The sequence below is a fragment of the Argiope bruennichi genome, chromosome 7 (genome assembly GCF_947563725.1).
Source record: "Argiope bruennichi chromosome 7, qqArgBrue1.1, whole genome shotgun sequence".
Taxonomy (NCBI): domain Eukaryota; kingdom Metazoa; phylum Arthropoda; class Arachnida; order Araneae; family Araneidae; genus Argiope; species Argiope bruennichi.
This window is the reverse complement of record NC_079157.1, coordinates 3994920-4067008: the sequence shown is the minus strand read 5'-3', so window position 1 is coordinate 4067008 and position 72089 is coordinate 3994920. Positions and strand designations below refer to the sequence as shown.

At 30.7% G+C, this 72089-nt stretch overlaps 1 protein-coding gene across 2 annotated transcripts; it reads left to right on the top strand.

Moving 5' to 3' along the window:
- The first annotated feature begins 26940 nt into the window (after positions 1-26940).
- On the top strand, positions 26941-71600 carry LOC129975959 (nose resistant to fluoxetine protein 6-like). 2 transcript variants are annotated; one of them, XM_056089267.1, is made up of 14 exons: positions 26941-27079; positions 30255-30344; positions 33736-33814; positions 35632-35795; positions 37661-37834; positions 43717-43813; positions 45814-45906; positions 53086-53248; positions 54155-54234; positions 58777-58923; positions 65800-65926; positions 68133-68307; positions 71139-71281; positions 71447-71600. In XM_056089267.1, exons 2-14 carry the CDS (start codon positions 30269-30271, stop codon positions 71564-71566), a joined length of 1638 nt encoding a protein of 545 aa, XP_055945242.1. In that variant the 5' UTR covers positions 26941-27079; positions 30255-30268; the 3' UTR covers positions 71567-71600. The 2 variants fall into 2 exon arrangements, 1 of the variants encoding a protein (XP_055945242.1); XR_008785062.1 differs by lacking the exon at positions 71447-71600 and having other exon boundaries at positions 26943-27079; positions 65800-65912; positions 71139-71279.
- Positions 71601-72089: the final 489 nt, after the last annotated feature.

Sequence of the window (72089 nt, the reverse complement as noted above, 5' to 3'; positions counted from 1 at the left end):
ATAAATTACTAATTCTTTTTATCTAAATATTCCACTTTTTTTCTAGGCTTCTACCTGATGCTGCACCTTTAATTTACCCTCATACTTTTCTTCAAAATCAAAAGCAAGAAGAGAAACTCCAATGGATAGGGCAACACGTAAAGAAATGGGAAAACTTAAAAGCAGATTTAAATAGCAGTCTCCAGGACATATCAAAAAGAGAGGAGATAGAAAAAATCAACACTTTTTCTGATTTAATTTTAAAATTTAAAAACTTTAAATCAAATACATGGGGCATAATTCAAAAAGCAAACAAAATAATTTTTATTTGTCTAGGCACTTCTCAAGCTCCTAAAGAAAGTCATTCTTTATTAATTTCTTCCAAATTAGAAGTAATTAGTAAGTTTGTATTTTAACTTTATTTAATATTATAATTATTTTCATTTGTCTGTGTGAAATTTATAATAAAGTTGGAAAACAAAATGTATTTTGTTATTGTCTCTCTGAAAATAAAATATTATGATTCAAATAGTGTGTGATTTTTTTTATTTGTGTTTTCTTTTACTGTTTCTACAGATTGAATTGAAATTAATTATAAATGAATTGAAATGTAAAAGATATAATAAAAGCTAGTTTATTAAATTGTTTGAATTACTAATATATTAAATGAAGACAATTCTTAGTGTGAAAAAACAAGATGTGAAAGTAATTTTTTTTATCAACAGAATTAGTTGGTGTAAAATTTAAATTTTATATTAAATATATTAATATTTTATTTGAAAGTTCATAAGTAATTTGAGAAGTAAACAATTATATGTTAACTTATAAAATACATGTATTGCCTGTCACTACAATAAAAAAATCATCAAAAGCTTTAAAAAGTATTAGATTAATTAAATGTTAAGCTTCAAAAAATATTTTCAAGAAGAAAAAAAAAACGATTTTTAGCAATTTTGAATAAAATAAAAAAAAATCTCCATTAAATCAAGACATACGAACAATAATACCCCAATGTATATATCTAATAAATTTACATTGTGATTTAAATCTTAGGAAGTTTGAATGTTATTAAATGGTCAATAAGCTATAGAGGACCTTAAGATTTTCTACCATGCCGTTTCTTTTATTCACAAAGGGCAAAAATAAATAATTTTGATTTTTATGCAAGATAAATGTCTTAATTTTAATAATAAGTTATTTTTAAGTGAATTTAAAATATACCTAAATATCAAGGAAGAAAGCGGGATTCTGCTCGCGGCAGCCAATCATCCTACGTGATCGACTGGTGGACCACCAATGGATTTTGGGGTTACCGCCTTTAGTAAGACCTCAGATGCTCATGTTCCAAACATATTTATCGAACATTGTTTTCCTCAAGAGAATACAAAGTTTATCTCTTTCAAAATGACATAATTTTAAAAACACATTGTTCAGAACCTAAGAATAACTTTTGGAATCTAATGGAGGTATCCTAATTTTAATATAATTGAACATCGTACTTTGGCTCTACTTATATCTGCGTGAATCTGCATTTTCAACGACGAATATAATTAAGACCACATATTTCTCCCGTCTCAAAGACGATCACTTAGAATCCAATGCAAGATTAGCAGTTAGAAATTATATACCGAGATATTGTCCGACAGTTTCTCCTACAACCTATAACTACGAGAACTAACTTTAGATGAAAATGATTTATTTTCTAATGTATTTTGAATTGTTTGATATTATATGAATCATCTGATATTATTATATTTGTGGCTATTATTATTATGTTTGTAATTATGCAGGTAAGTACATATTCCATATTTATCATTAAGTTATAATAAACATTGTAGACCTATGCCACTGGGTAGACGGCAACATTTAGAAATAAATAGAAGTAGCCCGTACCTTGAAAAAGTCTGCCCACTTCTATCTTAGAGAATCGAGTGAACTTTCGTCATGTATTCATGATCGATTAGCTAATACAACTGGACGGAAACAGAATACCAGTACTGTTTGCATGGAATACAGTGGAACTGTATGCATGGAATACAGTTATCATGAAATCCTGTCCATAAATAATACTGGGACTGTAGAGGATATCTACATTCTTGATCGAATTTTTTTAGTAAACTCGTGAATTAGATATGTGAAGAGCCTTAGAGCTTAAGTACTTTTACTCAGTTTGAGATTGTAGCAAAAGGAAAAACAGAGCTAATGTATCATTGGTGCGTCAATTGATTAGAAAAAAATATTGCTTAAAGTGAAAATTGAAGCAGTACTTTAGATTCAATTTAAATTTCGAAAGGAGCTGTGGAGGTTTAAATGGCAAATTCCATTTAGTAGTACAATAAAGAAAGACGCATTTTCCACTGCTATAGGCATAGTTAATTTGCACCGTGATTGAGAGATTTTCATAAATTTTGAGTTAATTAAAAAATTTTCTTGAAAGTTCTTTGATGAAATCATCAAACTTTGGAGTTTTAAAGAGCTCTGTAAAATTTCAGGGAGCATTGCTAATGATACTGTAACGAACGCAGAACGAGGGAAGTTAGCGCTTGGCGAGGTTTTGCCGAGAAATTAAGCGACAGCCGGGATGATTTGGTAAAAGGAATGTTCAATGCTTTGCACGAGGGTTCCTGAGGCGCCTATTGTTTCCCCCTACTCTATATAAGTCGGAGGGCTACCTCGTCGGACGTTAGAAAACGCAATAGTTAATAGTAAACACATCAACTCCTACCCCATCAGGAATAAACAACCGTACATAAATCCCCAGCTGAAAAAATTAAAAGCAGAAAGGAATAAAATCGGGAAAATCTAACAGTTAAATAGACCCCCACCGTGAAACCGAGCTAAATAAAATGAACTAATTAATAAGCTAGATAACGAAATTAAAAACAGTGAACTGACGGAAAAACTAGTCAAACTAAATAATGAGAATGGTGAGCTGTGGACCTTTGTGAGACCTTTTAAAAAGAAGAAACAAAACATTCCAACCCTTAATAGTCCGACTAGTATCTCACAAACCGACCTCGAAAAAGCAAACTGCCTGGCAACTAGCCTGGAGACACAATTTAATTTAAACAATTTAAACCACGAGGGAACTGAAATTGAAGTCGGAGAAACTCTACCTCCGTCACCTCCACGACACACAGATGGCGCCACTGAAACAAACGTGCCCTGTAAGCGAACTCCTGTTACCATCTGAAATGATCGAAAACATTAAAAAGCTAAATGTAAATAAAGCCCCAGGAATTGACAACCTCTCAAATAAAATTATTAAAAAGCTACTCTTAAATATAATAATGATTTATACCCTGCTTATTCAAAAGATTTTGGAAGTAGGTCACTTCTCAACGCGATGGAAGACAGCAACGGTGGTTCCTATTTTTAAGCCAGGAAAGGATCCCACAAACCCAACCAGTTATAGGCCAATCTCACTGCTTCCAACGTTAAGCAAAATTGCTGAAAGTGTCATACTCAAGAGGCTGAATACACACCTAGTAGAAAACAACATACTTTGTTCAGAGCAATTTGTATTCAGACCAAACCTATCCACGACACATCAACTAGTCAGAGTAGTTGAGTACATTACTGAAGGATTCACCAACAAGCAAAAAACAGGAGCTGTCTTCCTTGACATACAAAAAGCATTCGATCGAGTGTGGATAGACGGACTTATTTACAAGATGATGCTAAATCAGATTTCAGGCTATCCGATAAACATCATGGAGTCCTACTTCGCTAGCAGATCGTTTAAAGTCAGGTTACAACATGAACTCTCAGACACCAAAACTATAAACGCAGGAGTACAGCAGGCTCCAAGTTAAGCCCGGTACTTTTCTCATTATACATAAACGATATGCCTAAGCAATTTAACCCTTAACTGGGGAGGTGAAATTTTAGGACTTAACTGGGGAGGTGCGGTCTTCGAGACCGCATTTCATTTACACTTAAATTAAATTTTCTAATGAATCTATTAGTATGAAAAACTGCCAATGTATTTTGCAGATATTTTTCTTGATATATAGATATGTTTTAGAAATTTTTCAAAATATATTATCATTGAAAGAAGTAAATGCGTTGGAACATACATTTTCTTCTCAAATTACATGTTACAATAAATAATATTCTTGAAAAGGTATATTACTTTTTACTTTTTAAATCATATTTATTTTTACAGTATATGAAGTTCGATAGAAGACAATATAATGTAAAATTCAACATTTATATGAAAAATAAAAAAAATGACAATGGGTAAAATTGGCCCTTTTTTTATCGGCTTGTGTAACTTTCATAGCACGGTTTTCTAGGGCATTTTAAACATAAGATTAAGAACTAGTATAAAAATCAACCTATAAATTCTGTATATATATCTCTTGGTATATTAATATATTTGATAAATTTTTCAAAATACATTATCACTAGAAAATTAACTATGTTTGAGCATACATATCAAAATCAGTTGAATACGAACTTGCATCGATTATCCTTATCACTAAAATCACTTTATTCTTCATTTAAAAGTGTCTGGAACACTGTTTCATAATAGGATCAGTAAACTGGATGATATTTCGGGGCCCAAGTTTAGCGCTTTCTGCTAAGCCTTGTTTATCACTGGGACACTAACAGGGAGATGCGGTCTTAGAGACCGCGCTCGAAGAGATAACTGGATTATTTTAAAAAGCATCTGCTGAAATCGGTTGAAAAAGTGCACGTGTATTGAAGGTCACAAAACAGGAAGCTATAGGGTCAATCCATTCAATTGAGCTAAAAATAGAAGATGGGTGACAGAAAATCCATCGCTAGTGTGGTCTCACAGACCGCACGTCCCCAGTTAAGGGCTAACACTATGTTAGGCTTATTTGCAGATGACACAGTGATACTAGCCAAAAACAAAAACACAAACTATGTACACATTGCGCTAAATAGGTACATCAAAAAGTTAGAGGATTGGTTCCAGCAATGGAAAATTGAGATCAATGCCTCTAAAACTGAAGCAGTCATGTTTCAAAGGGGTCGACAGCAGCCAGACTTTTCCGAAATCAAAATAAAAAATAATCTAGTTCTGTGGTCTCAGGATGCAAAATATTTAGGAATAATTCTCAACAGAAAGCTTATATGGAAAAAACACTTTTTATTTATTGAAGAAAAGTTCCGAGATCTATCAGGCAAATTCTACCCCCTACTAGCTCGAAACTCCAAATCGGATAGGGAGAATAAAATGCTTATTTTTACAGTCTATTTGCGTCCAGTACTCATGTACGCATGCCCTGTATGGGATTATGCAGCGAAAAGCAACCTAAAAATTCTACAACAACAAGACAATAGAATAATAAGGAATATATGTAAAGCAACCTGGGACATGAGAACGGTGGATCTAACCAAAGAACTAAATTATAATTCCTTCCGTGAATCAATACAGAAACTCTCAATTAACTTGGATAACAGAATGGATACCAATGAAAATGAAGCAATCAAAAATATCAATAAATACACCCCCAATATTAAATTTAAAAGACCCAGAAATATCACCATATTGGAATAATCCATACCAAAGTCCATAGTTTTCATGTACCAGTCCCCTCCCCACTCGCAATAGCCTAGAACTTCAGTGGTCATCATCAAACAATGGCTTAAACGCAGCTCAAAACCCCTCAACCATTAATTGCTATACTCCTCTTTAGTTTCACACGGCACACATGGATGCTCACCCACCAGAACGAGACATTCCTATTGGACGAGAGCTCGCACCCTCTCTACCACCCATGCCTTCACCACGAGACCAGGCTGAATAAAAGACCATTCTTGATACCTACGAAGTTCAGGGTACATCTCCAGTCAAGACTTCATGCTGCTAAGAAGGAGAAAGCCTCGCTACGCAAAGCGGTTGCTCCATAATTCGCTAAATCTCGTCGGGCGTTGAATCGCGAAATGTTCTTTCGAGCTGCGTTCGAATTCACTGCCGCTGAAAAACTATCTGTTGTGGCGTACGTTTACCTGTCTTTGCTGACTGTGTTTACTGTGCGCAAGTCTGTATTTGCGCTGTTAGTAGTACCTGACTGCTGTATTGATTTCTTTGAAGTTTTCCATCTTAAACTTCTCCTATAAATACCTGTATATAACTGTAAATAAATTTGTTTGTGCTGCCCTAGTAAAATGTCCATTCAATCTGAACCCACTACACTAAAAAAGTAACATTACGAAATATTTTATTTTGTAAAACTTGAATTTTGTTTCGGTTAGTTTTAAGCAGGGAGTCTCCAAATTTGTTCAGCATAAGTGAGGATAGGTCTTAAAATTTGTTTATAGAATAACATTTTATTCTTTAGTAGGGGGGGGGGGTGACAATGAGTGGGATAATGAGGTGAACTTTAGCCCAGAACTTAGTATTACTATTGTTGATTCAAATTTTAAAAGTGAGTTTATTGTCAAGGATCAGTCCAAGGTGTTTTACTTTTTTTCCCAAAATAAATTATCTTCAGAGAATCCCAGAGTCTGTAGCGGTTCCTTCAGCTGCCTTTTCCCGAACATGAAAGCATGAGTCTCCTACATATTCATGGCAATACGCTACTTTGTGCACCAGATTTCAGTGTTCAGAGTCCTTTTTGAAGTGTTTTTATGACAAAATTAGTGGTAATGCCCTATGTAAGGATAGCAATATCATCAGGAAAGAAGCAGTTTGGTAATCAGCTGTAAAGATGGTATAAAGTAGAAGACTAAGAACACTTCCTTGAGGCACCCAAGCTTTCATATCACCCTTCGAAGAAAGAACATTTATTTATTTTAACTTGAAATGTTCTTTTGCTGAGAAAATTTGTTTGGTATTTCGATGAAGTAGGAGAATATTTTGAAATCTATGAGCTTGTAGATTTTAGTAAACTATTGATAAATAAACCTTTATATAGGTGACAATGGGGGCATTAAACAAGAGGAAGGCTTCAAGAAGAGCAACTAAAAGATTCTGGATATTCACAATGGGTATTTTTGTTTTTATTGAAACAAAGTCGTTCAATAACCATTCTCCGAAAAACAAAAAGCGCTCTTTTGTTGACCGACAAAGATCAACAACTTTGGTAAAAACCCTATGAGATACAAAGCTTACTCTTGATGACAGGAAGTCATTGAAATTTCGATTAAATTAAAAAAGATTGTTCATTTAGAGATGCTATTTATGAAAGACGTAACTACTCGGATGTAGAACAGACTGTTTTGAAATTTAAACAATTAATCGGTGTTATAAATCTAGTCAACCAACCAAAAATTTCCAAACCAGGCTTGTCTTGTGAAGATTACAGGCAAAATAAACCGTTGGATTTCTTCTATCAAATTATAGTAGGGATACAGACAAGCATGGACGCCTGAATGTCTCAAAGTAACTAGGAGATAAATCTATGGTGGCTTATTTTCTGGTAAACTGTCGAAATATCCCATTGAAAATTTCCAACAAAAATAAAATATGAGTGATTGTGAACATGTCAACTGAACTACTCAGCAATACCGATTTCGCGCATTGGAATTATTACTGAAATGTTCATTCCATGATTTGAGTAAATATAATATTGAATGAATGGAAGAAATTTTAGGTTTTTTAAATGTAAATTATGAAAACACAATAACGTAAGCAGGATATCATTTTTTAAACAGATTTACATTTATGATTGATGCACAGACGGTTTATGATGTAGGACATTATAAACAATTTAATGACAAATAATGACATTATAACAATTAAATGACATTAATGAATGAAATTTAATGGCATTATAACAATTTAATCTGACAATTTATGTCCATTAAAAATAGGAATTAAATGCTTTGTATGAAGGAAGTGTCCATTTTGATAAATAGTTATATGGCGTACATATAACACTTCTGGCTTCAATATTTTACTTTTTTTTCAAATAATTACTAAATAATACTTCAATTGTTGTAGCTTTCCATTTTATAAAAAGAACATTCAGCATTTCATAAGTATTAATACTTACAACTATTGTTGCTAAATTTGGCAATGGTGTCAAAGCACGCAGCCCAAATGTCATATGACCTCTGCGACTGCACGTCTATATTGCTAATGAGGATGGACTTGTTATTGACGTTTTCAGCTTTGTTTTTTCAGTTTTGTTTTTTGTAATCATGTTCTCTTTTTATTATATAAATGTCTAACTTTCACAACCCCTTATCAGATATAATAATTTCCATTTAAACATATAAGCATAGTTTTGTTATTAAATACAGCATGGTTATAGTTAAAATTCCCCTACAACATACTGCAGTTTCAAATTTGCGTTTCCATTGAGATTTAACGCTACATCGGACATGGGGGAAAGAAAACAGCAAAAAATAACAGTATAAATTTTGTCTACAAGACGGTGCTATCCAAGCAACGTTAGAGAGTTGTTATGCATATAAGGAACGTTTGAAAATACCAGTAGTCAATGCCACAGAATCATTCTTCGCCATACCTTTAGAGAAGAAAGAAGAATTTGTGTGTGCTACTAAAAGACGGACACAGATTTCAAACGAAAATGGGGAGATCCTTATTGCTGTTGTTGATGAAGCAATCCGTTTCCAAATACTTCGAAGTGCTCGAGCGGTGTCACGTGATTTGTCTCTGCCTTGGTCCAGACTCCGAAAGGATTTGCAATCATATTGCCGCATTGAAAAAAACGCAGTCGACTCTCCATGGCTGAATGGTCATAACACTGATCTCATAATCAAGCGATCGGAAGTTCGAATCCCACTAGAGACAATGCGATTCGCAGTTTGTGTAAACATTTAATTCATTTATTTTATGTTCCAAAAGATTCTGGACCTTTCTTTAGTTTACCAGCTAAGTGTTCTGGACTTTTCTTACTGTCTCCAGAAAAGTATTCTGGAGCTTTCCCTGCTAATGTAAAAGCAGAAGATATGTCAGTCACTATGTTCTCAGTTCAGAGTTAATAAATTGGTTTAGCTGTACTTCTTGTGTGTGTCATTGGTTCCACACTAAAGAACCTACGTGACAATATTAAAGTGATATCTATACAAGGTTCACTTGGTGCAAAAGCTGCTGAAGATCCGAAGCAATTTATTGATTTTGCTTTCAGGTATCTTTTACCGGTCAGAATAGCTATTAAAAAAAAACACTTATTCGGAACATTTTGTGGTCAGAAGAGGCCATTTTGCTCTAGACGGTGCCGTGAATATTTAGAACTGTCCATATATTGAGTTACATGTACTAACGTTATGCATGAACAGAATCTGCATTATGATGATGCTATGATTTGACAGCGAATTTCATCATTGGTGCCTTTTTTTAAGAATATTTCTAAAAGGTCTGAAAGGTATTCCTGTTATGTGTGTCCTTTATTGTGAACTTCCACCACAGTAAGTCATTCATTCCTTACTAGAACGTGAATGGTAGGGATTGCTGTCTTCATGGAAAATGGTGAAGCACCCCATATTGCTCAAACAATAAGAAATTGTTTCATGACCACTTTGAAGATGATATGGAAATTTCAAGGTATTTTTGCTTGTCTGGCCTCATTCGCCCGATTTGAATCCCTGTGATTTCTGGTTGTGGGGATTCCTCAAAAATCGTATCTACGCATACGGACTCTGCCTGCATTGAAAGCAAGAGTAACATGATATGTTGCTGCAATTCCTGAAGGTAAAAAAAACTTCGCGTTGTTTAAGCATGTATAAGAAATTTGAATACATGATTGATGCGAATGGGTAGCACATTGAAAAAATTATGTTTATATAAAGTTTTGGTTTTCAAATTTATGTTTTCTGCACCACCTTTTTGCCTTATGGTCGAAATCTAAATGATTTTTTTGTAGATTTTTTTTCCCTAATCCAAATGACGTATATACAAAATGCGTTTCAACAAAATACCTCAACCGGTATGATCTATGCATAAATCAGAATAGAATCGCATTATTTTTAACCACCCTTTAAGTATGTTTCTTTTGGTTTCACTATGGAAATAGAACTTGCCTTTGCCGAAATAATTTGCTTTAAGAATCAAATTTGTCCTTAAATAGTTTTTATTTTTCTGATGTTAATTTTCCTTCATAAAAGTTTTAATTCCAAAAGAATTATTTCGAATTTTTAAAAAATCAGTTATTATTTGCTTTGAAGGAACAAGTATCTACAAGGTAATATAAAATATTTTAATTTAGTGAAATTTCAAATAAAGAATTATTAAAACATCTTTAAAAATACAGCAAAAAACGTAATTTTATGTTACTGATTTTTTTGGGGGAACATAGCGATATTATTGTATGAGGGAAATGAATTTGATTCTGCTTCACTATTTAGTAACTGATAGTAGGTTTTTTCGGTAAAATTCCTATTTCATAACCGAAATTATGATTTACTTATTTTGGCAAATATTTTCAGTCTGTGATTTTTATTTAAATCACTTGTTTTTATTTAACCAATGATTAAATATTTTTCAATATATTTCTGACATGAGTGGTGATTAATTTAATTATTATTTAATTCTTTTGATTGTTTCGGAATTTAGATTTATTTTTCTATTTTTTTTATTATTTTGTCAGAATTAGCTTTTAAAAAAATTACATTTCCTCTTTTTATTCACAGCCAACTATCCTTATCTTGATCCTTCGTAATCTTCACTCTTATGTCTGTAAGTTATTTCCAATGGAATTACTTAAAAATAAAATCTATGAAAGGGAATTCATGGCAAGAGCTGATTTAAATAATAATATTATGGTGACAGCTAAATTTGTTGCACTAACAATGCTGCATAAAATGGAAGAAGAATTCATTTCATGTGGAAGTTACTGTACTTCAGCCCCCTCCCCCATAAAAGCATTTTCTGTCAGTATTATGGTAAATTTGTATTTATTTCAAATTTATAAGTCTATTTATTTTTATCGTACTTTAAACAGTTTATCATCTTTTTAATAAACATATTTATTATATTCAGCATATTGTTTTCGGTACAAGTTCTGTTTTATTTATTTTATGCATTTTGATTACCAGTTAAATTTCTGCTTAATTTGTTGAACCTTTGAACTAATAGAATAATTTCGGCGTCATTTTAATTTCATCGAAATAATTTTTTCAATAACTGATTATTTTTTTCTTGAAATAATTTTATATATAGTCTTCATTTACTTGAAATAGCTGTTACCAGGTCAGTTTTATTTATAAAACAATGTTTTTTTTATTTTGTAATTTATCAAGTTTTTTTTATTACCAGAAGTACAGTAAGACTATTAAAAATTAGGATTTGTAACTTTTTAATATTAATATATTGACTCAAATAATATAAAACAATATTCTTTATTTATTTTTAGCATTTGCCCATCTGAAAATAGAAGCCAAAATGTAATTATTTTAATGTTATTCGTTAAGTAACGATTAAAAATGGGCACCTATTTAAGTTATTGACAAAGTATATTTTTGTAAAAATGAGTGAAAATATAGCATCAGGTATCTGTTAAATAACAACATAATAGTTTTCAAATTAGATAACGCATATTAAATGATAAGCATGGGTACAACATAATGTGCACGAACTGTATATTTTGCTACATTTTTATCATCAGTAAAATTGTCCTACGAGGTATTTCAAAATAATTTTGAACTTATTAGTTTATATTATGAAAGTCCATCAATGGCATTTAATTAGCATTAAATGTATATAATTTCCAATTACTGTTTTATATTGGAGTTTGGCGACTTTTTTACTCTATAAGGTTTAAAGCGTTGGTCATTTTTTGTGTGTGTATTTATTCGAAGAAGATTTATTTTTGCGTAAAATTAATTATAAGTCTCTCTCTCTCTCTCTTTTTGTGATGTGATGGTGCACTTGTGGAATTTATGTTTAGATAATTTTAATGCATTTCAGAATTGTTTTATTTTAACTACAATGCTATTATTACACTTTTACTGGATACATAAATAGATTTCAGTTAGATGCTCTGTTTGTTATATATTTTAGCTTTGTTTTTCATCTTTATTCCGGTAATTACGAAAGCAATTATGCACACTTGTAAAATCGTAATCTATTGGAAAAAACTCTAACTTATGGGCATAAAAAATTATGATTTATTTCTATAACGTCATTACAAAGTATAAAATTTAATTTTATAAACGTGTTTAAAAGTAGTAAGCATTTAAACTTTACAAAAATAGGTATGTCATGAACAAGGAAGAAAAAGGACATGGCAAAGTAAAACAATAAGTAAGCTTTGTCAATTCACTTTGTTGTTCCCCTGTAAGTGTTATCTTCTTGGTATATTCATTCGTACACTTACTTGATTGAAGAAACTATCTTCCCGCAATGCTTATTAAAGAAGAAAACTATACATTGCATATAGTGTTGTATAAATTTTACTTCTGTTGTCTACCTCTGAACTAAAGTAGGGTTCACACGAAGCCGCCAACTATTGCCCTCAATAAAATGCACGTCTACTTCAGGAACATCACGTGACCCTAACGGAACAATTTTTGGCCTTTGACCCATTGCTATCACGTAATCTTTCTGAAGTAGGCGTGGCCTTCCATTGCACGCAATAGTTGGCCTCGTGTGAATCCCACTTTAGTCTAACTCAATCCACCTACTGAAAAGGAAGGTGACATCTTGAAGATCACCAGAGGGGGAGGGGAGCCATTTTTCTTTCATTGAAAGGCAGGTATTACAATCATCGTCAGAGCATGGAACAGTAATTAAGGTTATACATCATAGTTAATTTGACTAGAATAAAACAACTAAATTGATTAATACTAAGCCGACTCTGGACTCAAGAGATATAAGTTAAAAACATCCGTAAAGAAAACAGAAAACCCGCATAAAAATTAAAACAAAAACAAAAACTCCAAAGGACAGAAGATATAGTACACTGTAGAGCAATATTAAATAAAAAAAACAATAGATTTATTTTAAAAATACAATCATTAATTAAAATTAAGAAATGAAAGAAACAAAACAAAAAAGGCTGGTATGAACATAAAAATCAAATCTCTGCCATCTATTGCAGAATTAATTGACATACATTTCCAGATAAAGAAACAAGAAATTAGAGTCGGGGTAAAAAAGAATTTGAGTAGGTGATAAAAAGAAAATGAGAAATTATTTTGAAGTTTCAAACATGGCAGAAGTGGGAAACAAAAGGCTCTGAACAATAAAAATTTATTTTTTAATGATAAGATTAGAACTCATTCATTCAAATGAACTCCCTATAATTCCGTTTTCCAGACTGAGTTGGCGATCATTAATTTTGCGGAAGGGCATCTGAAAGCTGTGTCAAAATGAACATTTTTATATATAATCCTCTTTGAAAATGTTAACAAAAATATATGTAAATAGAAATTTACTTATGATTTAACATAAAATATGCTTAAGCAGGAAAGATAAATTCGATTTTCTGGACGAAAGCTGATGCTAGTTAATGAGTTCGCCGATCAATAGTCCAAATTTACACCTACCAAGGGTTTGTTATTGTTAGACTTTTATTAGCACAAGAGCCAAGTTTTGGCTAAGCTGCGACATCACCAACCAAGGAAGAATTATTTGTTATTGCAGCCATTTATTCATACTTAAAAACATAATCGAAAAAATTCCGTTTGAATGTATGACAGTGATACTCGAATGGCTCAAACAAAAGTTTGTTTTTGGTGAATAGCAGTAATATTCAGATGACTCAAACAAAGCTGTTAGTCAGGAATATACGCCCAGAATTAATTTGGATTTATGAATACATCTTAAATACTTATTACTACTTTTTTTTATCTGGAAGTGAACCTTTTCTTTTTTATTTGCACATAATTCATATTATAAATAATACTACTTGCATCTGTCTGGGAGCGTCGACCGCTTCGCCTTCGAATGTACTTTATCAGTTCTTATCACTTCTCCTGACCCTTTAACGAATACAAATCTCGCTGATTCATAACTCTAGTAGCACACATTGATCAATATAAATTAACATTCATAAATATTCGTAATATTGTTTAATATAATATCGCTGTGCTACCTGTTAATCAGGAACGAAAATTTACAAATTTTCTCCATCACTCAAAACAATGGAAAAAATTTGTGAAAGGTTTTGGGATGAAATTCAGAATAGGGCGAGATGATGGGTTTTTTTCTCCGAGTTTGTTGTTTACGTCCTTGTATTGTCTGTTATTTTTATCTGTTTATTTATTCATTTATTTCTCGAATAATGGTGGCTTTCTTATGCAAAATTTATAATTTATAAAAAATTTTATACTATCCTTTTTTCTGAAGTATGAAAAGTGTTTACCTAGACATTCTCTCTGTGATATCATGTGATTGAAAATTTAGAATGCTATTCTTTGAAAATGTTTTACACCGTCCATTGTTGCTTTAACGCCACTGATTAATTTACACAAAAAAAAATGGGTGTCGCTATTCGAAATATTTCTCTATAAACATAACCGTGAGGACTCTAATGTTTTAAATCATCGCAACAATCAATAATATCAGAAATGTAGTTTTTGATTAATTAAATAGATAATCCGTCAGGTTTTCTTATATTGTGAAAGCGCTTTTAGGATTATCCTGTTATATATGCCATTATTTTATTTTATTAATTTTTATAACATTCACTGTGGATAATTGCAGTCATATAATAAAGATACGAAGGCAGTAGAAAAAAACAGACATAATCAGATTTCATAACACAATATGTATGGAAATGAAGCACTGAGTTAGTAGGCGATAATTATTTCTCCAGTACGACACGATGGAATGCAAACAGATTTCATCAATGTTAGAAATCATCTTTATGTCATTAAGTCACATTTATGTCATTTTATTGGAGAATGCCATCAAACCATGACATGCTTCAGTTTTGAGAATAATGGATTTCCTCTTTTGGGGCCACAGATGGAACGTGATCTGTGAATGAACCAAAAAGTTAAATGAAAGCGTAGTGAGCAGCTTGTCAGTTACCAATGGAAATATGAGTGAAATGTTTGAGATCTCTGATGACACTGTCGCTAAGAATCACTGCATAAGGCCATAACAGCGGTCAATTGTTGAAACCGCTTTCTTTCTATTATATTTGTTTCTCTAGTCCATTCATCATATATACAATTCAACTTTCTTTACATTTTTACTAGATAACACTGACTATTTATTTTATCCCTCTTTTATTGATTTTACTGACTGTTATAAATGAATTGAACTGTCATTTTCTTTTTTAAGCTTTCAGTCGTCTTCAAACTAGTCATTCTAGAATAATGTAACAAATAACAAAAATTTCCCTAAACAGAGGCACATTTTAAATTATCCAGTGAGTATGTAACCTGAATCACGAAGGCCATCTTTCAACCGGATAATAAAGAAAGTAAAAGAGTAACTTGATTAAATAACAGTTTTATTGTGAATGTTGATAACTACGTTAAAAAGTCGATTTTTTTGTAAAAAATATAATAATTTTTATTTAATATTCTTAATGTTGAAACAGGTTTATTTATAAATCAATTTAAATTTGTTTCTAATACTATTTTTTGGGGGAAATTAGACTGATTTTTATATTTGCATTTATATATGTTTTAATATTATTTCGCATTTTTATGGCTGATTTCTCAAATTCTAAACTTTGATAGAATTTTCTTATAAAAGACGTCATAAATTAAAATCCAATACATATTTTTGTTCAAATTCGGTACAACACTTTCTCAACATGTTCTATAGTTCTTAACAAACAAAAAAAATAAACCATTCTTTTATTTAAAAATATTTTATAGTTGTTTTAATGCTTCACAATGGAAAAAAAACATGCTATTTATTAGTCGAACCCCAAAATTTAAAAAGTAGATACACTTTTTTTTTTTTTTTTTTTTTTTTAGCTTCAGAACTAGGCACTATATTTCTTAAATTATTTCAAAACTGTAAGAAAATCATTTGATAAATCTCTAAACTAAAGAAATTTTGCTTTATAACTCTTTTTAGTCAAAAAAATATTACAATTTTTTTTAAAAAAATTATCACTTAACTAATATAGTATTTTTTTTTTTTTTTTTTTGCAAAAAATACAATTTAAAAAAATTTAACAACATTTTTAAAAAATACAAATATTTATTCCAAACATAATCACATGCTTTAATACAAAAAAATCTGCATGTAAATTATTCCCTGAAGAATATAAATTCATAAGTAATGCTGTTATCTCAACCAGAACCGGCCTTCTCTATGAAGGGGCCCGGGTGCAAGAAACCGTTTGGGGCTCTAAATTTTTTGCAAAGTAAAAAAAAGAAGAAAAAAAGAAATAGGAAGATACATAACTATTGCATGTTTATTTAATGAGTGATTTTGTTTTTGCTATCAATTACTTCAGGAAAAATACAATTTTTTGCAATTTCTTTTTCGGTGCTTAGCATAGCAATTGCATTTAAGAGTTATGCACACATGTTGACCGATGACAATTCTTTATTAGTCTGAATTTGCTGAAAGAGCGCTCAGTGTTTATTATAGTAACTGGAAATGTAAAGAAAAGTTTTAACACAGTCAATACCTTTAGAATTAAATCATTATATAATAATTAATTAGTATATATTTCAATATATGTTCAGCGTTATTTACATCCCTTTCATTCAAAATTAAATCCCGTAGCAAGACAATTATTTGGATTGTTTTGGCATCTACACCGTTATTATAAAATGTTACAAAGTTTGTGCAACATTTTTCTAATTCATGTTTTTCTAAAGTTTTTATATCAGTGATTAATTTGAAAACTTTTAAATATATATTCTATCTGTACAATAACAATATCAGCAACAGAGTTAAAAAATAACATCTAAATTCCTCAACCAGGTTTTATATAATTTCATCTTCTGCAATTTTGTTGTACAATGTTTTCTTTTTTCGAATTCGTTTTTCAGGAAAATGTTCTGAAAGATTCAAATTACATGCTGTCGCTTTTGCTTCTTCTAAAAATGAGTTTAAATTTGGGATTTCATTGACTAAATTAAAAACCCACTCGAGGAACAAATGTTTTTACTTGAAATAGTTTATTGATAGTGCTAATTTTAGACCATATTGCAAATCATACTATTTAAAATAAAATGAATATCATTCCTGATATTGAATCCAATAGACTTTTAGCTTCGGATACCGCAGTATTTTTGTTATTTATATTAATAAATTCTTCTTGGGCATTACAAGTTTGTTGAAACTGTATATACACTGCTTTAACCGTATCTATTTTGGCTTCCCAACGAGTGTCGCATAATGGTTTAAGAGTAATGTTTAAATGCTTTTGTACAATTTCTCATCTTTTTTAGATGCAGAAAATAAGCAATATAAACGTTTCAATGTCCAAAAAAATTACAATATATTCTTCTGAAAGTGGCATCACAAATTAATAAATTAAAAGAGTGTTATAGGCAAGGCACATAAATTGCATGAGGGTTTAGAGTAATTAATCTAGATGGTACACCTTTATGTTTCCCTTTCATGTTGCTATCATTGTCGTATGCCTGTCCACTACAATCCAAAATATCCAAATAAAGTTCACTTAATATTTCCAGTAGAGCTTCTGCTAATCCTTCTCCAGTCACATCAAGTTACTTCAATAAACCTTATAAATAACTCATTTATACTTTGTCTTTTCTCTTAAAAATTTACATACCTAATAAAGACTGAAGTTTGTTTTTTATGGGAAATATCAGAAATAGAATCCATTTGGATACTGTAGCACGTGGTTGCTTTTGTATCGTCTTTAATAGTTCCTGAAGCTGGAATCATTTATTCATATCACGTATGTGCTAAATCATGCACAATTTTTAAAAAAATTTTTTTTTATTCCGTTTACATGATCTATGAGCACAGAGTCGTATTTACTTAAAAATTCGATTAAACTTAAACAACTTTCATTATTAGACGTTTTTGTTATTTCATGGTTTCCTCGAAGTGGAAGATTATTTCATGCTAAAAATAGAATCACATACAGTTCTTTGAAGTAGTAATCTAAGTCCTTATTATTATAGATCTTTTTCCTTATTTATATTAATTTGATTTGTTTTATCAATAATAGAACATAAATTTAATCGTTTTAGTAATTCTTTCCAAGCAATAAATGAATTAAGTGACAAATAGAACGCTCATGATCTTGAATTACAATTGATAACAATCTCCAGTTATCATAGCCACCTATAAATCGTGTAGATTTGTCATTTTATCTGGAAAATAATGTATAAAAAAAATAAAATACTGAGTCTTACATTTTTGAATAAATCAACCAGCTATGAAGCTGCATTTCACCATTTGGTTCTTTTTTTTTAAGTAGTAATGATCTACCTCTAGCAATCTTATCAAAAATTTCTTTGCGTTGTACAGGTCTATTTTTTAACGCTAGCATTTTAAATTTATCAGTTATAATGCTTGGTGGTAAACCTGAATAAATTATATGCACTTAAGCACATTTGTTATAGTCATTTTCTGATTCAATCATATTTCACGGTTCTTCAAAGATTTTTAGTTTCTACACTTTCATTACAAAACTGTGTAGTTTGAGCGGAACTTTCTTCGCCAATTGAAACTTGAATTATAACTTCTGAAGTCGAAGCACGTTCATTGCCAGAATTACTTCGTAGACGAGAAAACAGATATACTCATGACTTTTTGAAATTCAGTTGTGGTTTTTTCCCCTTTTCTTCTAATTTCCTTTTTTGAAATCGAGTCTTGACACGAAGAAGGATACTTTCTTGGATACATGGACACGATTAGATCTAATAATATTAAACATTTTATAGTATGAATTATCAAAGTGATATATATCATTTAACCTAATTGGTGAGATAAATGACCGTGAATCTATCTACTTTATGTTTATAATATATTGCACACGTGCACTAAACTGAATTGTATTAGTTCTTAATTATGTTGGGGCCCCTCAAACGCGGGGCCCTGTGCATAGCATCCGCCGTACTCCCCAGATGGCCAGCCCTGATCTCAAAAAAACGTTTTATTATTTCTTCTAAAAGATTAAAAAAGTATTTTGCAGAAAATGGGAAGAGAAAAGTGTAGCTCTTTTCCCTTTTTTCGTTTTTAGATTGTTCTTCACTGCTTTGCATGGTTGTTTATAAATTTTCGTTCGTCAAATAGAATCAAATAAGTTATCAAATAAAATCGTGATTGAAAAAATACATATACCTGCATTGAAATATTCCAATTTTTCTCGAAAACATTGCTTTCAGTTAAGCGTCATCGTGAAGTTTGGAGCTGCTATCTTCAGAATATCAGGAATAGCTATTCTCATTAATTATTGAGCATTCATGAAGTAGTTATTATTTTTTAGCAATTTATTGTTTCTTTTTTAGAAACAGCGAATTAGGTAATACTTATTAAGTTTACTTAAAGAATTTCTTGCAATCCTAACGACTTATGGAGTTAATTATTTTTCCGTTATAAACGTAAAGCATATAAGAAAAATTTGGAATTTACGTTTGAAAATATTGCTTGCTCGTTGGTTTGTATTGTACTAAATTTCGTAAAAAGGAAATTTTTTTTGAACAAAAATAAACATTATTTGATTTCATTCGTTTAATCTTTTATACTTAGAAAAATAATTAAGTCATCTAACTATTTCGAATGCTAAAAATACTGTGACATGAATTTATTCTGTACGGAAAATAATTCTGCGACTTTATATAGTTCTATTGTGTTTACATTTTTTAAAATCTTTTATACTTTTAAAACAATAAATCGTTCTATAGTCATTTCTCTAAAAGCTGATTGAAAAACGGTTGCCATTTGATCAGACCTAGAAAAGTTCCGAGTCAACCTCCGAAATTATTTAATTTATGATTAACGTTAAGTTACGTTGATTGTTATCTTACTGTTGTTGATTGGTTACTTCTAGGTTGGTAATGTTATGTTACTGTTAAATTGGAGAATATGTTTCGAGTGTTCAAGAGTTAAAAGTGTCACATTTTCAAACCTCGGATGAATTCAGAATGCTTCCGCAATGGACTTTACGTTTTGTCAACACAAAGTTTAATGGTGATATTGGATTTAACTTAAAAGGGCAAGGTATTAGCAAACGGGTAAGAACGATGAAAAATATTGTTCACATATCCCAAGTGATGACCGATTAAAGACATAAAGCTGCTACCGATTATCGGTGCTAACAGTTGTTCTGAAAATTTCTCTTTAACTATTGGCCATTTGTGACTAGTTCTTCCTCGCATTTGTAATATAACGAAAGTTAAATTAAGCTATCTTTCATTTATTTATATAAAATCAACAACAATGTTAGACTTTACTTAAATACTCAGTTTATTTCAAATACAGGCATTTAGATTTACTTCGACTGAGCTGTTGGTTTGTTTTAAACGTCAGCTTCTCTGTTTACATCTATAAATACTTAGCAAAGATATACTGCTATAGGTAACTGGTTAGTCATTCAAACATGACAAACCTGTGCTGACTGATTTCAATCGATACCTATATATACAACATATATAGTTAAAAATAGAAGCAATACACAAAGTATAAAATAATACGATTTTTGTTACAAATAGTGGTAACAATGTTTGCATTAAAAGTAATGGTAAGAATGTTGTGCAGCCACTGGTCCAATGATCGAAGAAAATTGCATACTTAATTTAGAAATTGGTTGGCTGTTATTGAGTTGTTCAACGGAGCAACCACCTTGCGTAGCAAGGGTATCTCCAAAGTTTCTGTTAACCTGAGAAACAGATCCCATGAGAGATTGAGATTGGTTCGCAGTTCATTTAACGTATAAAATCCAAACGTTGTAATTTCGGTGATGGTAAGGATCTAGCGATACTAAAATAGCCCATAAACGGCCATTAAAATGGTGCAAGAAAAAAACTTGCATGTTTTATTTATATTAAACAAGTTATTTGAACTTATGATTGATTTTTACTTTTAACATTGGACACTTCCTTCCATTAACGATAATCAACTGCAAACGATTATATACATATCAACTCCCTTTTTCTGTAATTTTTCGAATTTGGCTTAATTTCTATATCCGACTTCTTCTTATTATTATTCGATTTCTTCTGTTACCTCTGTACTTGTATGAATGCATTGGAAAGGCTTTGCCGAACTTTATAATGAACGAATCTTCTTAGTTAAAAGATGTTCCTTCTGTAGAAATCGCTGGAAAATATCAAATGAACAAAGTTAACGAATAGTATTAGAGCTAGCAATATAAAATGTACAAAATAAAGGAACAATAGGAGTACGGGAGAAAATTCAAGATTCTCCTTATATTTTTTAGCAATAAAGTAAAGTGAAGTGAAAATAAATTTTTCATTTCCCCCAAAATAAATTTTATGCATAGCTTTCACATTTGTAGCATAATAACTCGTGGTATAAATAGATTTTTTTTTAACATTATCCTTAAATGGCTCTTTAGAAATGTGATGAAACAATTTGTACTGTATGGATATTTTTTATTTTATTCATTTTATTTAAGAAAGACAATAAAACTATGTTGAAAATTTCGCAATAATCTTTCAATTGACTATACACTCTTCATCTATTCATCGTAATTATATTCTAATTCATCCTCTAATTTTTCAGTAAGCATTTTATTTAGTAACAATTTTATTTCATTAGTACAAAAATTTGAGCCTTATCATGAAGTAGATAATTCATTGCATTTTAAAAGCACTGTTCAATAAATTGCTTCCTCTACAATTCCTAAAGGAATCTTCTTTATCTCTTTTCAAATTTCGTGCCGTGTAAAGATTCCTCTTTATAAGTTTCCTCTTAGATTCCTCATAGCATAGATATAGACATAGATTTCCTCACAAAATTTCCTTGCTTCGTATCCTGAAGGAGTTATTTCCACATGGCTCTCTGCCTCCGTCTGAACAAATTCAATCTGATTTTTACATGAAAACCTGTTGTTTCTTTTTCAGTTACCTTTTTGGCCAGAGAATATGCAGACTGGTTTCCCATTTTATTAAAATGAGTTTTTACCCAACGAAGTTTTAGAATAGTGGTGAAATTAGTATTTCTTTAATTCTAACAATAATTGAATAATCAGCTTTAGTACCTACAAGTGCCATAAGTACTGAGTGAGAATGGGTATAAAGGTGAATTTCCTCAAAATAATGCTCCATTTTCTCAATTGTATTTAAAATGTTTACTTAATAAAGTAATTCTTCAGCCATCAATGAAAATCGTTTTGGTTTTACCTTTAATTAAGCAATTTATTTACCAAGAAACAGTAATATTTTCCTAAGGTAGGGGCTCAGCATTTTCAGAAACTTTTAAACCATTGTATTTCTCTGTCATCTCTTTCAATTGAATGTTTTCTAATGAAAAGATCAAATTTCTTACTATTTCTTTTACAGTGGCAGAAATTGAAGAACAACCGGTTATTACTTGGTTTCCATTGGTTGAAACTATTCTACATGCCTTTGTATTATTCAAATGAATATCCTATGTCATTAAATTCCTATTTGATTCTAATAGTGTATTGAAACTAAATCTCAGTGCCATGTAGTGTCATTTTTGAAACATTTTTATAAACTTCTTTTATTGTCTGGGACTTAACTCCCAATGTTATTTTCGAACAACGGGTGATTTTTATTTTGCAAATCAAAAACTTTTTCTTTAATAATATCCACTTGGGGAAGCTGCATTTTTCTATGATCAAAAGCAATTCCATTATATTTTAAAATTTTAATATTTTTCTTGTTAAATATGAGAATTATGATAAATTTTTTCTAGAGAAACATATTAAATTAAGATTTATTTGGATTAACTTTTAAATTATATTTTTAGCCCAATCTTTTATTATTTTAACTAAGCTTTTAAGTTTGCTTTTAAATCTATATGAAGCCTTTTTCGAAGCTAATAAAAGATGTCGTCTGCAAACATGAAAATATCATAATTTAACACCTTTTCAACACTTCTTGAAGTCTATCCGCAACGAATAACCATAAAATAGGCCCAATACTTGAGCACAGTGGGACAACTTTTTAGTAATTAAAATTAATATTCTTTTTCAATATCGGTAATTTTGATGTTCGATAAAATCTTTCTAACGAGACGAGTATTTTGATATACAACATGTGGGGTCCCCGAATATAGCATCATAGTCTAATTACACGAAGAACGTTAATTACGAATCCGACAGTTTGTATTCCAAATTACGATGTATACAGCGATTGCAAAACAAGGAAGCTTCCCTAGGTTACTATGCAAATTAGTGGCAACCAATGAGAGGAAAATCGCATTGCATGTGTATGTGCAAATTCCCGTAGAAGCATATAAGGCTAGAAAAAAGATTTGATGAGAATGACTCGCTTAGAAAATACTGTGTACTGTATGTAATCTTTGTGGTTCTGAAATGAGGAAATATCCGATTGAGCATCGTGTTTTCATGGTGCTGACGTATCCTGAATTGCAATCACCAGCGGGTGTGATGAAAAAATTTGGGAACTCGGAATATTTTCAGCATAGACTGAATGGAATTGGATTCCCTTACGAAAAAAGGTAATGGTACAGAGTGGCCACCTTACTCCCCAAATCTTAAGCCGTGCAACTTTTTTTATTGAGATGTTTGAAAGACACAGTGTAGCTTACACAGCCCTCAACAATAGACGACTTAAGAATAGCAATTGAAAACGAGATCAAGGAAATTAGAATGTTTTGCAGAAAACAAGTGCGAACTTCGATTCCAGACTTCGTCATGCCATTTGTTCGAACGGTCGGCATTTCGAAAAGCTGTTGTATTAAAAGTTCTCAATCAAAATTGATTTTCACTCGATTTTTCTCTTATTTCTTGAAGTTTTCAAAACACAAACGTCACACCTTATTTAGACTATGACGCTATATTCGGAGACTTCTCTCGTTATGCCTCAAAATACTTGGCGTGTTCTACCCGAATCTGTAAATATTAGACGTTGAATACCTTGAGGGACACCCTGTACATGATATGTAATTCAATTTTGTGCTTTTGATCATTTAATGAATTTACAAATGTAGACCGATAAAAGCAAAGTGCTTGTATCGGTGTTTATGTGTTTAAATTCTTCCTCTGGTGAGGAAGGGAAGTATACATTCCATTCTTTGATTTTAATATGAATTTGGTAACACGAACAATAAAATAAAATTTTAGAATTCTTTGTAAGTTGCCCTTGTATGCTATGGTATAATTATCATTGTCTTTATGGATGTGTTATATTTCTCTATCGAACATTGCATTATTACTAATCACGCTATAAAATTAGTCGAAAGTATTGAATTAACAATCTAAATCTGTTAAATTCAGTATCTTCAGTATCTAAAGCTATGGAGTTCTGCAACTGAACATTTTATAGTAATTTAACCAGTTTCTTTTTGAAAAAAAAATTCTTTTCTTTTTCGTTTATTTTGCTCATAAGTCGATTGAAACCTTCTTCGAAGAGCTGTGGCTTTACTCCTTATGACTTCAATTGATAGCAATTCCATCTTTTCGTTTTGAGCGTTTATTATTATGACAACAAAGTTTCTTAATTTTACCTTGAACTTGGTTAAAATGTTCGTTTAAATTTTTGTATTCTTTTCAGTAATATAATCAGTATTCTTTTGGATAATTTATTGGCCATATTTACCAAACTTTATCCCAATTTCAATCGATAAAATTTGGTATTTTAAATTTCAAAAATCAAAAATAAATAAATTTAGTCGGTAAAATTTTGATTCGTGAGTTGGATATGGTCAATTTATTTGTATTCTTTACTCATAGTATTGTTACTCATATAAATGTATGTGTCCGTGTACATGGTAGCTGATGCACGTATAAATCTGTCGTAGCCACAAAGTCCTCCAAGTCAAGACAGTACCACTGGGGGTACTGCATTCAGAGGTTATCTCTTTCTGATTCAGGTCTAAATTACGATGAGTGAATGAAATGTATGAATGAAGTCCGCCCCGTGAAAAGGGCTGTGACGCATGAGAAACAAGAGACGCTAAAACTCAGCTTAAAATCGCTGACTTATTCAGCGGGCTTGTTTATGACAAGTGCCATAAGCAACAATAACAACAACATAGAAATGTAATTGTTAAGTGTTGCTACCATTAATGAATGATCGACAATTTTATGTTTTTCTAACCGATTTTGAAAATAAAAAAAAATTTCATATCAGTTTCTCACCAGGCTTGTAGAAGTCTTGAAATCAAAAATCTGTTCCCTACCTGTTGCCTGATTTGTTTTCAGTTGCCAGATGAGTTGCTTTTGGTCGAGATCAAACCCTTCGTGCCGTTCCCATGACGCGTACATTGGATGGGAGTAGAGTGAACTTCGCGGCCTAACATTCTCCTTCAGTTTCATTTGCTTTGCTCTTCCATTTTTGATTTTTCTGGAAATTGTTTTCAGTGAAAATGATTGAATCTCTCACCAGCCAGGAAGTAGTTTTGTGAATGATTTTCTGGTCTCAAATACTACAAACAGAAATATTGCAAATAGTTTATTTAAAATTTTATGAACAATTTCATCAAACAATGCAATAACGAATACACTAGAATAACAGGAATTGTAGGAATGTATTTTACACTATTACGTTTTATCTGAAAAACGTCATCAAAAATTTGCTGGATTCATAAAATAAAAATGTTTAATCGTAACGTTTGCTTCAGTCAAAAGTTTTCTATTTTTCTGAATTATTTAAGAATTTTCCTACTAAATTCACTCGCCCGAAGCTTTAAGTTTATTTATGTGTTTGTTTATTTCAATTAGTATAAAAGAATAAGTTCATGAGTAATATGACCGAAGTCTGAAAAATTTCCAAAAAGAAAAAAAAAGCTGTATAAATTAAGAATTTAGAACAATCATGATAATTTATGTACAAAAATATTTTTTTATTATTGATTATTAATGAATTTAAAACCAAAACTTTTTATTGTATTTTAGATTTTATATAAATGTCTTTCAAACGTAATAGAATATTTTAATTTCAAATAAAATATCTTATCACGATAGTGGGGCCTTATTTGAAATATAACACTATAATTATACTAAGTGTTTATATTTCAAATAAGGTCCTCAGCACATGGATGGTATGGTTCACTTTGGCTCGCTTTTAAAAAGCTATGCAGTTAGCATATTCAAAAACATTTTAACACTTAATTACTCTACTCTGTAATGTCGGCAAACTGAAAAAAAAAGCGACTTCAACTGAAGTTCGACATGCAAATTCTGCAACTACTCATAGCGCTCTCGCTACACAGTCCACAGCAGACTGCCGTAATAGCGCCAAAATGAGATTTGCCATCCGTCTTGGATGCTCAAACACTGATCAACATTTGGCTAGAATAGTCAAATCATCTCACTTTTATTTACTTTTCATTAACTTTAATATTTTTACTAATCATGATAATAGTATTTAAAATATCTGCCAGATATAGTTTTTGATATTTTAAAATCAAGTCGGAAAAAGAATGCGCTTATAAATAAACTTAGTAAACATGTTTTTTTTTATTTGCTTTGCGATGGTTGTCGTTTTAGTAAAAGTGATATTAAAATAAACATTAATTATCTGGAGTTATCATTTTTTTTTCTCAAAAATATGAGGATTTAGCAATCAATCATTATTTTTAAAAAATGTTTTGTTCCTAGTACCTTTCAATTCACATATTTATAAGAAATTCAAAAAATTGTTTGTTATTAGTCAGTTTAAATTCCAAAGTCTCTTGAATGGAAGGTTAAAATCAGCACAAGGTCATTTGAAGGGATTAATATTGATGGGGGGAAGTTGATTGTCAAATTCCTGAAATGTTATAAATGCTGAATAAAAGTTGATTCAGCACGTGCTCTCATTTTAGAACTAAATTTCAGATTCCAAAAGAATTTTATGCTTATTCAAATGTCTTTTTTGAAGTGCTGACAATGCTGGTTTAACTATCTAGAATCATACAAATGGTTTAAAAAAGCAAATGATTGAATTCTACAATAAAGAAGAATTGTAACTTCAGAAATACAAAGTGTTTTCCAGTAATAGTAAAACTACCAGGTGTTTTCATGAAGTTTAGACAGACACAGGGATCATCTTTTTAAATAGAAATGCATTTTGATGATTTAAAATGTTGAAATAAATTTCTCTCTCTTCTTTACATTTGAATTGAAGTGGATAGAAGATTTCTTTTTCCGAAAGGGGAGTTGTAAGTATTGTGGATTATTTTACTTTATATTTGTTAAAATTTAATAAGCCTGAAGTTTTGAATCTTCTGGGACATCGATGACTCATATAAAAAATGTTGCATTATAATGGACTCTCATGTAGTAAATGCTGGCCTTTGATCATGTGAGATATTTGTTGAGAATCGTAATCCGTAATATTTTCTTCCATGATTGAAGATATACAAGTGATCTAGGTACCATTTAAAAAAAAGAAAGTCATCGAAATAAAAATTGAGTAGATTTCAAAGTGCACGGTATCAAATTTCATTTTTTTGCTTTTCAAAAGCAAATCTTTACTATAACAAAGATAATTGCTCGCGCGCGTGTGTGTGTGTGTTTTCATTTTGGCTTGTTCGAATTCCAATTTATGTGGAGTGATAATTATTATAACTGCGTTCTAGGTGTATAATAGCCCCCTTGATTTGACCATCAAGTTTAAGTGAAAATTTAAGTTCCTATCAAAGCAACTTTTGAACAAAATGAAAAAAAGTTTACCTAAACTTATCTTTAAAATATTTAATAAAATTATCACGGTAAACTGTAATAAAAAAAATCCCTCTTTGAGGATATAGCATGTTTTTCTACTTGATTTCAAGTAGCCTATTTTCTATGCGATAATTTCTTTTTTAAAACATATTTATAATAATATCTTAATATTAACATTGTTCCAAAATGCAAGCACGTAACTCACTCTCTAAAACACGATTTCAGAAACCACGCTTCTGTAGTTGTGAAATTAGTCTTATTTTAAAACTTAACGAATTACGAAAAATTTCCAATCAATATGAATTTACATTTTCAACAAGAAATTCATGAAAGAAAGAGATACAATAAAATATAAAGTAATTATAAAATTGTATGCGTCTTCCTAATTTGAATGTGCATAAGTTAAAAAAATAAACTGGAAATTAGTATGAAAGGAAAGGAAAAGCTTTTAAGAAAATAAGCAGTAATTCTGCAGTACTTAGTTCTTGATGCTGTATCAGAGAATTAAACGTTTTATTATAATTGTAATTCATATTGATTCTACAGTTACATGTTTATTGCAAGCACATGTCATGATTTATTAAAATATGTCCGTAAATGAACTAGAACTGAATAAAATGTAGGCTAAATGGGTTTTCTTACTTAGAATAAAGTGAGATTATATATTTAATTAATTTTAATGATATTCATCATTTTCTTAATGAAAATGAGTTTTTTTAAAGAAATAACCAGCAATTAAAAAAATGAACATGATTCTTGTTTTATTTATTTTAGCCAGAGTGCTTATTATTTTGTTAAAAAAATTCAAATTATTGCTACATTTATCCGAATAACTTCGCCATAAAAAATATTAGTTTGCATATTTCAAGTATTGGTTTTGGGGAATATGCACTTAATTACGTACTTTAAAAAACTGCGTTTCAAGAATGATTTTGTACATATAATGTCACGAGCAATAAAAACGATAAGCTGCTCAACACATCCTTTGACAATAACTGTAAATAACCAGATAAAAAAGCAAATAAGAAATCTATGGTATTTGATTTATATTTAAAGGTGTGTCTTCAAACTCATGTTTGCCCCCCCCCCTTCATTTTAAGAATATAATAACCGTTCATATTCTTTCATTTATCCATTAATATAGTATTCTCTGTGGATAATCGAAGGAAACAGTCTTTCATACATTTAATCGATTAAAAATCGATATAAATTTCTTCAAAGTCTCTTAATAGGTATGAAGAACATGGTAGAAGAAAGTTGTACTGTTAAAGAAGTTTGAGAACAAATGGAAGAACAAGAATAATATTATTGATAAAATTTAAACTTTAACTTAAAATACTCTGCTTATTTTTTTCAGTCCTTTAAGTAAAGAAATATATAATGTTAAACAGCAGTATATAAAAATTAAATCTGCATTAAACCCAATATTATGCCTTGGTTTAGTAGATTGAATTTAAAAAAAATAATGAATAAGTTATAATTAGTATAAGATAAAAATATAACTATAATTATTTTGTCACCTGTTATATTTTTTAGTTTCAACTCTCTTCTGAAATGCACTATCAGTCGCTCTTTTTAAAAGAACGTTAATTAGGTGCAATAGCATTTTCCCCATGGAAGCTTCCTTTCGTTGTCAGAGATAAAGATTATCGTTCTCATTATGATACTGATTGATTACCATACGTCGTATGTTGTTAGTGCGCTATATCTTATAAACAGAGATAAAGTTGAGTGATGATGAGGTAACCATTTTAATGCTTGAGCGCATATGGCACGAGTTAAGGTGTGAGCGCAAGTACGACTGAACGTATGTGACACAACGTGTTTTCTTTTTTACAGAAATGCAGCGATTAAATATACATTCAATCTCAATTGAATGAAAATAGAAAAGAGTCAAAATGTATTAATTCCCCTTTAGATATTTGGTACTTAGATTCCCCCATTTAGATACTTGTTTGCTTTTTAAGAGACTGGCCTTTTCAACATTCGATTTAGAAACTGAAGATGCATCTGTGTAAATAATTTAAGAAAAATAATAATCTGTTAAAATTATTAAGCTGTCAACAATAGAACATCCGTTTGAACTCTTTCACTTAAGGACGATCTTCTTTCTAATAATAATGGATATCATTCCCTCCTCGTTTTGCACAGAAGGAACTGTGGGTAGATGGAATAAAATTACATCGCATTTTTTGCTTTCAAGAAACTGGTCTGCATAAATTCCGCAGTCAGGAAGGACAGTGCAAAATTGAATCTTTTGAACCCTTCTCTCACAATATTTACTTAATCGTAGGACTGAAAAAAAAAGGGATTTTTCTCAATAGTCCTCTGGAATTGAAATGAACTCGAGGAACTGTTCTTGTCGACATTATTTCCGATTTATTTTTGTTGCAAGAATTCTTACTGTCCCGTTTCCAAGTGCCAAGTTGTATGTTGTTATTACGAGATCTTTTCAGAGTGACCAAGGTACTTTAAACAAATTTTTTTTAAAGTTTTATTCGAATAATTAAATTTTTTATAATAATTCCGATCAAACTGATTAAGATTTTTCATTTATTTAATCATTAAATAATAGATTCAGATAAAAAAAATACTTAAACAAGTATTCAAAAACAATTTCTCTTTAACGATTGCGATTATTAAATCATTTATTGTCATTATTATTCGCAGAATTAACTTTCAAAATGGATTCTTCGAGAAATGTTTGCAATGCTTCTGAATGGCAGGCGACAGTACTAGGTACTCTGTACCACCTCCAAGGTAAGGAAGTTTGAAAGGAATGCTGCATATCCATAACAAATTGATACAAACTTCATAAGTATCTTATTTAGACATATTTTGCTTTGCCTTTTATATAAATTGCGATTGAAATTCCGTAATCCCGCATCATCAATAGGTATTTTTCAATTTTGATTACTCTGTTTCGGGACATTGTTGCGCAGCTAATTTGTTTTCTCAAATGTTATGGCAAAAAATATGCTTAGACGTTCATACCTTTACTTCAGTCTAGCTTATAACATTGATTCATAATTTCTTATACATTTGAGATTTTCTACAGAATGACTATCATTTTTCATTTAAATGTTTAAAAAATAATATTAAGAATATTATTACGTAAAAAGCTTGATAACATAAAAATAAAAATAAACATAAAAATAGACAATAAAGCATTCTGTTTTTTGATAAATTAAAATATATACAAACTACTGAAACCATAGTGAAAAATCGCTTCGAATGAAAGATTGTAAGAAAATTCCTCTCTCAACTTTTTTTGGACATAGATATTGAATAGAAACATTAAATCATGAAATAAAGTGTATCTTAACACATATAAATTTATACAAAAACTTTCTTACTAATTTCTGATCTAGAATAATATACGCAAAATCTATCTATAATAATATATCCAAGACTCTAGTTGACTCTGCTAAGGACCTCAGCTTGAAACTTTCAGTTGTTGCTGCAACTTTTCGTTTAACATCTTCGAAACAGTATGCCAATCATCTACTAGAGGCTTCCAGGCCAGTACCCATGCAGGTGGTGGCACATTTGTGCACTTAACTGTAATAGATTTTTTTTTTTTCATTTCCTCAACATTTTTGTTTTTACCGCTAAAAATTTCCATTTTTGAAGAAATTTGCTGTACAAAAATGACCCTCATTGCTGTACAAAAAATGCTTCTTTATAGGTATTTTACCTATCCTTAAAGTTCGGCTTGTGAATTCAGGGACTCCCTGAAATGTGAATAAAAGTAATACACTATTAATTTAGTTCTGAGATATATAAAATTGAAATTTCATTTTTAATAATAAATAAATATTATTTATAGTCATAAAAAGATATATGCTACTTTTGATTTTTTTAAATATTTTTGTTTAAAAAACCTGAATTCTTCAAAACTGAAACAAACTTCATGTAGGAAGCAAACTGGATTCCCCCAGAAATCATCATTTCAAAACATATATAGCGCTTTAGAGCAGAATAAGTGCATTAGAATTCTTACAAGTGCCTTATATACCCGAAATATAAACATAAAATATGACTGCCCCATTTTAGATTTAATGTTTTGACTATTAGGCAGAACTGTTAAATTGAATTTTTTGGCATTAAAAACATGGATGGTAAATATCATAACTCACTTGCCGTGGAAAAGAGACATTGAAAATTGACAGAAATAAAATTGAACAAAAATATTTTCATTTCTTCTGACTTCATTTCAGATCATTGATAAATTTCGCTTAATAAAATTTTCAAAGATTTCCATGATCCTTATTACTTTATCCCTCTTTTTGTATCTTTTATTATATGAATGGCAGAATGATTGCGTTTAACTCTTGCGAAACCAATTCTAAAATGAAGCACATCCAACAGCATACTAATTAAACTGACACAGCGAAAAACGTAAAATTAGAAAAACAATAATACGAAATGACCTCTTTAAAAAAGGTTTTACACTTTATCGAAGAATGCAGCGGCAATACTTTCATTACTTTATTCTCTTATAACTGAAAATAGGGGTGACTCTTTTTTCTTATAATTCTTTGGCACGACTGCAAAACAAACTGACATTTAATTAATAAACATGAAGGCAATTAAATTTGCCTTCGTGTGATTCGTGAGGAAACCAAGAGACAAACTGTGAAGGTAACCAATGCCTTGTCTCTTCTTTTCTATAAAGTGTTGACGGTATTCAAATGTGCCTATTTAGACGAATCTTTGATGTGGACTTGTTACTACGTTTCGGTATCAATTAGAGATTTTTTTTATTTATTTATTTATTTATTTTTTATAAATTGGTAAAAGTTTTAGTAACTTAAAGACGAACTTTTGTTATTAAAGTAATCCAATGGAGCTAAGACTTTAGCCATAGACCGTTCCTACATTCGGTTTAAAGACTGTAAAATCCAGTTCTGAAGTGCGTAATTAAATAAAAAGAAACTACCTTCTGTGGAAATTCTCAGTGGCATTTCTTTTCTCGCCAAACTGCATCGTTCAAATAGCGCAATGACATCGAACAATGCCACCTCTTTTCGACTTCTGCAGCAAAAGAGCTTTAGTGCAAGAGCATTCGAACAAAAGATTTCTATATAGCATATAAAGATAGAGCTACACTTCGTGTCATTCGTTACTTCATTTTGAAAAATTCAGCTTAAATTGTAAAAAATGCTATCTTATATGTTTTTTATATAAAATAATCTTTTGGCAGTTGAATTGGAAACCATAATAATTTTTTTTATTTAATTATTGAGGAACAAGCTCTCATTTTTTTCTCTTAAATCCAGCCTATTGAATTTTAAGTAGAGCCACCCGAGAAATTTGTTTTGCTTGACCAGCTGTAATAATACCATTAACTATAAATATACTAAATACATAAAAATATTGTAGGTAATCAATTAATGAACTTTATGCAGTCAAATAACATATTGTTTGTAAGAATTGCACAGTTGGTGATAATCGAACCTCAAGGCATTTTGGGGGGGGGGGCATCTAGACACCCAAAAGCAAATGAATAATTGATGTGATTTCCATTATATAAGTAACAACAATGCTACAGTTATCGTGTTTAGCTTGAACCTTTATGCTTTTTAAATTTGATGATATTCTCAATTTCTTGATAAACAGAAATTATGTAGAAGCATAGTAATTAGAAACTGAGAACAGTTTGATACAAATACAAAATGTTATTGTTCACAGCATAGAGTAGCGTTTTAAGAACATTTCAAAAACGCATAAGGCAAGTCCATACGTTTCACTGTTTTTATTTATTTATTTTGTTTGTCCTTTTGCTTGGAAAATAAGTTTATGCTATTCCAGCCAAACCCTTGATGTGCTACTTTCATTTCTACATACCTTTAATGGTAATGCCAAGAGCTGATAATAAAATGCAGATCTACAAATCTTTCAAAAAGTTTTATTTCATATTTTTTTTGTTTCGAGAACAGTTTGTGAATCGAACATAAAATGCCTCTTCGAACGAATTCAATGTCTAAATTGTTCGTTATCCGAACTGTTGGTTAAATAATCATTACTGAAACGTTGAGACTTTTGGCATATTTAAATGTAATTTAATTCTGCATAAATTGTTTCTAAAATGTATGTCTTATTCTGTCTTATGGGTCAAATCATACAGCTGATTTTTCTCTCCACGCAGAAGCTCTGAGAAATGCTACAACGAAGAAAAATTGGGAGAGAGTTCCGAAGAAATTTACGCCTGAGGCTCTCTTTATGATGTAATTTTTATTTTATTTGTGCATTGGTATTCTTTTATTTTATTTTTTCTTTAGGATCATTTTATAATAGTAATCGTTAAGATAGAAATCTATTAAATAATTTGGAATAGGTTTTTATTGTACTGAATTGGCTTAAAAGCAATAAAGTTTTTTAAAGTTATATCCAGTTTTAAATTTACATCTAAATATTCATGACAGGTAAAAAAATATCCTAATAATTCATAACATGCCATTCTTACTTCACTTCTGAGACATGTCACTTATCAATAATACTTCATTGCTAGCATGTCCTTTGTTTCTCGTCCCAGTACCTTAATGATGATTCCATTATAAAAAGATATTTACCGAAGGTTATTGAATTGCTAACTCTGAACTTTATATCAAACTATAGAATTTCCGCATTCCCCGTTCACCTATCTCCTTTGATCAGAAATAAAAGGTCTTTTCAGTTTATTTTTCCGTGATATCCGGCGACGAGGTTCTTTATCCAACGACACGAGACTTTCCCCATACTTCAGCGCAAAATACAATACACTCCCGAGTATCCGACTCGCGATTATCCGGCTTCCGTACTATACGGCCTACTTTTCTTTTATCGTAATTCAATGACGGAGGCAAGGCTTGCATTGGTAACATTGCCAATGCATTGGAAGAAGTCGTCTGTTATGATCGTGTACGTGTCGTATGCAAAAACAAGTTGTGACAGGAAAAGAGCAGCGTTTTGCTCGTTTAATTGTTTCGTCAGTATATAACGGACCTCAGTTGTTGCCGCTGTTTCTGATTATACCTATACAGTGTGTACAAATTCGTAAATTGCTCTTGGGGTATGTTTAATGTTTTTTAAGGAAAACTATAATGAAGTGTAAAGAATTCATGTTAAGAAATGAACAGTTATATTCTTTAACTTTTTCTCGAATAAACTTTCGTATTACAGTATGTAAACATATATGAACTATCAGCACAGAACCTCCTATTTTAATTCGACACGTTCCGGGCAAATGCTTCTATGTTTCACCGGTACACGGCCGCGTTCACATTGAGATAAATGGAAGGCCTAGTATTCAATAAGAAGTGAGAAAATACATATTGTAACAGTGAGTTTTGGTATAAAAACTTTGTCCTCTGGTATTGGTGGGTAATGAAATGAATTCATGGACACTGGCCTATCCGGCTTTTTTGTTATCCGGCCTGTCCTTTCCCCACATTAGGCCGGATACTCGAAAGTGTATCTTTGTTATTAGGCAGTTAAGGGATACACTAGGATTGGCGAAAACTCACTGAATGTAAATATAAATGTCCGAGAGTAATATTGAGTCCGAATTGAATAATTAGTGATGATAACTCAGCATTCTTAGATGAAAATAAGAACAAAATGTCTTTCCTCGATTTCAAATGGTCAATATTTGATCACTCGAAAATGGAAGAACTTTTACTGCATTGTAATTCAATTAAACTGTACATTGCGTTACAGACAATGTATAAGCATGCTCAGGTGGCACACGCCAGATGATTCGTCTCAGTTTAATTTTTTAAATCGCTTCAATTTTTGGGGGGAGGGAGGAGGGGGTGGTGGAATAGGTAATTTTAATTACTTTTAGTTGGTTGATAACTAATATGCTTATTTTCTTTTGCTTTATGATTGTGACTTGAATTGGTTTCATATATTTGCTACATGTTTGAAACTGTTCTAAAGTCAACGTTACTTATCCCTTTTTATTTTATCTTGACGTGCCCTTTTTTCTACTGCCTCATGTTGTTCTTCTTTGTTCCTTCAGATATTTTTTTTTAATTTATCTATAAACTCATTTCTTTTTTAGATGTGTGATTCTGATTTTCCTCATATTGTCCTTAATCGGAAGCTTTATCAGTGCTTGGGATGCTTTTTACAAAACATCTCCAAAGAAACGCTTTTCATTAACTGGAAGTAAGAAAACAAGAAATGATACATCCAAGGAGGATTCATTTGAAGAACCAGATACAGGTAATCAAAATTTTACTTGTTTATACGGAATACAAGCTGATACCCGCCGCGGTGCTGCAGCAGAAGAAATAATTCTGGAAATATCATTTGAAATAATTATCTTGTTTAACTGGGAATGATAGAAAGAATTTTTTTTTCTATGCGCATTTATTTTCTTGTTGACGATGAATAGGTTCAATGAAAAGGAATTACATATATAGTATTTTTTTTTTACTTTATTATTCAAATATACTTCAAGGTAGACAATATTTTTTGTTTTTCCATCTTCAACAAAAAAAAAAAAAAAAAAATCTTGACTCTCTGACTCGTGAGCATCTAACATACAATTGGCCATGTGAAAAACATGGATTTTGTAGTTCAAAGCAATAAGTTGGCAAAGTTTTATTGCCATAGGATGAATGGTACGGCAGCGCATAAGGTACGAACAAACAAACATTCATTTTTAGATATTAGGTGTAATAATTGCACTATGCCTATAACCTTCGCGCATGTGCAAGTTATAAGTTGGCAAAGTTTTATCGCCATCAGATGAACAGTACGGCAGCGCATGAAATACGAACAAACAAAAATTCATTTGCATAGATTAGATATCAAAAGTTTTTATTTGATTGTGAAATATTTTAGATCAACACTTCTTAATTGGAACTTGTTTTTCACTTAAAAGGAAAAAATAACCCATATTTGATCCAATAAGTCTTGGAAACGAAGAAAAACTCTTATCAGTTGATAAGATTTACTAACCAGGTAACACAACATGGTTCTCAATATTGAGTGATAATATATAATATTATTCAATATTCAACAATATTATACAATATTGCGAATATCTTTAATACCATATAATATTGTGAATTATATTTGTTCTTCTGAGAATTTAACCAAAAACGCCCGAGCGCTTTTAAATGAATGCTTCCATCTATATTTTTTCTGAAAAGCAGAATGAACTGCTCTTGCATTTCGATGATACAGAGAATATGCTTCAATTCCCACTGCTCTATAAATATTTGGTCACGGGAAAACGTTTCAGGTTTTAAACTCATCCCGTTTCACAGAAACCTAATAATGCTTTGAAATTTCCATTGATAACTTCATTTGCTGAGCGCTGTATTTATGAATATTTTAGTAATAATAGCTCTGATATTTGGGAAAATGAAAAAAATTCTTAAAACTGAATTTTTAACTTTTATTTATTTATGTTTTCCTTATAGCGTGCTTTTTTCAATCATATTTTAAGAAACTTTCAGCTTATTTGAGAACATGCCTGAATATCAATATTTAAAAATTTAAAATAAATATTTTAATATTCGCAGAAAAGTTGAGTAAGTGTCGTATATATTTTTTAACTAGCATTTTCAATATAGAATATTTGTCTTCGCGTCATTTCAAAGCCATATATATATAGGATTACTTTTATAAATTGGATATCCATAATGCTTAGAAAGATATTGGCTTAGTAGCAAATGGATTATCCGTTATTTTCTAAGAAAAACTAGATAATGTGGGATTTTCCACAATCCAGATATTTTTTAAGCTTTAATTTGTGAATAATTATATTGAATTATACAAAATTGCAAATGACGTTAAATATCTCTGAATACTTAAAACTGAAGTGAGTAGTTTAAGTTACAGTAAATTATATATAATTTATAATACCAATTAATAATTTCTTCACTTTATGAGCTCAGATAAAGCGCTAGTGCGAAGCTCGCAACTCTATGCTCGCCAATCAAAAATAAGCGGTATTTTGCTTCAATGGGCTTACCTTAAGTACTTTAAATATTTAAATTAAAAAATTTCGAAATATATAATCATAATTCTATTTTTATTTCATAAGCAAATAATGTTTTTTCCTCTCCTATTTTTAGACTGGTTCAAATCTTTCAGAAAATTCCTCGACTGTTTCTGCATTCAAAAGAATATTAGAAAAATATTCATTACAACTACGAAAACCCAACTGGATGCCATAAATGGAATCCGGACCTGTGTGTTTTTTTGGGTCCTTTTTGCCCACATTGGAACGTACTATGTCAGTGCAGTTAGTAAGTTACAACTTCATTGGTATTGCTTTCAAATTGCAATAACAATCTTTGTTCTTTTAATTATTACTTTTTAAACGTTAAAACAATTATACCAATCAATATAATCTGTTTTTAAAATGTTAAAAAAAACCAATTCATTTTATAACCGAAGATCTGTTAGGTTTTCAGCGGTGTTTTGTTCGTTAACTTTTTTTGCTTAACTTCAGAGGTACTCAAAAGTTTCTTTATTCCTGCCGTATTACGTAAAGAATAAGCATATTTTTTATAAGCGATTATATGAAATCGATTATATAAACTCAGATCAACAGTCAAAATTTTACAACTAAATATAAATTATAAATGACACGTTGCATAAGTTATAAATGAACACGATGTATAAATTATAAATATATTTATAAAATTATATGTGGAATTTTAAATTAATTACAATAAAACTTCGTCTTAACGGAAAGTCTATAAAACGCGAGGAGTTGAAAGGAACTAGTGAAGGTATTCTCTTGGGAGTGTTGATCGCGGGGCAAGCTCTTTAGCTGCATTCAGAGGGGTATTTCTGCTTTTCTGTTTGCATGTGTTGTGATTTTCTACAAGTGCTTTCTTTAGGTATGCCTCGATTGTACTTTTATTATCAGTATAGCGATGTTTTCTTGCGGAATAAAGCGTCACCTTTTGTTATTCAACGTGATGGCCTCCCCCAGAACGTTACTGATTCATAGAAAACCATAGTTGTCTCATCAACTCCTCCGTGTGACCAACAAAATCGTCGGCGGCTTCAAACAGGCGGTGTATTTTTAGATATCAGTAAAACATTCGACAGGATGTGCTTTACATTTTATGAACTCAGTCAATAAATTTTTTAAAGGCACATCCTTCAAAGTCCGAGTTAATGATACGTTTTCTGGGATCGGCTCCAAGCAGGGACTCCCCCAAGGAAATTCCAGTAGGTGTCCAATCTTGTTGCAATTACTGCATAGCGGTTCCACAATCCTCTTCTTTAAATGGCATTCGGTCATGCTTTTACTACTACATTTGAGACACCTAGCCTTCATGCTACAGTTGTCCGACCTGTCGCCAAATTATTGCAGTTGAAACTCTGGAATACAGTGTCTTTCTCCTGTATTCCTTTATATCGAATTTTAGGCAGTTTAAATTATTAATTTTGTGGATGTCCTGAGTATTTTGGGTTTGCTGTAATTCTACGAGAAACTGGAGTAGTGGTGTCCGGGGTTTTTGCTTCGTCATTTGCTTGACCTTTTCTACTCTGAAACCTTTATTACTTAAGCAATTTTTACTTATTAGGAAAAGTATCAATGGGGAGGCCTCTTACAACAATTTTAATCGCCCTGAGTTGTTCTAATGGCATAGTGTTCAAAATCTTGCTGTTTATAATATATATATGCAATTGCTGATGCATTTTATTGTATTAAGGGTAAATTTTAATATATCCGGTACCAAATCTTGGTCATTAATTTCTTCCTGATCTTGGTCCTGATCCTGATCCTTTATCCTGATCTTGGTCATTAATTTAGTTTAGACAAGCAAATTTATTTTGGATGCTAATTTTTTCTGACGGAGATGTCTTATGGGCTTTTTTTTTCTGTCCTCTTTTTTTTGGGGGGGGGGGATCTCTTGGAAATTGCATTCGTTATTTACAGAGATAATCATTTCTCTTGCTAATTTAATATAATAGCTACCCGATTCTGGTCTCTCACATACAGATAAGGAGTTGAACTCGCCCATAAGGTGTTCCATTTTTTACTTTATGTTTTTGCCGAATCATTTACTTTAGTGTGACATATTTAAAAAGATCGCCTTCCGGTCATTCATGGGTCATCTTTTTCGGTAATTTACAGAGTTCATAATAGCATTCGCATAGATCTTCGGTGGGCCTTTGAGAGGTCTGACACCCTTTCAGTGGCTCTGCATTTATATCCATATTGTTGGCTTCGACGCATAAGCGTTTGGCCCTTTTTTTTTTCCAGACATGCCTCGATGCAAAGTTCTGAAAAGAACATGTCCGGCGGCGATCTAAGGTACTTCTACAAAATATTGGTGGTGAGGCACAGAGCTGAGATGCGTGCGACGTATATGAAGAATCGAATCCTAATCCAAATGAATGAATGAAGTAATTAAGTTAATATTTATAGTGTAAAGAAAATTATTGTATAAGATAATGGCAGAGTAACAAAATTTCTGTTTCACAGAAGACATTCAAAGGATTTAAAAAATATTAGGTGAAATTTAAGCTACATCTTCATTTATATATTCGTTTAATATTATATTAATTCTTAAATTTCATATGAACGCAGTGGGATAATATTATCCATATCCCCAAAATGAATTAGCAAAAATTTGCAATCCACTGTTCTATTCTACTAGATAATGAATTTGTCAATAAAACAGCGTCTTCTATATCTTTGAGAAACAATAGATTGGGTCCAATTATTACAGTCAGAAACATAGCTATTAAATTTACTCATAAATATTAATTTATTATAAAAATATTTAAGAAATTTATGGATTAATAATTGGGTTCTTAATTGATGGATGCGTGTTCTTAATTGTATTAGAAGTTTATTTCTATTAGGTTTTAACAATATTCTTGATTTATACATAGCTTAGTAGCATTCTATTAATGGATTGACGAAGTTGCAGAAAATTTCAACTAGAGAGCAATCGGTTGTTATCGGTAACCATTTATCGCAAAATGCATTTCAAGCGTATATCTCTTGAATTCGTTATTGAATTAAATACAAATTTTTTTTCAAATTCTGCGAGAAAAAGCACTTTTTTAATGGGTAGGACAGAAAATTAGGGGAATGCATAGTATAGTGAACAAAGCAATATTTTTCTGGGGAATCCATTAAGACCAAATCATATAAAATATTTAATTGAAAATGTTAGCAATTATTAATCACGGCGAACTACCTGCTCTCAAAGATAGCTAATAATGAGTAAAGATAAAGGTAAAGATTATTGGCAAATCCAAAGAATCCATCCTCATCAAGCTGCAATCATAATACTAATTGCACAAAATTTTAATTTAATGGGAGTCAATAATATTATTACAGATACATCACATATGCTCTCTGTTCTCAACAACAGTTCATTTTTGAGAAATAGTTCAAAACCGCTATTTCATTGTACTTTCTCTATGGGAAAAAACTGGCAATGCTACTGATCTAATATTTAACAACAATATAATATCAATTTTTAATATCTAATGTATTTATTCCGCCAATCGCGAATTTTGAATGAATGGTCTTGTTTATGATCTCTTGATACGGCATCTGGGATCGTCCCCCCCCTCCAGCCTCTACTTTCCAGAGATAATGCAGAATAAAATTTGTACAGAACCCCTGACCTTAATAAATGGGCCCTCAATATCCCCAATTTTCGCGGCCAACTTTATAATTTTTCCACCTTGTAAACATATTAAGCCATTAGTGCTAACATTATTATGCAATCGGAAATCACATGTGTGCTTTCTTTTGCTTTGATAAGATTGATTTCATCAAAATTGGTGGACATGATTATGTCAGTAACATTTATATGGTTGCATTAATATAATTAGGCGGCTAGTATTAATAAGACTATTTTAGTAGTTATGTCAAGTATGATTTAATGTATGAATGAATCTGTAGTCAACTTTGAAAAAATCTATCAGCCTTTTCAGAATTCATCTTTTTCCGAAAGCTAGCAGAAGGCTTCCCAACTACTATTACCTTGCATTTTTGTTCAGAATTCAAGAAAGGTCTCTTTTTATTCCTTCTAAACAAAGTATACAAAGAGAAAATATTGCAATTATCAAAATATTCGAGTGTAATTCCATGTTTTAGACCACACACTGATTCCGAAAACACATTTTTGGAATTATGTCTATCTGTGAAAACGAGATTTCAAATATGCTTTGAATTCCATGTAGGACATTTTGCAGTGTGATCTTCGAAACAAATAATTGCAGATAGCTGATAGATTTTGAACGAAATTCATTCACAATAACTCTATTCTTCTCTCTCTAAATTCAAGCGAAATACAACAATCTGTATAAACAACCACAGAAACACATATTTAGCATCTGAAGCATAAGAACTTTGTCAAATTTTTAGCGCCGAATACAAATTTTAAGCCAATGACAATCTGTCGGTCTGTATATTTGCGTAAATTGTAACCGCAATAATTCAAAAACTAATGACTTTGGTAAAAAATGCATACTTCGTTTGCTTCAGTATATTCTGAAGCAAAAAATGATCATGAGTGGAAATGTGAAGAAAATAAAAATATCCGCGCTCGTGGCGATCATATCTCATGTCCACATTTTTTTATGGGGAAGAGAGTCTTTCAAGCACTTATATGATAGAGTTCGCAAGAGCATTTCAGACAGACCATTCTCGCTATTATTATTTTTCAGCGGCAAACTTATAAACTATAGGCATTGTTAAAATAGTAGAAATAAAAACCAACATATATTTACCTATATCAATTCTTGTTTTCTAATATTTTCCTGGTAACATCAAATATCACTAACTGACTCAGGTCAAATATCTCTAAGTTGATTTTTGCTAACTAATCTAAAGATTAAGACACTTAAGATTTTACATAATTTCACTTATAGAATTATTGATTAAAGTGCGCTTAAAAAGAAATATTTTAATTCTCCATTCCCTCAAAAGCAAAATTTCAGTCCACATAGTAACGAAAATTGCAAAATAGTCTTTTCTCCCGCCTTGCCGCCCATCCGGAGAAAATTTATTTTAGGAGGCGGGGTCAAATACAGGGAATACAAATTTACCTCCCTACTATGACGATTGTTTTTTCAGATTAGAATCGATATGCATTGTAATATGCCTCCTTATCAAAGGTAAATAGAGGTGACATAAACGAATTTTCGACTATCTCACAATTTGGGAAATTAGTTTTGGATCAAATATTCCAAGTTTTCTCTGAATAAGAAGTATTGTACTAGTACTAATCTATTCAAAAGAAACCACACATCACGCTGGTCAAAGTTACGACATAGTACAATTTGACATCTCAACTCCTATCCCACGTTTGGTTAGGAATAGCAAAACCAGACTTTGCTCAAAATGAGTTTCTAAGTCTATTTGTGGCATGCATATACTAATATTATTTTTCTTTAATATCAAAAAAATTTTATAAGACAATAAGTAATTTTCTTAATATTTAACTTCCAGTGATGAAACCAGATAAATACTTTTATTCAACCCAGTAAATATTTCCCCCTAACAGCAGCAAGTGAAACTAAACAATTAATGGATTTTTTTGTACTAACATTAATTTCTAAATTATTATTATTATTTATTTTTTTTTGCAGTTTAGCTTGTCAAAGGTCAAATAGGTCTATGAATAGCATCTCGCCTGTAAACTAGTTCCTGTAGCGTAATAGAAACTATTTGTCTAACACACTATAAAATGAAGTCATTCCCTTTTGAAGCTTTCCAAATATTTTTGGTATGAGAGCCTGCTATTTTGAGGTGATTCGATGACTTTTTTATGAGATGTTACTTTAATTTTCTCCCATATTTTTATACAGACAATGTATCTCCCCGATAGTCAAATACAATGAGTTTTTTTTTTCTGTACATCAAATCGTAGATGCTGCAGAAGTTAAATCATGAAATGTGGCAAAAACATATTCAGTAGCTAACTTATCTTAATTAGGGTTTCAGTCGTTATGTTTCTAATAAATACATTTGAGTTTTCCAGCAACTTATGATTTTGTAGATTTTATTTTCTGTTTTATTTTTCATGATAACGGAAATAATAAAAGTTTACATTTAATAATATGCTTTTTCTTTCGATCATATATTTTTTTAATTTTACCATGGTAATTTTCGTTACTGATATCTAATTCATCTATGCAGAGTATCCCAATGATGATTTTCAGACCTTGATCATGTCGCCGATTGTACAATTGATTTTTGATGGAAGGATTCCACTTGAGATATTTTTTATCTTGAGGTAAATATAATAAAATTTATCTATATTAACCGCCTTTAAAAATTCATCATAAAGTTCCTTTTCTATAAAAGAAATACTAAAATATCCGAAAATAACTGGGTGAAATGTGCGTTTAGTCTCATGTAATGTCTTATGTAAGCTTTGGTACAAGAAGATGTAAGCAATAAATGAGAGAGAAATATTTTTAGATAGAAGTTTTAGAAAGAAAAGAACAGATATATTTTAACTATTAAATTTATTACAACTCTTGACAGAAAGTGAGATCATCAAAGGTAATATAAATACAAAATGGCGGCACATAGATTGGTGTAAGCTTTCGATGGCATCTATAGACATCCAATGACAACTTATAGTCGAGCTACAATATTTTCACCCTATTCCCTTTCGGTTTCACTCGTCGGTACCTTCGTAAGTCACACTTCTAATGCACCCTCAGTAGAAGATATCAATGCACATCAAATCTGGCAATAGAATGTTCTACTGAGGAGTTGGAAATTAAGTCGAAATCTTTTCCCACGTTTCGATTTGCTTAAACTACATCTATATGCGAAATGCTGGAGAAAATTGGAACAGAAATCTTGCCCGAATACTTCTTACAAAGATGTCGTAGGTACGGTGATTCATCCGATTGGGTGAAGTTTATAATACTGCAAATCAGTTTATATATATTCTTACGGATAAACAGGATCGCTTGGTAAAGTCCTCAAAGTTTAACATCCCACTTGTTAAAACAGTCCTGAAATAACGCATTTTAAAAGTGGCATACATTAATTTTAATTAATGATAACCATATTCTATGAAATAAAAAATATATTTCCAGAAAGAATATCCATTCATTTCAAAGAGATATTTTTGCCTAGTCTACCTGAAACCTGACAATGGATATTTGATTAAAACGATCCTGAAATATAATATTGTTCTGTCTATAGGAACTTTACATTTGCCACTTTATCTATCCCAGTACTAAATCATAATATCATAAATTATTCATAGTAATATAAACTTTTGCATTTATTCTATCGATTCATTTATCATTTTTTATATCGCATCAATCTCTCTAGTTTTATATCTCTGTTTTTGAAAATAGTTATTGATCCAATTTTTCTTTCCTTCGTATTAAAAACTTTTTTTATTTTTACGCCTATATAGAGAAAGAGAGTTCCAAAAAACTTGGAGCAAGCATTTATTTCCATAACTATTGTAATTGCTATACTTCATTTCCAACGTGTCATCAAAAAAAGTACTTAACCCATGAAAATACCTTAGCTTCTGTATAAGACGATAATAAAAAGAAAAATTTCATTCTCATTTTCTTACTCTCATCTTCAAACACACAAAGAAGGTCCATGTTTCTATCAGTTAAATGGGTTGAGATATGGAGAGACAAATTTATCAATAGGCAGTTCTTCCACACCTTTGACCGGTTTTTGAACTGAACTTTCATCGAAAATTTCAGGGATAATATACACATCATGAAATGCTATGCAAAGGACATTATTCATTGACAAAAATATATATCCCCTTCCAAAGCCAATTCATCCCTTTGTCCAAACACAATGCCATTCAAAATCAATTGAATATATTAAATGCAACCAACCAAGGACTTTCTAAAATGTAGATTTCTTAAATCTAAATCGATTTCTGAATACGTCCTAAATAAAGATTTAGATGCAAAATAATGCCACTGCTTAGCCGCCTCCTTCTGTTATTTTTTTAAAGCTATTGATTATTTTTAAAGTTAGTTTCTCTTTTTCTGAAATAACCGAATCACACATGATTTCCTCAAAGATTCGAGAGATCTTTCTTGCTGTTAGGTTTGAGATTGAAAATGTCGAGGCTACTTTGCGAATGGCATAGCTGTTGACAAAATATTGAAGCTAAAGTGGGTCACAATAGTATTATATGGAAACGTATAAAAATGTAAAATGAAAAGTAAAGAAATGATTTATCTTTTTCATAGAGTAAATATCTTACTTATCATAAACATATTCTTTTTCTAGCGGATTTTTAACATCATTATACTTCTGCGTTGAATACAGCAAAAAGAATGGGAACATATCGTTGCTCTCATTCTGTGTTAAGAGATATTTTAGGTATGTATGAATAACTGCTCTTCATAAAGATGAATTTATGTTTCAATCTTCTAACACGATGTTTCAAAAAAAGCATTGAAATCCGTGAGCCTTCTATATTAATAGATACTTAAGGAATGTACCAATAACTACCCTAACTAAAAATTAATTTTATAATTTAATTTCAAAAAATCAATTTAAAGTTAATTAATTTAATAGCATTGTTTCAATTTTGTGTCACGATACTTCAAAAAAGCATTGAATTCGAAGATCAGTTTATTAAGATAATGCAAATAAATACGATTTTGCATTACAAATTAATTTGGAATTTAAACATTTCTACTAATTATCATTTTTCTGCTGCATACAGTTGTAATAGAAAATGACCTATAGGCTTCATGTTTTAAATTAATACATAAACATTTTTTTAATTAATTACTTGCTCAAATGTGGAAATGAATTTATAAATATGTAGTTACTGATAGTCAGTCCTTTATCACACTGGGGAAAATGAATCCCCTCCGTGTATCTAAAATTTAATAATAGTAAAGAAAAAAATTATATATGGTTTTTTTTATTTATTTTTATATATTTTATTGTTAATTTTATGGTTAAGAAAAGACTGTCATATTTTTATTGCAACTTAATTGCAAGTGAGAGAATGCTGCTGCAATAGATTTAGAGAATCTCAAGTCTTTCCACTTTACTTATTATAACACTGATATTTAATATTATACAATTCTTCATCAATTATTCTAAGAGCGAGTATATAGATATGCATATGAATATTATTTTGTATGAAATAGCGAAAATTGAATCATTTTTCAGTATGATTTCAGTAATCGCTATTCGTTGAAAGCTATAAAACTGATGCATCACATTATTTTCAGAAACCATTGGTGAATATAAAATATTACATATAAAGTTAAACTTAACTTTTTTTAATTTAAATTTAGAAGAGATTTTCTTAGGCTCGATTAAATTTCAGAACCTTTAAATAACCTTGAAATTATTAAATTGAGTGCTCAAAATAAGTTATTTTAAAAGGAACTTAATGAACGAAGGCTTAATAAATACATGAATACTCATCATGTCCCACAAGGTATGCAGCATCTGATATTTACAAATTCGGAAAGAAAACATAAGATGAATATTTTGATGCATAACGTGTGGGTCCCCGAATATAGCGTCATAGTCTAATTAAGGAGGGAAGCTTCTGTTATGAAAATTTCAAGAAATGAGAGAAAACCCAATTCAAAATCAACGTTTATTGGGAACTTTCAATACAACAGATTTTTACAATGCAGGCCATTCAAACAATTGTCATGGCGAAATCTGGAATCGAACTTCGCACTTGTTTTTTGCAAAAAAATCTGTTCCAATTTCCTTGACCTCGGTTTCAATTGCTGCTATCAAGTCGTCCAATATTGAAGGGTGTGTGAAATACAATATGTCTTCTAGACGTTCCCATAAAAAAAGTCGCCCGTGTTAAGATCTAGGTAGTAAGGTGTTAACTCTATACCATTGCCTGTTTACGTAATAGAATGCAACCTGATCAGTCTATCATGAAAATGTTCCGCTAACAGATCGAAGTTTCGCTGAGTGCGGTGAGGTCTAGCGCCATCTTGCATAACTAATAATCGCTTATCTTGCCTATGCCATGCAAGAATGGAATCAACACGTCAAAATTAATTTCACCGGTGACATTTTCGATAAAAAAAAATCTCCAAAAGAATCTTAATAATATTTTGCAGCTCCATTAATATGGCGAAGCGTTGAATTTAAGTGCAGTTGTAAAAGCGTTCAATAAAGCAGTCCGAAAAGTTGACATAAAGATTTTTTTACATTTGATTATTGCCATTCAGCAATAAGTAATATGTGTGATTTTTGTACTATGTACGTTAGTGTGTTATATTTCAAGATACTATTGATTTTGCAAGTTCATTTTGCTTTATGACAATGATATCACTTTGTGAACAAAAAATGATAAAAGTAATAAATGAAAATACAAACTTTCTAAAAGAAAGTGAGAAAGATAGAAAATGAAAAAAAAAAAAAACTTAAAAATTTCTGAAAATGATGCCATTATAACTTGCATAGGAAACAATACCCATTTTATTCATAGTTTTCTAATTTTGTTCTTTGCTGAATGAAAGAAATCAAAAAATCTTTTCGCCACGAATCTGCGTTTTCCGTCAAGGACCGAAATCTTGGTATTAATTGAGAAAACAATTGATTTACAATCAAAGAATGAAAACATTTTTATCGTTCTTGCTTTAAATTAAAGAAATTTCTTCTAATAATGATTAAAATGAAATTTTAAAAAAAGATAACGGAATTAGAATAGATCCAAGAATTTTAATTCGCAAAATGTTTTCGGGAAACGTGACTATTTTAAATAGTTTTATTTTAAAATTTCTGAAAAAAATCAGTTAGGGTCAGTTAGGTAATCATTAGAGGTGTAAAAGAAATTTTTTAGAAAGATTTATCTTTTGTTTTATTTTATTTTAGTTTGTTTAACAGTTTTATTTCTCTTTTCCAGTCATTAGAAAATATATTACAGCTCAATGTGTGCAAAACGTCATACTAGCGAATGCAAAATACTAAATAAAATTTTACTTCTCTGAATTTTAAAAATCGAGGTTCTATGTGCTTTGAGTTACCATTACGACAACCTGCGCGTCAAATTTCATCAAACTAACCAATACCCCCCCCCCCCCCGAATAACAGACATGTAATTTCTTTTATAAATAGCTTCTTGTGTTTCTAGGGACTCATAAAGACTCAAATATACCAAAATTAAAAATTTCTAGGCGATTTGTAAAGCATTATTTAATTAGTGAATAAAAATCATCCCTCATTATTTTCAAATACTTTAATTTTATCGAATTAATAAAAACTAATTTAATTAAAAGAATAAATCTTATTTAACTATGGATGTCATTATCAGCATTGCATGAATGGAACATCGTAATAAATCATCTTTTAATACTGTTCCGTTATTCCCGTTTCGAATAAATCATTCCAATAACTATCACCATTAACATCAATATAAAAAGCATATAACCGGTTACATTACTTAGGACATAGTCCCAGTGTAGTGGGTATTGCCATCTTCAGTTGAAGCCAGTCATATAACTCGTCGCATTACATCCTCTATACTCATTTATTTGCGAGCTCAACACAGCACTTGTGAAATTGGAAACTTAAGTGAATAATTATAATGCAAAGAAATCTCTTGTATTAGATAGTGGTAAATAATAAAACTTCTGTTTCACAAGTGTAAAGTAAAACGATTAAAAACATTAAGTAAAATTCTGGTAACATTTATAATAAAACATTTCAATAGTTACATTAATTTTTAAAATTGCTTATAAATATAGAGCAATAATGTCATCCATATACTCAAACTTAAGAATTAGTTGTCCACTATTCTATTCTATTGATAGCTAATGAATTTGTATTACAGCGCCCTCTATAACTTTGGGAACTAGTAGAATGGGTCCAATTATTAAAGTCAGAAACACAGCAATAAGCTTGTCTACAACTATTCATTATTATAAAAAAATATTTACAGAATTAAAAAACAAATTATCTGGTTCTTAATTGATGCATCAAATATTTGTATTAAAAGTTTATTTATATGAAAGTTTCCCTAATGTCTTTGTATTATTTCATGCCGTGGTAATATCCTATTGAAAAATGCCTTTATTTCAAATGCCTAATTCTATACTATACGTCTGGATTCATTATTGAATTTGTTATGAATTACAATTTTAGAAATAGATGGCGCTGTATTACTCCTTTTCATTTATATATAATTCCATATCCTTTCTTGCACATTGCTCACACTTCTGAGAGCTCCACATTTTACTGACTAGTTTGTAATGCTTTCCAACGGCTAATCGTGTTTAGTGGCAGATATAAATATTGCATAAAGTGCAACTCTAGATATTATTCCACAGAAACCGAATGCTGACATACCAGATACTCTTTTCAAAAATATACCATTCTTGATCAAAATTATTTCGCTGACGAAAAGGCACTATTTCTATTTAAAGATGGATGAATATGATGCTCCTCCTATAAAACTCACCAAATTCTACAGTAAAACGAAAACTCCTCAAAATAAACACCAAGCGACTGTATCAGAAACAACCAAAATTACATATTTTAAGACAACATGAAATAGCTATTAAAAGTACAGTTAAAGAGTCAAAAGCATTCCAATAAACCCACAAAAGTCAACCCTGCTAAAAAAAAAATATGGATAATCAACTTAGCTTACAAAACAAAGAAGAATATGGAAATAGCCAATCTTAATTTTTCCAATCCGACAATAAGGAATTGCAAGAACCTGCCTTTCGAATAGAACAAATACTCTCTAAAGAAATTCTGAAATTTTTCAAATTAATCTAACACCAATATTAACTTATAGAAAACTGCGTCACTTTAAAAATAGACAAACTGATTTGCACCCATCTCTCCAGTGAAGTTAGAGAAAACGAGAACGAATGAAAGAATTTGAAAACCTCCAAGACAAAGTTCTAAAACTTGGATTCTGCGCAGACAAGAACTGCACCTACCACAATGTATAAACAAGACAAGGCCTCCACAGACAACTTCTAATCTCTGTATCCCAGATTGCAGCAGCACATCGAGCAGCAAAACAAAATCCCACATTCAAAATCAACCCAATTAGCCTTCAAAACAGGTATAAATTTCAGAAACTTCCACGTTCCTGAATGCATATTGATTCTAGCCATTATTCTCAAGATTTCGCACAATATTATCTCATCCTTCAAAAAATCAATAGGCAAATACCAGGCACTAATAATTCTCTCTGCCATGAAAACATCAAAATAGCAAAATCCCCAAATGAAAGAAGAAAAAAAAAATCTCTAAGAGGATGGAAAAACCCAAGAATTCATTCTCTAAGAAACTAAGGACAATAAAAGCAACTATCAAATCACTCTAAAATGAATCTCAACAGAACAATTAAACCAAGAATTCAAAAAATTTAATTAAAGATCTTGAAAATAATCCAATTTAAAAACTGCAAAGATGCTCCCCATTCCCAATATCCCAAACCAAATTCCCAAAAGATACTGAGCCCACAATTATTTTAAGCAGCCTTTGTTGCATGAAAATTAAAATCGAGTCTCTCAGAAGAAATTTTTTCCTCATTGGTTGCAAATAAGCAAATTTATATCACTCAACCAAAAACTGCAACCAAGACCCAAAATGCATAAGATGCCATATACCTATGCTACTGTAGAAAGTTCAATCAAAAATAAGATTGTACACCCATTTCACGGCAAAAGATTAAAAGTCATAGCTCTAACAGTCACAATCAATAAGGGGATAGTCCTTCTCCGATGACGGGAGCCCCTACAAGCCTGCCATCGAAGTCGAAGTCGAAGATTGTACACCCCACCAATTCATTAATTGCAAGAACTTCGGACATACAGTCACCTACAAAAGATGCCCGGCATTCCCAACAATAAAAATAATAAAATTAATACAGTATTTCATACTTGTGGCAACACAACAAGCAACGTACTCCTGGAACGTCTATCTACCCAAGTAAATTCAGCCACATCCACCACTAAATATTCCTAGAGCCAATCCCATCTTCCATCAAGAAATCCCTCGATAAACCAACCCTTCTAACATCATGGAAAATTTGTTTCAAGAGATAAAATTGCTTCTGTAAGAGATATCCCTCAAGTTTTATCTTATCTTTGTTTTAAAAAAATTGTGTAGTAAAAAATGACATAAAATTTTACAATCTCAGAAGCAGAATTATGCGAGGCATAATTTCCATTCAAAATATATTGGTAGAGTAACTTAGAATTTATTTTTAACATAATTCAGTATATCCAAAGGACAAGAAGAATTAAATAACAATAGAATTTTAAAATTAATTTATAAGCAGTTATAATCATTTACTCGTAAGTATAGTCGCCAATAAAATAAAAAAAGAGGAACACCACTATAACTTTGTAGCTATTTACTATTCCTTCTTCATAAACTTGGTGTCGAACGAATTGCCTTAAAGCGAAAGGTCTATATAGATGGGAAAACTAATCAACCAAGTTAATTAATATAGTTAATCAGTTAAAATAGCTAATTAACTACTGTCTCTAAATTTTTCCATTATGAAAATAGAGATTTTTTAATAATTCGCCTTAACTGGTCTTTTTACATATATGCAACAAATTTCGTACCGTACTTCTCGAGATATGCTTAATTTTGTCTACGGCCAATTCCACCAAAAAAGAGCCAACCCACCGGGGACAGTATATTAAATAAATCTTAACCTCGTAACAGCTAAATAAGACGTTTTTTAAGTTTTTATTCCAAGAATTTTCGAAGGACAAACATGACGACTCAGATTTATCCTTAATATTAGTAAAGTTTTTCAAAATATAAATATTTTTTGTATTTAAATATTGAAGCATCTCCATTATTTTTAGAATCAATCAAACATATAATCTTTTTTAGCTGCTCCTGCTCTAAGAAATTAAAATGCATCTTAATTTTTATGATAAATGAAGAAGTTGTTTAATACATTTTTTTTTTTCATTTTTTCTCTGACTAATGAGATTCAAATCAATTTTAAGTTAATTAAATAATCGGATTTTATTAAAAGAACGGACATTTATTTTCAGTTTGAAACAATTATGAATTAGATGGAAGATAAATTTACTACTGTAAAAATGAAAAAGTAAAGGTCATTCTTTTTGTTATGCAACGGCTGCTGTGATCAAGACAAATACAAACAATTTGAGCTAAGCTACAATGCTACAATATCTCAATTTAGATGTTCTAAAGCTAAGGTTTTCCTAAACGCAAATGCAAAAAGGAGATTATTTCATAATTCTGTGGGAGTCATTTTACTAATATTTTAAAAATATTCTGCATTTAATAAATGAAATTTATAAATGACTGCTCAACATTAAAGAATTGAGTATATAAATAATAGGTGCTAATTAATTGATTTCCATATTTTAGCGTTGATTAATTTACTGAATGGTAAAAAGAATAAATTTCTTTGGATCTCTATTATCTAATCTAAGAATTAAATATCTAAGATATTTTATTTCTAACGCTTATGTTTTTAAATTTTTCAAGGAATTATGGATACACTTTCTTAACACTAACTGTGCTTTCATTAACTCACAATTATTTTAATAGATTTACACAGACATACGTGATTGTTTTGGGATTTTATACAACTTTGATGTCTTATACGGGATATGGACCTTTGTGGCCAACTTATAACACGAATCCAGTGTGCAAAAGAACATGGATTTGGAATCTTTTTTATTTGAATATCTTCCAAAAGCAATGTGAACAGGTAAGAGAATCATAATGTTTTATTACGAATTTGAATTTAACATTTTATTTTAATTATTTATCCTTATTACAATGAAGTAATTAATTATATGTGTATGTGTGTGTGTAATGTATTACAGAAAAATTGAACAATTATTTATTTCCTTTACAATTGCAATTAGACTTATACTTCCAGATTGGAAAATTTTATCTAAGGTACCCAAATCTATGAAATTAATTTGGTTTTTGTGAAGGATAATAGGGGGCCGTGGCGGCCTGGTGATAAAGCCCTGGCTTCGGAACCGAAAGGTTTCAGGTTCGAGACTGATTTCCACCGAAGAACCATCGTGTAAGCGGGTTGGTGTTCGCTAAATCCGTCGGGGCCAAACGTCCTCCAATTGGTGTGGTATGGAAGCTAACTGAAAGGGTGCCAGCTCAGGTGCCCTCTTCAAGTGTTGTCTGACTGAGGTTCAAAATTATCAAGTTCACCCCCAAAAAGCCCTTGATGCTTTACAAAAAACGGGACATTACTATAAACTAAATTGCAGCATAAAATTCTTTCCATTCGCAAAATCTATTTTTTTTTTTTTTCATCTCTAAACAAATTTTGGCCCACTATGAGTCTGTTAATTAAAAAAACCACTGCATTTTTTTATGTCGAATAAAATATTTTTTCACTCATTCCTGAACTCCTTCCTAGTTGTGAGGAATTAAAGGAGTATCATTGTCAATTTCATCCTCATAATTTTGAGGTATACACCTTCAAACCCTGACAACTAAGAAGGGGAAGTTAATTACTTATTTAAAGGCTTAATATTAGTTCAGTGGTTTATTTTGGAATCTAAATAGAAATTTTTAAAAAAAAATCAAACTATTCTTTTTTTAAATTTCGATATTTATTCCATTTTTTTTTTTTCTTTCTTTACAGTGCCTTCAACCATCTTGGTTTCTTGCATGCTCTATGCAGATGCATGTCATTAGCCCCCTGTTTCTGATTGCATTAATAAAGTAAGCAGTTTCTCAGTACTTAATTTTTCAAAAACATTAGAGTTAGTTAAAAAAATTTCGGATTTTAGAATAGTAAAATATGTATGTAAGTAAAATATTATCGTATCCATTATTGTATCATGAATTAGTTTTTTTCATTCCAGTTATATGCGCAAGCTTACACAAAAAGAAGTAGAAATTTATTTATAAAATTTATGTATTAAAAAAGAAAATTCATCATTTTTTATGGACAAATGAACTGAAAATTCATCATCAGTTCATTTGTCCATAAAATCTAAACAATTAATTACATTTTCTTTAAATTTTGCTAAAAAATGATGTGAGCTATGAAGAAGGTTTTTAGTGTAGATTTCCATACTTAATAATTACATCGAATTAATTGCCTCCGTGGGCCGTTTGCAGTGCTTACTTAAAATTCACTAATAATAATTTACAGAAAAAATAGCTCTCGAGGGATTGAATAATTGACAAGTAATTTTTCGATAAGGTGTTAATTAAAAAACTATTGGCGAAATTAATTTTATCATTTTTATTAAAAATCAACCCTCTTTGGTAATTAGTTTTCCGCTAACCAAATTAATTGCGTTACATTGGTCATTTAAACAAATTTTTATAATACATCTTATAGAAGAAGAATCCCGCCTAATGTGGCGAAAGGGCAAGCCGGATAACAAAAGCGCCGGATATACGGAGTTCTATGAACTCATTTCTTTGTCCACCAATACCAGAAGACAATGTTCTTATACCAAAACTTACTATTGTAATACTATTTTATTCTCACTTCTTATTGAGTACTAAGCCCTCCATTTATCTCAAACCACGCAGAACGTGAACTGCGAATCATAGAAGCCGTTGCCGGTAACGTGTCGAGTTAAAATACAAGGCTCTGTACTGTTTATATATGTTTATACAAGGTGTCTCAAAAACCTTGACCGCGGCTTTTATTCCTCAAATATTGATAATAGACATATACTGTAAATTACAAAGTTACGTAAAAAAAGGTGTAAAATGTTATGAAATCGATTAAAATTTTCAGGGCATTAAACTTTAAAAATATACAAAATTTAAATTTTTATACGGGCTCCGTACAAAAAAATTCCCAGTGAATAAAATATGTCCCATCCTCTAATAATGTCATGTACAAAATTTCAGAAATTTATCACAAAAGGTCTCAAAGATATGAAACTACATAAATATTGACTTAAACCACTTTTCGATGCCTGGATATGAGTTTGCAAAGAGAAAAAATCACGTCGGATGTTCGTGTTTTAGGTGTCTTATACAAATTAACAAAGAAAGAAATGATTAAATAAATAATAATTTTGCTATTTATTCTATCAAAAGTATTAAAAAATGGTATAAATAACAATTTAAAGGAAAGTTTACATAAGTTTTTTTACAAGTTCATTTACTGTGCTATTTTTTATTCTGTAATTCATGATATAAAATTTTAAAGTATTTTTCAGGAAGCATATATTTTAAAATTTGCATTTAAAATTAAAAATATAAAGCAGATTTTATTTCCTTAGGACGCATTCCTGCGTCGCGTCATCCGCGCTGAAGCTGTAAACATTTGCATTTTAATTTGTGATTGACCCTTCACCAACTTTGTTTTAACATATCTTTGAGAATTTTCATGATAAGATTCTGAAATTTTGTGCATGACCTTATTAGAGGATGGGCACATTTTACTCATTTCGAATGATTTTGTACGGTGTCCGTATAAAAATTTAAATTTTGGATTTTTTAAAACATAATCCCCTGAAAATTTTCATATCATAGAATCGATTTCATAGCATTTTGTACTTTTTTACGCAACTTTGTAATTCACAGTATATGTTTGTGATCAATATTTAAGAAATAAAAGCCGCGGTCAAGGTTTTTGAGACACCCTGTATACTGCACTGCACGTTTCAAGAATATAAGCTGCTCACATTTTAACATAAACTCTAAAATGCCTAACTTAAATGCAGTGAAGAATTTTTTTTCGTCTATCACCCATTTTAAAATCTACACTGTGATACATTTAAAAAAAAACTTTAAGCATACCCCAAGAACAATTTACGAATACTGTACTTACTTTGCAACTATAATCAGGAACAGCGGCAACAATTGAGGTCCGTTACTCTATGACGAAGCAATAAACAACGAGCAGAACGCAGCTCTTTTCCTGTCACAACTTCTAATTTCACACGAAACGTAGGAGGATCGTAGCAGACGCCCGCTTCCAATGCCTTGGCAATTTTGACAACGCAATGCCTTGGCTTCCTCATTTAATCACGATAAAAGAAAACTAGGCCAGATAGTATGGAAGCCGAATACTCGGGAGTGTACAGTATTATTTTAAAACTTATTTGCACATTGCACACAGAATTTTTTGATTGTGCAGTTATGCTTGCAGAACGGTGAGATGGGAGAATCGATTCAATGGCTACTACAATGTGATTCTCCCGAGAGTTTTCCCCGTAGATAATATAAAATGAAATACTTTGGGAAATTCTTTTGAAGTTGGAAGAAAGGGAAGCAGTTGGTGATTGATGGATATCTCGAGAATGCGGACATTAGTTTTCGTATAAAACGATAATTGGAGAAATCGAACTAGTCATTAGGGAGAGACAAATTATATGTTGATTTTGACAAAATCATATCATTTACCAAATTTTAAATTCTAATATAAATAAAAGACGCTGTATGCATGTATGTTTAAATGCATGTTCCGCATTTCCTCCTAAGCAATTGAACGCGCCCATCCAAATTTGGTGGTAATGGTAAACACCATAAGGTGTTTAAGAGAAGTAAAGGAATTTTAATCATCAATCTGTCATCTTTTCAAAATTCAAAAATTTTTTAATTGTTTAATTCATTAGAAATTAACCAAAGTTTTGCTCTCTTTTCACATTAAACTCAAAGCAAATTTGTCCAGAAAAAAATTCTTTACATCGTCTTAAAATTCAAATTTTAAACATTTGAACAATACCAGTTTTATTTCTGTGAAAGTTTTCATTCGTTACTAACTTTTTTTCTAAATTTGTAACACTGAAGAATTTAAAATAAGGAAACAAATCAATATTTCTTTTCTAGACAACAGCAAAACTTAAAATTATTTTGTCACTTCTTAAAAGATGCAGACTCTTAAAAGTTACAACATAGTAATATAAATGAATATCAGCAGGATGGATACAGATATTAATTACGGGTATAAATTAGCATTGCAATACACTTAACTCTATTTAAGCATTTTTCAGAAATTATAAGGAAATATTAAAAAACAACGTCTCTAATTAGACATTTGTTGATATTGAGACTATTTCTCCTATGGCTCACTAAAGTGTAATACATATCGAGCTTTAGTTTCTAGATTATGCTATCTTTTTCATTCGTTTGCGAATTATTCATTTTTAAAGTTCGTAACATATGGGAATTAAGGAAATTTCTAATACGAAATCAAAATCTATCTCTTTCAATTTTCATTCAAATGAGAAGTTTTTATCAAAAACTTTTGGAAATTGCTAATACTCCATGGTACTTCAAACCTAAAGTTTTAGCAATCATATAAAAATATAAGAAATTTGTTTCGACTAAATATTTCTACAAAATGACAATTTTGCAATGAATTTCCTCTAGATCCTCTTCAAAAAATTCAAGTATGGGCCATATACTATCTCTAACCAGACTTTGTAATTCTCCCACAATTAAGAAAATAAGTCATTTCCAGAATCTAATAATCATCATCAAAAGAATCTAAACTCTTCTTGCAAACCTGAAGTATTAAAATTTTTCTCACGTTTTATCTACTTAAAAATGCTGGCTACATATTTGCAGATAATCAAATTTAGAAATTCTTTATGATTACTAATTTTTTCTAAGCCCGACCTTTAGCTGCACACGCTCCAAGGAAAAAATCACATATTTGGTATTGCGGTAATCCTTCTTAATAATGAAATAGTTATTTTTAAATTCTTATTTCTCTATAGAAAACTATTCTTCATCTGTGTATCTGGCCTGACATTTGGTATCTCTTTAGAATCTTTACTTTTTACAAAAATTCTAAAATACGAATAGTTCTCCCATCTATAACAATGTATATATTTTTCATGATATTGTTGTAACATTATGAATTGTAGTGTAAATTTTCTTAAATCAGGATGAAAGGGTGCAGATATCAGCAAAGAAATGGAATTTGTAAACCTAAATACATGTTACCCATTGTCTTGATAATTATCATTCTATTTAGAAATGGCTCTCTTGGCTCCAAAAAGGATCAAATGGCAAGGATGAATCTTAAACTAACATTTCATATTCTAAGCTTCGGAATCAAACCCGAGTCGACGCATCAAACCATACCCTACAAAATTAATTCTCTATACGTTCACTTAAAGATTAACATTTTCGGTCATATTGCGCCACTGACCAAATATTTAATAGTATCATATTTGCCATTAGATGACTGTCATCTGCTACGCCTCTTGTTTTTGTCTTTCTTTTGTCAAATCTTTCTTTTTTATATAATTATTTTTAATGAAACAAATTACTGCATTTTAGGTGGCCTAGAAAGGGATATGTTTTCACTGGCGTTTGCATATTGGGATCATGTCTCGTCCGATTCATTCTAATAGTAAAATTCAATTTAATCAGTGGATGTTCGGCAATCGTATTTTATTTGTCTGACTTGAAAGCATTCTATGAAAGGTAAGCTTACAAGTTTAGAAATCGACTTATTTAATTCTTCATTATCTTATTCCTAAAATTATTCTTGAACTACTGAACAAATCTGTGATTCGGAGAAACAAATTATTATAAGAGTATTTGCTAATTAAAAAATAATCAATAAAAATGAAATAAAATGTGCGAAACATTTTATTAAAATGGAATGACCGCTTCTTGTTAGACTTTTTTTTTCTTTTTAAGACATACTTTTAAAAAGCGAGACTTCAAATAATAATAAGTTGCTTATTATTTAATAATTAATGATTTTTTTCTTTTGAATATATACTGATGTACAGGACCTAACGATAAATGACGATGTTTAAGAAATTTGCAAGGCTGATTTCATGTCGCGTAGGATAAATGGAAAAATATAGAGCACCAAACATGATTTAACTAGAGGGGGGTCACTAGCAAACTAGAGGGGGGTCACTAGAATATCCAAGATAAAATATTATTTAAAAAAATTGATCAATTAAGAGAAAGGAAAGCACACATACACATAGAAAACAAAATACATTTCGACATATTTAATATCTTGTTATAGTAAAACAACTTACTAAATCAAAATTTACTTAATTAAAACATACTAAACTAAAAACAAATTTAATAATTATTAGTGACTTCCTTGGGCCTGTCTTTCAGAGCAAAACTTTTCGAAAGAAGGCTTAATATTAGAAATAGTCAATCTCAGTTCTGTTTCTATATTTAGCCGAAATCTCTATTTTGTCTTCAAAGAAGCCACGGCAGAAAATCCAGTTTCACAAAGGTAGAATGTTGAAAATGGTAATAAAATGCGAAATGCCTTTATTTTTAGTGAAGAAAAATCATCCTCTACTCCTGCCCAAAATTCAAATAGTGATTTATTACTAAATTGTCTTTTAGTTTCAGCACTTGTAGTGAAGTCTATGAATTTTTCTTCCTCATCAATTGAGAGACCTTCGGGAATCTTATGAAATGAATCCCTAACCCACTCGTAACTTGCTATCAGTTTGTCGCCAACAAGAAAATACCTTTTAAAATTCTTTGCCAGCATGGCTAAATGATTTTCAATGGTTACAAAAACAACTTTTACATGTTCTTCTTCAGCCTTGTAAGTTTTAGTACAATCATCCGCATTTGCAAACATTGTTATGTCTTTTTGCTTTAAATTTCTGCTCCACAATTCCAATTTTCAACAAAAAGCATTAACTTTATCACTCGTATCCAACATATGTCTATTTGCTCCTTGGAGTTGAAGATTCAAGTTATTTAATTTCTCGAATATGTTCGACCCAGAAGTTCAATTTCATCACAAATAAACCATCACGAAAATAATCGGCCTCCGGTCTGTTTTCTTTTTCTATGAAAATGACGAATTCTTCTCTTAATTCATAAACACGTTGCAAAAATTTCCCACGCGATAACCATCTTGCCTCACAATAAAATAGTAACGCTGAATGTACTGAACCCATGTCTTTACAAAGTGCGGAAAAGATTCTCGATTTCAGGGGTCTACGGTTTAACGTACTTAACACAATATTCAGACCAGGACTTATTTCTTTCGAAACCAAAGTTTCTCTGTGGATCATACAATGTATCCAGACCCACTGATTCGATTTTTGTTTTACAAGTGCTTGTATACCTTGGAATCTTCCGGACATTGAACGTGCACCATTGGTGCGTATTCCGACGCAATTTTTCCATTATTGTTTGCCACATTTATAAAATCATTTAAAATAGCAAATAATGCGAGTGCTGTTGTTTTCAGTTCTATTGATTTGCAGAAAAGTAGTTCCACTACTGACATATTATCAAAACTCGAACATAGGCAATTAAATGGGCATCTTTATTACTATCTGTTGCTTCATCAAGCTGTACTAAAAACAATTTGTCACGCAACTTCGAGAAAAGCTGATACTGTACATCTTCAGTTATATCATCAATTTGACGAGCAACAGTATCATTTGAAAGAGGTATGGACTTGCAGTTGTTTTGAAAAATTATCGCCAAATATAGTTTCTGCAATCTCAATTGCTTCTGGCAAAATGAGCTCTTCACCAATGGTGTGAGAGTTTTTACTGACTATTTTATATGAAATTTTGTAAGATGCAATTAAAGCTCTTTTATTCACAAAGTTTCTTTAAAAAGTAATTTTTGCTTTTTATGATTTTAATTTTAATTCGAAGAATTATCTGGGTTTGTTGTACTCACTATGAAGCGTTTCCAAATGTCGTCGTTTAAGTTTATTAGGTTTCATGCTGTCTGTGGCCAACATTTTTGAGCAAATTACATACATGGGCCTTTCTTCTTCATTTACTTCAGTACTGATAAACCCAAAATTTAAGTATTCTTGAGAATATTTTCTTGGTTTTATTTTCGGAACCAAGCTCGTCTGTGTACTTGTTGGTGCTTGACTGTCGTGTAATTCTCGCTTACTTCCGCATAAAAATTTATCTACGAGTCTGCATAAATCTACTGCCGTGAACATTTAATAATGCAATTAACACGAAAACATATAACATACACATTCACGATAGATTCGATAGCGATAGAAGGATCGACTCGAATGAGACTGGCAGGAAATGAAACTTTCGTTATCGAACATTTTCCTTCTTTCTATGTGAAAACATTTGCTCTGCGCCTGCTAGAGATGGCATCGGTCGTGTGGATTCCCTTCCACAAACATTGCCTATTTTTTTCACTTTTGTTTATTCATACTTCTGTTTTATTTCTTTTATTATTCAAAAAAATGTATTCCCGTTTTCTAAATTTAGCTCACCCCGTCTAAATTAACTTTCATTAACGAATTTTACTACTTTCATATTCTTTTAACGTTATCTCTCTGTTTGGCTTTCATTTCAAATATAATATTTAAATTTTCCCCGTTTTCATTCGCTTCATCTGTTCACCATCCGCTTGGCAAAATGCCAAATGTGGTTTCTCGCCAACGTTGGCTCGCTTTTACTCTTGTTTTGGCATTGTTGAAAATAATTTAAAAACAGAATAAAATATACTCAATATGCATTTTTGTTGTGTACATTTTATTGTAAGCGGGGGGGGCAATGAAAATTATGATTGAAATCTGGGCCACGAATACTGAAAGGTTGAGAAACGCTGATTTAATGCAAGATTTATTACGAAAAGAAAGAAAGTTTTGAAACATGTTTTAGGAAAAAATGCAACACAAAACGAAGATTTCTTTGCAAAGATTACAAGCAATCTGGAGATATATATGTGGGAGCAAAAGTGTCCATCCTTCGGAAGAACTCACTACAAAAAGGTGTCTAGGGTTCAATATAGGTTCTATTGTACATATTTACAGCTTTGGTGTATATTACAGTGTGGGCACCTCATTGTGTATCACGTTTCACAGTCATTCTCCACAGAGACATACATGGAATACAAGAACTCTGAAAAAGAGAGAGAAAAAAACACAAAACAGTACTTTGCACAATATAAGTTATATACTGTTTCTAGTTTACAGTTTTGAATATGCAGCCAACAGATTATGTTCAGGAGTTACTGCCCTATTTCTTCATGTGATCAGTTGCCGTTGAAGTGAGATTTGGACCCTCATGGTTTCCAATTTTGTGAATATCATAAAGACCATGGGGTTTGACAGCTACCACTTCATAAGGACCATAGAATTCGGCTCTCAGTTTCAGACCAGTTCATTACTGTGTCCTCTGAATAGCCACCACATCACTTTTCTTGTACGTATGAACATTTTTTCCTTTCTTATTATACACCCTCTTGTTCTCTTGTTTGATCTGCAGGATGCTGTCCTTCGCTTCATCTCGAAGCATTTCACGACAGTTCATGAGGTTGTTGGTGTACTTCTCTTCCAGGATTTCGAGGATTCTTTTCTCATCCTTGGTGTTCATTTCCTCACCAGTCAGCAGCTTGAACGGAGAAAATTGTGTGCTTCTTGAAGTCATAGAGTTCATGGTCTTTTGCACAAAACTTATCCATTTTTTAATTTGTTTATCAACTAAGTTTTTTTTTTCATAAAATCCTAGCCTCCTCAGCTTTGAATAAATTGGGTCGTCTTTCAATAAATTTATTCTCATATTCAAGTTAGTTTTTTTTTATTTGGGGAATAGCTATTTAAGTTCCTTAATTTTATCCTTAACACAAGCATCTGTGATATGCGATAAATCAACATTACTCATATTTTCACTTGAACAATCAAGATAACACAATAAAAAATCATTTTCACTCAACAAAAAAAAGAATCTTTACAAATACTCTTTACACAATGTTTCTGATTTATATTTTGCTCTGAAAATAAATCAGACAGAAAATCTTTCTATTTTTTCTTCGGACGATAAAAAAGAGTTAGAAAGAATTTCGTTCGGATTCATTTTTTTCTTTTTTCATTTCTGGCGTATTGGGAAAATTCTGTCAGAGGAGGATTCATCGCGTTGGTTTAATTTTGTTTTTTCATTCTCTTCGAGCAGATGCTCCTAACTCTTTTGCGTTATGATGCAATCGGGCGAAAGCTCTCAGCTATTGCAAACGGAAGTTTAACTGTTGTTTTTCTTTGTTCCAGCGCGGTTTCGAAATATTGAATTTCGAAAGCATTTACAGTCTGTCCGAAGTAACTTTTCAGTTCGATAAATCGGTCAGGATGTTTAGGTACATTTACCAGCTATCTTTTTATACAATTAATTCTATCACCACTGTCGATCAACATCTTAATCGGTGTTTCATTAATAACAAGATTAGCGAATTCCAAATCTTGAAATAGCTCGCTTTCCGAAAACTTTTTCTTCTGCGCGCCAATTTGATGTATGGCTGACGATTCCGTAACGTTTTCTCGCTGTCTTAATTCTTTTGATTCAAAGCGTTTATTGCAAAACTTTGTGAAATGGGAAGTCTGTCTATCTAGTCTCCTTTCATATACTAGTGGTAGGGTCTCACTGGCGCCGCCTGCGCCACCTCGTGGAGGCTGTCACCCGCTTCTACATATATATGTATAAGAATTTTCTCTTTTTAATTACAGTTATATGTTACAAATTTCTATCTTCTTTGAATATCACAATCAATGAGATTTGGGAGGTATTTATTGCACTTTTTCATTGTACAAATAGGAGTTACTTGTTTGTCGAAGGATATGATATGGCCAATATGTCACCACAGCTATATGTTTTGTTTGGGATTCAGATAAAGTGATTGTTTAAAATACCCTACGATTAACACTCTCTCTACTCATTGAGTCTTGCACAATGTTAAAAATGTCACGATTGATGATATGGTATATAGTTAGAAAGTTGTCGCTATCATTAACTCAAAGAAGGTGAGGTTGAGATAGTAGAGCATTAAACTTGCAGTATGCAACTGTTTATACTATCAAATGAAAAACATTACATAGCTTAATATGTATGGTCTATTGTGTAGCTTAGCTAATCTGGGCTGTTGGGCAATCACCCGCAATCAACCAAACCATGAAAATCATATTTGCTAAAGTCGATTTTGTCCTGTGGTAGCACAAACTAGATCAGTAGCCACTGCAGTGAATGATCCTAGATAGAAAACCCACAATAGGTCCTTGAATTTATAATTCTGTTCTATAAAAACATTTTGCTGTAATATTCTGGGATATCTACTTAATTGTGGTTCTGTGAACTCTCTCAATAGGACAGCCATTTGACAATTTGTAATAAGCTGTTTCTTTTGCTAAAATCAAATTTTGAACTTCAGTTCTTATCTTAAAGAAAATACAGACATTTACCTAAACGCTTTTTGTTATGAAAATATTTTACACATTCTGCACTCATATTTATTATTAAAAATAATTTTTAATGTGTGAAAAATTTCGAAATTAGATATTTAAAATTTATAAATGGAAACATTTTTAAATTTAGACTATTACAAATATCAAAAAATCAGTTATCCAGTCTAAGAGACTTGCATTGCATAAATAGTTATTAATCTGACACAGAGAGGCAATTTTACTCATCATTTCTTGACATTAAGAAAGGAATATAAATGTAACGAAAAACAAATTTATTCATGCTTACAAATGCGAAATGTTATAAAGCCCAGGTAGCACATCCTGTGACACAATATTGAATAATATTGTGAGATATTATATTCTTTAATATTCAGCAATATTATACAATATTGCGAATTTTGGTTAATATCATACAATCTTGTTCAATATCTATAAGCTACTACGGACATGAGAATAAAATAAACGGTCACCTGTTTTGTCTATAAAATATCTTCTCGCAAAACGCATCTTTTTTAATGTCAAATGAATGATCGGACACATACTGTAACTGTGAAGAAGACCGTCCACGTTTAAAAACGAACTGAAGTGAACGGACTGTTTACGAGCCTGCGTGCTCTTGTTTCATCAATGTAAAAATATGTTTCGTAACTGATTGTATAGAAGCATTGTACATAGCCGTGTTTTGTGTGTGAATTAGGAAAAATATGTTACGTCTAAATCAAATAAATGTTTTAAAATGCAAGTGACTGTATTTGCTAATGAATTTTATCATCTTTTGAGTAATTCACTAAATTAAAGAAGAAATCGGGTAGATTTAAAGGTCCTGATATATCGAAACACTTCTGAAACGAAAGCAGATGTAACAGTAACATCCGCCAACCAGTAAGTAATTTTATTTCAATGGGATTTCGAACCTTGGAAATGCTTTGATACTGTCAAAAATTTTGCATCCCTTTATTTGGTTTTTCTTCATTTCAGATTTGGTTCTAGTAAACGGAATCGTTTGTTTTAATTTTTTGCTTAAATTAAAACTGTACTGGAACTTACACACAGCATTAATGATGTTCTAAAGAATTATTAGAATTCTAAAAAAATATTTTCGATTTGCATATGATTCATTTATTTCACATTTTTTTTTTCAGATTTTTTGTACACGTAGACATCATATGGAATAAACCACATACCAAACTGAGTCCCTTTTTAGTTGGACTAGTGCTTGGATTCTATTTGCACAGCAAGAATTTCACAAAATCTAGTAAGCCAAACAGGGTAACGAAATTTAACTTTATATATTTTTATCCCAGTTAGTTCCGATTGCTTTTTTTAGGGCTGTGTAATAAAGCTATAGAGACTTACAGGATTGCTTACACTTTTTCATATACTCAGTATCTGATTTAAAATTATTTTTCTTTATAATTTTTATTGTTCTAAAACTATAGACTGTCAATATAAAATTTTTATATAGCCTTAAACTGTATTTGAACAAGTATCACATCACTCAGATACTGGCCTGAAAGTTATTTGAAATGACATTGATTTTAAGCCGTGGAATTTCTTGATTAAATAAATAATATAAAAATTAAAACCTTTAAGCATCATATTAAGTTTTATTGTGAATTCTTCTACTTCTCAGATTCCTCCTGACATTCACTTAAACGCAACTATTGTTATGTCATTTTCTCACATTTTTGGCAGAACAGTTTTAGGTATCGGCAATTCAAATTATTCTAACCTCTTCGTTAATGTTGAAAACCGCTGTTGATGCTATTTTATTCATTTAACTGTCTATTCTAATTCTGTTCATTTAACTGTCTATTCTAATTCTGTTCAATTAACTGTCTTTCCTAATAACTGTTATCCTACTTCAATTCACTCACATGAATTTATTTACGTGATCATCAATGTAATTATTCGTCGAGTTATCTTACTATCTTGAAGGCCGTAAATAATATATAGATTCATTTAAAAAATTAAATCCACGAATAAGAAAGGAAAACTCTTCTTACCAGAGTGATATATTTTGAACATTAAATTATATGACTGAAAAGAACTGCAACTGCTAGAGATAGAGGAGCTATAAAAAAAGAATTCACCACCACTGAAATTTGCATTGGAATTTTGCCTGTAATTATTCCAAACAAAAAATCCTAACAAAAGCGTATTTTACACTGATTTTTTTTGTTCAATCTGCATTAATAATAAAAAAGAACAGAGATAAAGAGTGTGTACACTTTCTACTTTATTGCCACCAGTGATACCTTTATCTGATTAAATTTAATTAACAAAATTAAATTAAATTTTTATTTATTTATTACCAATGAAAATTTTGTCAGATAAAAAATAAAATGAAATTTATTTTGCAATATTATCCGAAAATATAATAGACAAAATTAATTTTTCGTGATCTTAACTATCTTTAATAATTCCTTTCTGTAATATCAATACCATTTTTTTTTCGAATTTTAATTATGTTAAAAAATATTTTAAGTATTTCTTAAAATACTTAATAGCATTTGACATAGCTGAAACAAATCTTGTTTTTGTTTTTGCTACAAATCTTTGTTCGTTTTTTCCTTCGATTGTCGTTGATCAAATTATGGAGGTTCTGATTTGTCTTTCCCTACTAAGTGCCTTTCTGTTTAAAGCAAAAAGCTTTGAAATTCCGTTGAGTTTACAGTTATAATATTTCATATGCAAGTGAATAGAATAATAAGTAAATTAGATAAAGTAATAATAAATAAGCAAATTAGAGTTGCGATTTTTTAAACATTGTAAATAATGTAGCATCATCATAATTATGAAACTGCACTTTTATATTATACAAAATTATTTTATAAAAATTCAATTTAATTATCAAAAACATGTACCCTTTCTCATAATATCTGAAAGCTATCGCATACCTTAACTGCTTTGTAATAGTACACCGTCATGAAAGGGGGTGTCTCTACAAAGTTCCTTCCACTTAGAAAATAAATTAAGATCATAAAGAGCCCTGCCTACGAATAAAGAAAGTTTCCAACGACTTTACAGAGCCACTGCTGAAAAAAATCTTCTGCAATGTCATAACAATCGTTGCCGTGAAATTTGAAGAGATTGTTTCTAAGCAAATATAGATGATTACTTCACTAGTCAGACACAAACAGAAAATAAGAAATAGAATTATGTATTAAAAGTTCCATTCGTAGCCAAAAGTGGATTAAGGGCCTTTGTTGTATGCACCAATGAGTTATTTAATCTTGGTTGGCCAATACTTATTAATATCTTGATATACAAACTTTGTCGAAAATGAATTAGATCTGATCCTGTATTGAACGTTTCAATAGTTAAACGTTGAACAGAAAATCATTTTAAGCTTTGTGATAACATTGCTTTATTAAATGACAATCGTTTTAGCGTATTTATGCATAAAAATTTTTGGAAGGGAAATATAAATCTAAACTTAGTAAATAACACTAAGAATATTTATATTCAACAGATTGCTTTATTCTATGGGTGGATGACAGCAGCGATCCTGGTGGCGATCAATTTCTTCCATAATAACACTCCAGAAAAGTCTGCTTGGGAAACGGCTATTTATGATACACTAGTGTCTTTGTTGTTTTACATCTATATATCAAGGATAATTTATTTGTGCATTTCAGGACAAGCAGGTAAGTACTTTAAACGTATGCAATATTTTTTAGCAATTAATAATTAGCTAGCTTAGATTATGCGAACCAGCAGAAACTAGATGAAAGAATAGAATGAGCAATCCAAAAATTGACATAAAATTTTTATACTCAGATACCACAAAATAAAATGCAGTAGATAAGTGATAAATTTCAACTGTTTGTTGAATACTGTCCAACATTCTGAGCATTCGTTAAACTTATTTAAAAGAGAATTCACATTCAATCAAGAAGCTCACATTTTTCGTTACTGAATCATTAGGATGGAACGAATCATTATAATTAAATTTCATCAAGTTTTTCTTTTAACATTTCTAATGCTTTGAAGTGACAGAAATATATCTAAATGGAAGGAATGAGTTAGAATGTGATAGACATTCCGGATAAGCTAATTCATCTAGGACACCTGAGACTACTGAACAAGTACTTGATTTCGCTGTAATAAATCGCTGATCATATCTGAGAACGGTGGAGAAGTCGTTTAACTTCAACAACGGAACAGTTAGATCCACCCGGTAAGAAGATTTAATCAAGAAAGTTTATGCTAAATCTGTTTCGTACATTTTAACAAAAAAAAAAAAAAAAAAAAAAATCCATGACACGTGCGCATTGCAGAAACATCTTTTTAACAGCTGAAAATGTTTCTGAATATAAAGCAAGTTAAATTAGATAAAATTGTAAAAGATATTAATTTTTACAAAATGTTTTTATTCGAAAATTTTGCTTCATTTTTCCCCCCTTTCGAGGGTGGAGAAAGGATATTACTCATAGAGCTGATATAAATGGAGGAAGCTAATCGCTTGTTTCTAGTCTAAACAAGTGTACGCAACATGAGCCATGTAACTTGTGAGAAATCTGGCCTTTTTTGGCGCCATATCGCAAATCTTGGCATACTCAAAAACTGCCGCGCAACGTTTTGTTTCCCGGCATTGGGTCCTGTCGGTTTTCATTTCCGGTTAACATTTCCTAAATAATTTATATATATATATGGGTGTTATATATATTCATTCTTTGAAAACTAAGCAAACTGGTTTCTAAAATAATGTTTTCTTTTTTACATCAGTAGCCGAGTTTATTGATTTAAATTATGTTTACTTTTTACGTTGTTTTTGTGCATTAATTAAAAGTGAGCATTTTTCCTCTTTAAGTAAATATTTTATTTCTTTTCTTTACCTGAAAACATCTTTTAATTTTACATTACATGTTCAAATACTTCTATCATTATCTCATACAGATATAAAAAAGCTTTCTATAATAAAAGCAGATTATAAAAGTGACCCAAGTCTTTTTTTTTTTCTTGAATATTCTGAATAACATTTATTTTTGCGTAAAAAATTAAAGAGATATTAATTAAAACTGTTAAATTATTTTGAAATAATTTAGAAAGAAAAAAAAAACACTAGCTCAACCCTGGTTTCCCCAATGCTACGCCAATGTCCTAACCACTACACTACTCGAGCGCTCATTTGGATTACACATTATAAGTATGTAAGCTAATTTGAAAGTTTTAAGGTTTACTATTGACTCTTAATATTTTCATTAATAAGCATTCTAAATGTATACTATCATTATACAAAATCTCATTCCGAACTCAATTTTAAACCTCGTGCCTTCTCCTTGTTAATATCAGTTTTAAATATTTCGCTTCTGGTTTATAGTGTTGGCGGTAACTTTGCTTCTAACTATCTCAGAAACAAAATTAAATCATTTTTGGAATCTTAAACGTGTTGATTTAATACAAAATAATAAAAGAATTCGAAATTTTTACGAAAAAGGTAATTTTAGGGTATGTGCATATCGCAAGTTATTAATAAATGTTAACATTCAGACAAAATTTTTATCTGTAAAGATAGCATTTCTTTCTTTAATAGTTTATCTTTAGAATATCCTCTAGTTTCTTTTTAGATCTTAATTAAAATTTATAAAAACATGCAATTACTTCTAGCGCATTTATAAAATTTTACTATATAACATTTTCCATAAAACGTTTTAGTTTCACTATTTCATTCACAATAATGATTTAATATCTTTTACGGTATAATACGATTCGAGTATTTATGGTAAAAAAGAAACAACATATTGGATATAATAAGGAACTTTATTTGCACTAAAATAAATACACAATTCTTAATCGGTCAATAGTGTTTATGTAAACACTTGTATTGGCGAGAAAAAATCACGCCAAGCTTGCAGCCAAGCACTTGCAACACATTCGAGATTAAAATAAAGCAAGTAACAAAATATAATGCAGTTACATCAGTTTAAATGAAGCATAATAACAAATTAAATAAATTTAATACCATAACTAAACCAAACTATGAAATATTATTCAGTTTCAACACCAAAATTACTGAGTGATGGAGGTTACGAAATTTTAAATTGACTTAAAATGGATATAAGCAGAATATGTTTATTGTACATACCTGTGAAATGATACAGAACTATACTTAGACGCTTTTTCTTTGCATCCATTTGCATAGCAATAGTTAACCATGGCTTAAATAAGTTTTAAAATACAACAGTCAAAAGCGAGAAAAAATCTGCCATTGAAATATAATGAGGAACGGAGAATGCGGTTACAGTGAACACAAATTTTGTCCACATGTCACGTGATTTTATCTTGTCCTACCCCAAAGTAGGGTTGCACTCCATCTATCAGTATCTCAGCTCTATGATATTATTCGTTTTCTTTTTATCTGATATATGTATCTCCAAGTTTTAGCATTTTTAAATAAAGATGCATGATTTTTAACTGCTATGTGTTTTATTTTATCTGCAAACTGTACTTGCTTCCTTTTTGTTTATTTTTTTAGGTTGGCTCAACGACTTCCTTTCACATAAATACTTCATACCCTTTTCTCGATTATCTTTTTCTGCTTACCTGGTTAACTTATTAGTGATAGAGTGGTATTTTCTATCTCTAGAAGAATTTATAGAGTATTCTGCCGTTTCATTGGTTCGTATAAACTTTTTTTCAAAAATCTCTCTTCAAAATTTATTCAAAGATGTTTAAAATATTTTTGAATAATTTAAGTATTTTTGATAAATAAATTTGAAATCTAAACAAAACAATGGTTCTTAAAAAATTGTCCTGTTTCATACACATTCTGTTTTCTTTCAGGTGCTCCTAAATGTCTACTTGCTCTTTTGGATATTTGTTGTTTCTTTCATCGTTGCTGTACTTTTCGAAATTCCTTTGTCAAGGGTGGCTGATTTATTCGCTAAAAAACTCAAGGAATGAATTTTATTGTTTTAATAAATTGGCTGTATCAATATTTTTCCTTTTTATGTGTGGCCATTTTCAATTTACTTCAAAATGAAGAAACCTTATTTATGAAAATATTCACACAATACTAAAGAGTCAAACCTCAGCATAAACAAAAGAAATATAGCAGCTATTATTGGAAAATGGATATTAAGGTGAATATTAGGAATCTTTTTACAATTTATCAAACTCAAAACTAACTATCACAAGGAATAGATAGGGTCTGTTCAATATGCTGCCAGTTTTGCGTAGAAATTTGCTGTAAGTCAACTCTAGAGAAAGTCGTGGATTACAAAAACTGCGTTGCCTTCGTTGCGTCACCTGTGCCTTTAGTACCCAGCACTTATAGCTACAGCATAGGAACTATGCAACACAGTCTCATTTGTGCCTCTTTTTTGAAGAATATCAAAGAATCGAGAAAGAAATATGGGAAAAATAGGATTGAAATAAGTTGGCACGGGCCTGTATTAGCTCATAATCAGACATTATTTCAGTACAA

Coding starts and splice junctions, on each gene's coding strand:
- LOC129975959 (XM_056089267.1), top strand. CDS start 30,269: ATGGATTCTTCGAGAAATGTTTGCAATGCTTCTGAATGGCAGGCGACA. Junction 45,907..53,085: donor TGTGTTAAGAGATATTTTAG/GTATGTATGAAT, acceptor TTATTTTAATAG/ATTTACACAGACATACGTGA. Junction 68,308..71,138: donor GTGCATTTCAGGACAAGCAG/GTAAGTACTTTA, acceptor TTATTTTTTTAG/GTTGGCTCAACGACTTCCTT.